Genomic DNA, 72,089 nt, shown 5'->3' on the forward strand with positions numbered 1-72,089 from the left:
GGCCTGCGTTGTTGTGTCATTTGCATATTGTGGACTATAACTAAGTTTGTGGGCGGCTCGGAGAAGGGAAGAGAACGACGACGACGACTGGTGGCAACATGCGTCTGCTTGCACGGACTGAGAGGGGCCCTGAGCCACAAATTTATGTCTTGAGATTTGTATGATAGAATAAATCCACTCGTGTGTGAAACTGCTAGCTTCCTGACATCTCTATATCGCAGAACGAGCGCGCAAATTGTTGGAATGAGTGAAAGTCGGGTAAGGTTACAAATTGGAGTCAGATTATTAACTTAACTTTAATATACTTCTAAATTCTAAAACCCAACAATTTTTTGGTGACTCTCGACTGCGATGCGATTGAGATAGTAGAGCCACTAAGAATCTGGGATTCAGGGTCTGGGACCCACGTTCACACCAGGTGACGACCTGAGAAAGGAGCCACACGCGTCCGACCGTCTTTCCTCTTGGGTGCACAGTGAAACAAGGTAAGCAGATTCCTTTTCAAATTCTGCATATTGACAAATGCCAAATTATATAGAGGAAGGAGGACCGGCGCGTCTTAAATGTATAAGGATGGACAGTAGGGTGTAAAATCTGGGATTTACCTACGTAGAGTAGTCCATGGTGGCTTCAAAGTGTAAGTGTGGACGTTAGTAGGGTGTAAAATCTGGGATTTACCTACTAAGAGTAGTTCCATTAGTAGGATATAAAATCTGGGATTTACCTACGTAGAGTAGTCCATTTGTGGCTTTAAAAAAAGGATGGACAGTAGGGTATAAAATCTGAGATTTTACCTACTACAATAATGTGGAACTACTCGTGGCTCGATACGGTGTAAAATCTGGGATTTACGTATCAAAGTGGAAGCGGTGTGTGTGAAAACTAAAATTAAAACTAAAATTGTTCTGCATAAAAAGTGTTTGGGACACGCACGGGTGGATTTCCAGAATGGATTTCAAGATGGCGATGATGGGAGGTCTGATAGTGGTCTTGGGTTTCTCTCAGGTTGTCCAAGTAGACAAATGGAATGCAGAATGGAGATCGGAGAGTTGGTGTGTGTGCGTGCGTGCGTTTGGAGAGGATGTGTGTGTATGTGCGGATGCGTAATGTGGGGGGTTGCCTTTGTCTGCCGCGATGGGTCGAGAGGCATGGTTTCTGTCCCAATTTGAAGGATGTAGAAGATCTGGTGAAGGGTTGTGAAGGTGTGAGGAAGGTTTGAACATAGAAAGGGAATTATGAATAGAAAAGATTTTGGTAAAGCATGAAGAAAAGAGTTTTGTAAGTGAATAGAAAGGATTTTTGTAAGGGAGCTGAAGGAGAAAAAGGAATGTTGAGAGAGGGCTTGGGAGAGAAGTGTGTGTGTGCGCGTGTGCGCGTGTGTGCGTTTTGAGGGGAAGAAGGGAGAGAGATGCTGAGTGAGAGTGGAGTGGAGTTGATTGCTGGGAATGTGGAGATGTGGAAGCACGGGTTTTCAGGGACGGGCTGAATTGAATGTTAGTTGGAGAAATAATTTTGTACGTTGAAAGGAAATTTACATTGTACGGGTCAAAAGCGTTTGTCCGTAGCATTGAGAAAAAAGAAAAGAAAAAAAAAATGAAAAAGAACTGACGTCACAGCTAGGGCAGAATTTAATAAAAATAAAAGAAAAAGTGAAATGAGACAATGAGTTGGAGGCATGGCCTGGTGCAGGCGGGGGGAGGCACCTTTCCCCTTTGCTCTCAGGGAGGAGGCGTGATATATGATCCTTCTTAGAGATGTGGCACTAACCCCCTCCCCTCTGGTGAAGGTAGAAAGTTCATGATGGGGGAGGTTTTTGGCCTGGATTGGTGGACGAAGCGGCGCGCTTGACATGAGACAGCAGGTACGAATGAGCAGCTATTGTCAAGGGTCTTCCAGAACCTATGTAAATTCTAAACAGGAGAAGAGAGAGCAATCCGTCCAGATATTCCAAGCTATGGTGCGGCACGATCTGGTCGGTTAAGTGGTGGACACTGTGGTCATGGGCGTGGTTTTCTCTGGTGGCCGGGGAAGAAGGTATTCATGACAAGGCCAACAAGGCAACTGTTTTATATATGGCGGTATGAGACACGGGCACATGATTGGCCCAGCCAACAGCAGCAACCCAACAACCGTTCCCACGGCAACCCAAGCACAGCAGTATGGCCCATTACAGCAACAGCGGCCTACGCGCGGAGGAGGACAAGGCACTGGCGGACCATGGCGGCCCACAGCAGCCGGCCCAGTCACCTGGACAATATTACCAGGGCGGAGAATTTGATGGGAAGAATGGCCGCAAAGTGACTTTATTCCGTGATCACAACCAACATGAACATGTGGACAATGGGGGACAATCTATAGGTCACGTCTTGAGCCTGAAACTTCGGCCACTGGGGGGACTTGTCCGTATATCACCGGTGGAAATCATTCATTGACTCGCTCGGGCTGTACCATTAACCTATGGATGATTTTAATTGGACGTTGTTTTACTGTTTTCAGAAGGTTCCTGGAACACCCTGGCAGTTGAAAGAATGCTTTGGCTCTGTCTCCTGGTCATGGGGCGCGCCGGCTCGGTCTAGTGGTCACGACCAGCACCCCCTTCACAGATGCGAACACCCCTCACCCAAAGATAACAGAAAAAAAAAAAAAAAAGAGAGGGGGGCCGCCCATAGCTGTTTTTTATCACCTAGAGCCGGGGGAGAGAGAGAGCCCCCACCAGCCCAGCCCAAGGCCCCCTCCCTCTGCGCAAACAGGGAGAGATGGAGAAATGGAGAGAGCGAGATAGTTGACAGTATGGGGATATATTAGTGACAAATTATGGGTCCTCTATTAGACACAGAAATTTATAATTAGGAAATGGCTAAGTGGAAGGTTAGTTTCTCAAAATTTTAATTGGGGTAAGAGCGAGCTACAAAAATGGTTCTTATATTAAATAAACACAAGCTTGGAGCAGAATAGCAATTCAACAAGTGCAATTTAGCTATTTTAGCAAAAAGAGAGGGATTTGCGATTTAGACTTAAGGATTAGGAATCATCCAAATTATTAATGATATCAAACGTGAAGACAATGCAGAAATGGCATTGATCCAAATTATTAGGTAAATTGTAGCTGGCAAGTTTAGATAAAATAATTAATTTAGGATAGGCATAATTTCGCTGAGATGCAATAAACATCATGACTTGTCATCAGTGCACGGATGAGAATTCATTGTTTTGCTCATCAACAGCTGAAATATGCTTTAGCGTGAGTCGTAAGAATGTATGACTATGAGAATGTCTAAAAATGAGTGTGAGCGTGAATGGTTGTTTGTCCTTTTGTGTTTTTGATTGGCCGACCACCGAGATATGATCAATCGGTTAGGTATCAAGGTGGAAAATGATTTAGCAAATTGGAATCGATTTCAGAATTCGCCAATAAGCCGTTTCACGGATGGCAACGACAAATTATGGAAAAATATTTCGTCCAAGGAAATTTTTAATGAAAAAGCAGCAGTACTCCAAATGTGAAATTTGAAGTGGAGAAACAAATCTGCTATGCAAAATTTGGGAGCACTGGGAAAAACAAAGGCAGTGCATGATATGAAATTCCAAAGTACTATTGATTTATAGTGATAATGGCATCCAAATTGTGTTAATAGAAACATTGGCTGTATTGACAAGAGTTTCCATATTTAGTTCCGGAAAAATATGGAAATCCAATTTGGTGGAATGTACCAGATGCCATTATTCACTACACGATTGGAACAGGAGGATGAGGCTAATCATATGTCTGCATAAAAGAAAAAACTTTAAAGAAACGCATTAATTTTGGGTTGGCGAAGGGAGATGGTGTTTCTTAACAGGAATCATGGAGAGCACGCGTGAGCAACCCAGGATAAGAGTGTCCGTGCAAGATCTACCTGGTGCACTGTAAGAAGGTTCTATCATAATATGCATTTTAAAAGTAATGAGTTTTAATTGGAAACTAAAGGACAAAAGTGGTACCATCACTCACAGTTGCGCCCGGCCCCAGACTTTGTGCCCGCCAATGGTGAGCTTAAAGGTTGACCGCCCGGACGGGCGGGTCAAGAGAGGGAATGTGACGATGGCAAGAATTGGATCAAAGTTGGACTCAAAATTGGACTCAAAAGTGTCTGAACAAAGACGCAAATGTTTAACATTATTGACTATTTTGCTTGCTGGCGTGTGCTTTGTGTGGACTATGTTGATGGTGCAGGATGACAGAAGGAATGGAGTGAAAGGAGAACAAGTGATGGTGTATCATTCCTGGAATGGAACGGTATGGTATGAAGCAGAGCGAGATGGTGGTAAGACGCTGACACAGACACAACAATTACTGCTAAATCTGAAGTGTAAACAATCGACACAGGTGAACGTTTGGGTGACAATTTTGAACTGGACTCAACAATGGCTTGGTTTGGGTGACAATTTTGAACTGGACTCAACAATGGCTTGATTTGTTAATGGAAAAGAGAAAGCCCATTTTTGACACCCATGTTGCACAACAAAATTTCACCTGCCTGGCCCTGGGATTGGAAAAATCCAGGAGTCATGGTGTAATGAAAATGTGTCTTTGCAGCAGGAATCCCTCTCGCTCATGCTGATGTTTGGATGTGGTGTGAAGAGAAAGTGTAGTACGATAGGCTTTCCTCCAATGCCTCAGGTAAGTGCGCCATAGTAACGCTGATCATGACAATTAAGGGTGACAGCATTGGACATGGAGACCCAACAAAGCGTCTCCTGACGGTCGTCTTGCCGGGGCATTGGAGGGTCTGCGCACGCGGAGTAACAAAATGACCAGAGTTAATTTTTTTACTGATTTTTACTAGAATTATTTTTTTACTGATTTTTTTACTAGAATGAAATCTTATACTGATTTTTAGTTTTCTACTGATTTTTTTTAATTATTTACTGATTTTTAGCTTATGGTCATTGATTTTAGCTCGTGTCTAACAATGAACAAGAGATTTGAGTGATGACCTCAGTAGTCTGAGGTCATGAGAGGGAATGAAGGAATAATAGTTTAAAACCTTAAGGAATCTCATTACATATTGCTACATTCTGTGTGTGAGATTGTAAAGTGCTGAGCGTATGAACAAGGCAGAATGTTGAGTGGAATGCGAAGGTCACAAGCAGAGGATGTGGGAGTAGGACTCAATAGATTGCAGATGTGTGGGGGGTTGCAAGATTTCACTGTGTGCAGGTACCAATAAGACGAAGGCAGTTGCTGGAAGCGGAAAAGTACAAACTGGGCGGGAACCGCGAGGAGCTTCGGGTGAAATAAAGACCAGTGGCCAGGAGGCCTGCGTTGTTGTGTCATTTGCATATTGTGGACTATAACTAAGTTTGTGGGCGGCTCGGAGAAGGGAAGAGAACGACGACGACGACTGGTGGCAACATGCGTCTGCTTGCACGGACTGAGAGGGGCCCTGAGCCACAAATTTATGTCTTGAGATTTGTATGATAGAATAAATCCACTCGTGTGTGAAACTGCTAGCTTCCTGACATCTCTATATCGCAGAACGAGCGCGCAAATTGTTGGAATGAGTGAAAGTCGGGTAAGGTTACAAATTGGAGTCAGATTATTAACTTAACTTTAATATACTTATAAATTCTAAAACCCAACAGTGACAACACATTTGACAAAACACAATTGAACATAAGGAGACGAAAACGAGGGAAAAAAACATTTAGAAGTGTCAGGAGCGGCCTGTTTGTCCATCCTGACGTGCCGTCAGAGAGCAGCTGCAGTCAATCTTCAATTGCTTCTTGTTTTGTTATTTAAAGATCAATGAGTCATAGGACCATTGCCGGATCGTTACTTCTGTTCATGCATGCGCGCAGCATGCTGCCATTTTGTTTCCATGCCATTGTTGATTTATAGATCCCTGTTGATTTATTAAAGGATATCGTTTGAAGCCAACTGGCTCGATTCAACTCCCGTTTTCCCTCGGATGGGTCCTAATATATTCCCGATCGCGCCGCGACGACGCAGCGAGATCGTAACAGAACGATCCGGCCATAATGGACCCAGCGGGAGGCCACCCACGCTCGCGCCGACGCTCTCGTCGATGCCAGCCACCCTTTTCAAAGCCCCGCGAGCACATGGATTCACTGAGATGCCCCACAAAGTCTATTAGGGAGTTTATAATGGACACTTGGTGTGGGTACCTCAGAGACATGTGGGCAGCGGAGGAGTCCCGACTAGGAGGTAGTTCTGAGCCTCCATCCACCTTTAAACCCACCCTCCGCTCAACGCGTCGCACTGGACTGCCAGCACAGCTAAGTCATAATTCCAAGGCTCCGACACCCTCAGTTCATCGCCCCAGTTATTTGAATTCAGACTCCAGCAAGTTTTTTTCTCAATAGAGGGAGAATCCCCAGCCTCCCTCGGCCCCATTGGAACGCCAAATCTTTGTCGGTTGGGACTCTGACTTTTCTGAAGTTGAGGACGATCGGGAGCTAATAGATTTGTATGCTGGAGATTCGGACTCGGACAGTGATTTTCTTAGTGATTTGGACTCCAATACGCTCCACCGGAGGACATTGACCAATACTCCTCCGATTACTACAACCTGGATTACCCCGACCAGCATCTGCCAGGTCCGTGGGCCATCTACAAGGGACCACCGCGTGGCGGCCGGCGGGGAGGCTCAGGTAGGAGTTTCGAACACCGCCCGTCTTGTTTTTTTGGGGAGGCGCAGCAGCGAGGTCTTTCACATTGTCGGCTGGCCACCTACGATGGGCCACCCACCACGTGGCGGCCGGTGTGCTGTGCCGTCCACCCGGAGGAGGCGGCGAGCGCCGCAGGGAGAAGCGGAAGGAGGGCCTGGACGCTCGAGCCCCTGACCAAGCTTCTCGCCCGACCACGCCGCTCCAAGCTTCTCGCCCGACCACGCCGCTCCAAAGCTTCTCGCCCGACCACGCCGCTCCAAGCTTCTCGCCCGACCACGCCGCTCCAAGCTTCTCGCCCGACCACGTCGCTCCAAGCTTCTCGCCCGACCACGCCGCTCCAAGCTTCTCGCCCGACCACGCCGCTCCAAGCTTCTCGCCCGACCACGCCGCTCCAAGCTTCTCGCCCGACCACGCCGCTCCAAGCTTCTCGCCCGACCACGCCGCTCCAAGCTTCTCGCCCGACCACGCCGCTCCAAGCTTCTCGCCCGACCACGCCGCTCCAAGCTTCTCGCCCGACCACGCCGCTCCAAGCTTCTCGCCCGACCACGCCGCTCCAAGCTTCTCGCCCGACCACGCCGCTCCAAGCTTCTCGCCCGACCACGCCGCTCCAAGCTTCTCGCCCGACCACGCCGCTCCAAGCTTCTAGCCCGACCACGCCGCTCCAAGCTTCTCGCCCGACCACGCCGCTCAAGCTTCTCGCCCGACCACGCCGCTCCAAGCTTCTCGCCCGACCACACCGCTCCAAGCTTCTCGCCCGACCACGCCGCTCCAAGCTTCTCGCCCGACCACGCCGCTCCAAGCTTCTCGCCCGACCACGCCGCTCCAAGCTTCTCGCCCGACCACGCCGCTCCAAGCTTCTCGCCCGACCACGCCGCTCCAAGCTTCTCGCCCGACCACGCCGCTCCAAGCTTCTCACCCGACCACGCCGCTCCAAGCTTCTCGCCCGACCACGCCGCTCCAAGCTTCTCGCCCGACCACGCCGCTCCAAGCTTCTCGCCCGACCACGCCGCTCCAAGCTTCTCGCCCGACCACGCCGCTCCAAGCTTCTTGCCCGACCACGCCGCTCCAAGCTTCTTGCCCGACCACGCCGCTCCAAGCTTCTAGCCCGACCACGCCGCTCCAAGCTTCTCGCCCGACCACGCCGCTCCAAGCTTCTCGCCCGACCACGCCGCTCCAAGCTTCTCGCCCGACCACGCCGCTCCAAGCTTCTCGCCCGACCACGCCGCTCCAAGCTTCTCACCCGACCACGCCGCTCCAAGCTTCTCGCCCGACCACACCGCTCCAAGCTTCTCGCCGACCACGCGGCTCCAAGCTTCTCGCCCGACCACGCCGCTCCAAGCTTCTCGCCCGACCACGCCGCTCAAGCTTCTCGCCCGACCACGCCGCTCCAAGCTTCTCGCCCGACCACACCGCTCCAAGCTTCTCGCCCGACCACACCGCTCCAAGCTTCTCGCCCGACCACGCCGCTCCAAGTTTCTCGCCCGACCACGCCGCTCCAAGCTTCTCGCCCGACCATGCCGCTCCAAGCTTCTCGCCCGACCACGCCGCTCCAAGCTTCTCGCCCGACCACGCCGCTCCAAGCTTCTCGCCCGACCACGCCGCTCCAAGCTTCTCGCCCGACCACGCCGCTCCAAGCTTCTCGCCCGACCACGCCGCTCCAAGCTTCTCGCCCGACCACGCCGCTCCAAGCTTCTCGCCCGACCACGCCGCTCCAAGCTTCTTGCCCGACCACGCCGCTCCAAGCTTCTTGCCCGACCACGCCGCTCCAAGCTTCTAGCCCGACCACGCCACTCCAAGCTTCTCGCCCGACCACGCCGCTCCAAGCTTCTCGCCCGACCACGCCGCTCCAAGCTTCTCGCCCGACCACGCCGCTCCAAGCTTCTCGCCCGACCACGCCGCTCCAAGCTTCTCGCCCGACCACGCCGCTCCAAGCTTCTCACCCGACCACGCCGCTCCAAGCTTCTTGCCCGACCACACCGCTCCAAGCTTCTCGCCGACCACGCGGCTCCAAGCTTCTCGCCCGACCACGCCGCTCCAAGCTTCTCAAATACCCGTGCCCAAGCAATGCAAGTTACTCCCTTTGCCACCTGGGCCGCCAGTCGCACCCGTGCCGAAGCCACAAACCAGGCTTCCGGTGCTAGCTGGCACGTCTAGTTCCTGTTTGCCAAGTTCCTGTTTGCCCAGTTCCTGTTCGCCCAGTTCCTGTTCGCCCAGTTCCTGTTCGCCCAGTTCCTGTTCGCCCAGTTCCTGTTCGCCCAGTTCCTGTTCGCCCAGTTCCTGTTCGCCCAGTTCCTGTTCGCCCAGTTCCTGTTCGCCCAGTTCCTGTTCGCCCAGTTCCTGTTCGCCCAGTTCCTGTTCGCCCAGTTCCAGTTCGCCCAGTTCCTGTTCGCCCAGTTCCTGTTCGCCCAGTTCCTGTTCGCCCAGTTCCTGTTCGCCCAGTTCCTGTTCGCCCAGTTCCTGTTCGCCCAGTTCCTGTTCGCCCAGTTCCTGTTCGCCCAGTTCCTGTTCGCCCAGTTCCTGTTCGCCCAGTTCCTGTTCGCCCAGTTCCTGTTCGCCCAGTTCCTGTTCGCCCAGTTCCTGTTCGCCCAGTTCCTGTTCGCCCAGTTCCTGTTCGCCCAGTTCCTGTTCGCCCAGTTCCTGTTCGCCCAGTTCCTGTTCGCCCAGTTCCTGTTCGCCCAGTTCCTGTTCGCCCAGTTCCGGTCTGCCAAGTTTCGGCCTGCCCAGTTCCTGGGTGTACAGTCCCCACCTGCCTAATTTCACCCTGTCCGGTTTCTTCCTGGCCAGCTTCGGCCAGCCCGGTTTTAGCCTGCCCAGTTCCTGGGTGCCCGGTTCCCGCCTGCCCAGCTCTTGCCCGCCCAGCTCTTGCCCACCCAGCTCTTGCCCGCCCAGCTCTTGCCCGCCCAGCTCTTGCCCGCCCCGCTCTTGCCCGCCCAGCTCTTGCCGGCCCAGCTCTTGCTGGAAATTCAAATAATAACCTTTGAATCCGAGATAAAAAGATCTTGTCGATTTTCAGTAGTCGTCAGAATAGAATAGGACTTTATTACGGGAAGTTGATCAGGTCTGTAACACTGCCCCAACAAGTAGTACTTACTTTTGCAGATACCCAAGCTAATGCTCAATTCGGGTCAATTATACTGACTTGGGAAGTGGTTAGGGATAAATTCATGAAAATGATGTTGCAAATAAAATTCCTTACAAGGGGAAGTTTCATTAAAATTGATGCAAAGATTTCTTGGAGCCTTTTCAGCCAAAATACCCCAATATGTATTACCTGCTTCTTTAGCAAACGCAAGGCAGTGTTTTTGTTTGAGTTTTCTTGGTGAAAACACATTTGACAAAACACAATTGAACATAAGGAGAAGAACACAAGGAAAAAAAACACATTTAGAAAGGCAAATCATATGCGTGTGACTAAGTTTCAGGGGAAGAAGTAAATTGAATTCAAATTTCAAGGGTTTCATTTCATTTCGACATTTTTGAAGTTAAGTGTCATTAAATCTACCCCAACAAATAGCACTTACTATATTATATCCAGAGTTAGTGCTTATGTTTGAGCAGTGGCGGGCCGTCAGGGCCTTCAAGGCCTTCTCTGCTGGCCTAAGAAATATCTGAATCATATATTATATAAAAGTCAGGAAACATATAATAACACTATTAATGAAATAAATAATAACTAAATAACCCTCTCTGAGTTCTACACAGAAAAAACAGGAAATAAATAACACTATTTGTGAAATAAATAATAACTAAATAACTCTCTCTGGGTTCTTCATAGAAAAAAAAAGCCATGGAACATTAACTTTCTGTTGTGCCATGCACAATCTTCTCCCTTTGCTCTGAAGTTTATGCACGACACCACAACCGTCATTACAGAATCCCACGTCAACATTTTGCAGCACAGTGCTTGCTGGTGAATTTGGCAGTGGACTCGTAGCGGGGCGGTGAGACCCCTTTTTTCCAACTCCCGGTTCATGCGTCCCATTATTAGACCGCGAGTTTCGGCCACCATGCTAGGAGCCCCGTCAGTCGTGATGCTAGCTAGCTTTGACCAGTCCAGGTCCAACTTCTCCATGGTTTGGCACACTTTGTCAAAAATATCCTCTCCCGTTGTAGTCCCTTTGAGACTTTGGAGGGCTGCCAGATCCTCGCAAATCTCAAAGTTTGCGCTAACTCCACGAATAAAAATGAGCAGTTGCGCTGTGTCTTGCACGTCCGTGCTTTCATCCAGTGCTAATGAAAAAAAGTCAAATTATTTCGTCTTCTGCTGCAGCTGGGCATATACATTACTCCCGATTTCTTCAACGCGTCTGGTCATTGTACTCACCGACAGACTTACGGCATTAAATGCATCTTTCTTCTCGGGACACACCTCCTCCGCGACAGTATCCATACATTTCTTAACAAACTCTCCGTCAGTGAAAGGCTTACCGCTGCTTGCTATCAATTTAGCAACCCAAAAGCTGGCCCGAACGGATGCCTGGTTCTGCTGAGATAGTAGTCCACTTTTTCGCTTTGAGAGTTTGTCTGCTCGTATTTGGCCTTGCAAGCTATCGTACTTGTCTTTGTGACGGGATTCATAGTGTCGGAAAAGATTGTATTCTTTGAATACCGCCACCGTCTCTTGACAAATGAGACAAACAGCCTTTTCTTTGCATTGAACAAAAAAATAATCGTTTGTCCACTCCAGGTTAAATACCCTGCATTCTGAATCAATTTTTCTCTCAGCTAACTTTTTCGCCATTATTCCGTTCTCAAACAGGTTGCAGTTTTTATATGCTTGAATAGTCCGCGATGGTCCCAGGGCTCCGCCCTCACCTGCGATCGTCCAGATGTCTCGGTAACACTGCTCGTGCATGCAACGGTGGACGTGCCCGCCTGCATCAAAGGGAAACACTCCCCGCGCGTGTCACCAAAGAAGCAATGCGAAGCCCCGCTTCACTGGGATGATTTGTGGGCTCAGCAGGGGTGCAATGAACCAAACACAAGATTAAAACGTCCCAGTCTTCAAGGCCAAATAGGAAAAAAAATCAGATAGTGTCTCTGGTATTGTTCAGAGGGCCGGTCCAAATGTGCCGGCGGGCTGCATCCAAAATAAAAAATAAAAATAAATAAAAATACATCCGATAGCGTCTCTGGTATTGTTCAGAGGGCCGGTCCAAATGTGCCGGCGGGCCGTATCCGGCCCGCGGGCCGTAGTTTGGTGACCCCTGATTTAACCAATCACATTTCAGCCATTATTTGTTGCCAGGGTCATAAATCTGCCTCAAGGCCTTCACAATCAGTTCTGCGGGCTCTGCTGCTTTAAACAAGTGTCGATAAGACTGTTGCTTTAACCAATCAGATTTTGAGTTGGCAACACCACAATGCATTGTTGCAGGCGTAGGGTTACGTCATTGCCTTGTCGCAGGCGTAGGGATACGTAATCGCTTTCACCAACTATGATTGGCTAGTCATTAGCCAGAGCTACCAAACTGTATTTGGAGCGGGCTGCACAAGCAAATATATTGTTGTGTTGATTTAAAGCCGGACTATGCCAGAAATACGACAGGACAGGCTCGACTTTCAGCATTAACTTTGATGGCGATATAAATAAAGGAAGAAAGAAAGGAGGATGGATATTGTGTACAGTTAAAAAGGATTTTTGGTGAGGAAAATATGGCTATATTCCAAAATAATATTTGAATTGTGGGCCAAGTTCTGATATCTGAAAAGCTCCAGTGTTTGTAGTTAAGATCCAGTGTATGTATTTAATCGCTAAATGCTGCTAGGAAGTGGATTTTACCCCATTTAAGTGCATTTTTTGCCGTTTCGCGCATGGACGTATATGGACGTATTGACGTTCATCGCTGTGTCTTTCCCGGGGAAATGATTATCCGGGCCCGGTTCTGATGTCTAAAGCTCCAGTATTTGTATTCAATCGATAAATGCTGTTTTCAGCTGGATTTTACCCCATTTTCGGGCAATGTTTGCCGGTACGCCATTGACGTTCATCGCTGTCTTTTCCCGGGAAAATCACCCCCCGGTCCGGTTGTAATGTCTGAAAAGCTCCAGTATTTGTATTTAATCAATAAATGCTGCTAGGAAGTGGATTTTACCCCATTTTATGCATTGATTTAATGATTATTTTTTATGCGTGTGCGGTCGATTGGTCGCCGATCTTTTGGTCGCGGTCTTTTGGTCGCCCGGACCGCGGCAACGGGCGACCAAAAGACCGACAACTAAAAGACCGGCGACAAAACAAGGTAAAACAACACGGTCTACGCATCAATAAAAGCCAACAATGGCCATGAGCAGTTTCACTGAGCTGACGTGTGAGTGTATAAGAGTTTGTATGTACATGCGTTGTCCCTTTAAGAAGGTACGTCAGTCAGGGGCTTAACAAGTTCTCCAACAAAAAACAATAAAAGTCGGGGAAATTTTGAGCTTTTCTTTAGCCTAATAATTACTAGGGCATTAAGTATGACTAAATAGTAATTCGCAGTTTGTATTTAGAGAATTTGAGCAACGATTTAAATGGTAATTATCAATAACCTTCCGGGCGACCAAAAGACCGGCAACCAAAAGATCGGCGACCAAAAGACCGGCGACCAATCGACCATGTACCTTTTTTATGTGTTGCAGCTGTAGCTGCAGTCGAGGTTTTATAGTTTTTAAGGGTTGGATTGATTCGTTGAAGGCGCTACGAGAAAATGCACGGACCGCCACTGTTAGCCAATCATAGTTTTTGAATGCGATGACGTATCCCTACGCCACCGAGAAGGTCTTGGTTTCGCCAACTCGAAATCTGATTGGTTAAAGCAACAGTTTTATCAACGCTTATTTTATGCTGCAGGGCCTGCAGAACTGATTGTGAAGGCCTCCATGTAGATTTCTGACCCTGGCAACACTGTCAACAAATATTGGTTAAATGCTTAAATATGAAGACACACATCTGGAAGCAGCGCAACCAGGGGAAAAGCAATGTATTACGATCGCGCCGAGATGTCGTGGCGCGATCGGAGGGATTTGGATCCAGGGAAGCAGGAGGGGACGAGACGAACTGTGCTCATGATAATAGCTTTAATAACTCAGGAAGCCTTACAAAATAACAAGGACTTGTACATCCAAAACGAAACAAAACCGGAGCATGGAGAACAGTACCTTTGCAGCGATGTATGCAGTATCACGCAGTACGATCTGACAATGAAGAACAATTCAGTCGTGTTTAATAAAACACATCCGGAAGTAATCATGAATCCCTCTCAGCTGCTCGAACCTGACGGTAAGGCAGGAGGGACAAACGAGCTGCTCCTGACACAATGAAAGGAAGCTGACAGACAATTTGTAATTTTTTAGTAAGTATTCATGGACAAAATATAATTAACATCAGTCTGTGTTTCAGATACAGTGGTACCTCGTGGTACGACATGCTCGTGGTACAACGAAAATTTTGATCGAATAATTCGCTTGCGATACGATTAAAATTTTGAGATGCGACCAAGCCAGGTGGCCATGACATGAGAGGCTGTTTATCATTGTAGCGCACTGTCTTTTTTGCTGCATCTCTTTCGTGTATAACGACTATATCTACAAGGACTGAATGATTTATTCAGACGACTTTCGACCAGGAAACGCACAACCCCCATGCGCGGGCAAAAAGAGGGCTTTCTGGGTAATGAAGTATACTCGTGCACACAAAACCCATAGGCAATGGCACCCTTTCTCCGAATAAAACTTCATTACCCACAATCAATACGTGGGTAAGCTCAGCTATTGCATTTCCTGTTATTCTTTCTAAAGAAAGGAGCTCCCGCGATCGTTCTTTAAAGACAATTTCTCGTTGGCAAGTGGTCGTGCATTATCCTATTGTGAGGACATTTGTGTGCATCATTTTCGGAATATTTTGAAGGCAATACAACAGCAAACAGTCCATCGATAGTGAACATGAGGGTGGAGGCGTGGCAAACCGCTAACACGGAAAACGAAGGTAACAAAATATTAAGACAAAACTAGAATTCAGTTTTGTGTAAAGTTGCATTAAACGTATGTTTGAGTCTCTGTATATATTTATTAAAGTTAATTTAAAAAAAAATTTTCGTTTACGAGTGCCGTGGATAAAGTCCCCACGAACAGCCCCCCCTCCGCCTCATTGTATGTCGCTTCACTGGGATGATTTGTGGGCTCAGCAGGGGTGCAATGAACCAAACACAAGATTAAAACGTCCCAGTCTTCAAGGCCAAATAGGAAAAAAAATCTGATAGCGTCCCTGGTATTGTTCAGAGGGCCGGTCCAAATGTGCCGGCGGGCCGCACCCCCCCACCCCCCCCCCCCCCCCCCCCAAAAAAAATTTTTTTTTAAAAAAAAATCCGATAGCGTCTCTGGTATTGTTCAGAGGGCCGGTCCAAATGTGACGGTGGGCCGTATCCGGCCCGCGGGCCGTAGTTTGGTGACCCCTGCCTTAAATGAAAGCAGATGGAATGGGTCAACGTACACAACCTTGAATGCATCACCCTTAAAATATCACCACCCCCACAAATGTCAATAACTTTGATTGGCATATATAGACCTTCATCTGCCTCTAATGTAATCTATGTGTCGCTTCGGCCCCTACTCGGAATGTGACAAAAAAGTTTTCTTGCTTGGAGATTTAAATATTAACTGGCTTGACAAATCAAATCGGAGACAGGTGAAATCACTGTTAACTATATTTAACTTTAGACAACTGATCAAAAGTCCCATGAGACTAACTTCTTCTTCTGAAACATGCATAGATCTGATCTTTTCCAATAAATGTGTGAGGATGCATAAGATATTCAATTTGCTTACAGCTCTATCAGACCATAACCTCATCCTATTCTGAAGAAAGCTTCCTAAAATAGATACTCATGCGCTTAGAAAACCATATCAGAGCAGATAAGAGTACTAAAAAGGGAGATCCCAAATCTGACACGGGCATTAAACAATATCAATTGGGGCGATTATCTCTACCATAACCATAGTAATTACAGGTGCAATACTTTCATGATCATTATCCAAGACCCAGGCAGACATTTACTTCTCTAAGAAATAAAGTAATGAAACATTCGAACAGCAAAATCCAATTTCTTTATAAACATATAACCTCCCCCCCTCTCTCCCCCTCCCCCCCCCCCCCGAGTGTTAAGACCTACCGTATGCATGCATGTACATTTATGTGTATGTATGTATATATGTGCTAAGCAACATGCTTATTTATTTATATATTTATTCATGTGTATTTATTTATTAACTTACTTATTACCTATCTATTTATGTCTAAAATGCCTTTCCTATTCCTGCATCCTCACCCTCTTGCTACTGTGACAACGAAATTTCCCGAATACGGGATGAATAAAGTTATCCAATCCAATATATACATATATATGTACATATGGTGGGTGTGTGTGTGTGTGTGTGTCTGTGTATCTGTGTGTGTCTGTGTGTATGTCTGTGTGTGTATGTCTGTGTGTGTGTCTGTGTGTGTGTGTGTGTCTGTGTGTGTGTCTGTGTGTGTATGTGTGTGTGTCTGTGTGTGTGTGTCTGTGTGTGTGTCTGTGTGTGTCTGTGTGTGTCTGTGTGTGTTTGTGTGTGTCTGTGTGTGTATAAGTGTGTATATGTGTGTATATGTGTATAGTTGACGTTAATGCACCCTTGGGCTTTTTGTAGAAAGTTTCTTGCAGTGATTTTTAACGATTTTTAAATCTTCCATGTGGTCTTAGATGACTTGAAAATGATTTTGACGGATATTTAAGGCCGTAAAGTAGAGAATGTTAGACATTCCGGCGAGGCATAGGTTGAGTTAAGTGACGAATTTTACGCATGCGCGAATCAAGCGTCACTTTTTCGATGGCATTCGCTTGTAAATGCAAGATAGGTGGACATCGGAAATAAATATTCATCAAATGGTCTGACATATGGTTTTAGCAAAAAATATTGCGCAGGTTTGAATTAAATTGAAAACTAAATTGAGCATTATTCACTTGCGGCTAAAAAAGGAGGCGCATCTTAAAGCGCATGGGCAGAACAAATCGTTCATGATACGATCAAAACTATTCCACACAGGGGGAAACTCTTTAGAATTATCAATAACTACGTAAAAGTCCATCCAATAGACCCACGCCACTTTGATAAAGTTCATTTCCTTATATTGGCCTAACGATACATTTTCTGTATCCGTCACGTAGTTCTTTCTTAAAGCAATACACACAACAAAACGGGCTTTCTGTTTCTCTTTGATCTATCGACACGGTGTTGACGCACAACCGTCGCTCGTTCCATCACTATTTATCAGCTAAACCTGCTTCAGATTAGCCCAGCTAGCAGCTATCAAAGAAACAAGTCGTCGAATAGCTTGTTTCTACTTTAGCTTAATTTAGCTAGCAGCTATCAAAGGAACAAGTCGTCGAAGAGCTTGTTTATGCTTTAGCTTAGTTTAGCTAGCAGCTATCAAAGGAACAAGTCGACGAAGAACTCGTAGGTTTCCTGGCTATTTTAGCTCAGCACAGCGAGCAGCTATCAAATAAACAAGTCGTCGAAGTGCTTGTTTATGCTTTATCTTAGTTAGCAGCTATCAAAGGAACAAGTCGACGAAGAACTCGTTGTAGGTTTCTTGGCTATTTTAGCTCAGCATAGCTAGCAGCTATGAAAGAAACAAGTCGTCGAAGTGCTTGTTTATGCTTCTGCTTAGCTTAGTAGCAGCTATCAAGGAAACACGTTGAAGAACTCGTTGGAGGTTTCCGGGCTAATTTAGCTTAGCCTAGCTAGCAGCCATCAAAGCCGCCGCCATCATCAGAATTCACGTGTGGGAATGTCGTCAAGAACACAACGCCCGAAGCCCCAGGAGGAACCTTTTGAGGTCAAACAGGAGCATTCAACTCACGAGCAATCGACAGTTTGCAACATAACGCACGAGAAAGTTGTTCTTCATAGACAAGAAGGTGGGTTCACTTTTTATTTCCATATATTTCCTTAAGGGTATTCTATTGACATGACACTATAGTAGCGTACGTACATTTTCATGAATTCGAAGAAATACGTAATCAATTCTATTTCAATTTAAATGTAACTACTCTAGGAGGGAAAGAATGAGTTTCAACGCGTGTTCATACTTACCAACGGCATTAAACAGTAGCTTTCCTTTTATTGTATCCTTATCACAAACAATGTATTTTTCAAATTACAATGCTCGGTTGACGCCAACATTTAGCGGCAGGATTTCTTTTGTAAATACAGCCAAAATGACGGCCAGCACCAAATTAGTGTGATTGCCATCATACTAACTGTATTGAAGAACTGGGTGTATTAAGAACTCTATATCCCAGCAGTCACTGCGCAGTACTTTATCTACGGGAAAATAGTAGAGTCGGGGGCTGGTTTCCGTAGTAGTCCTATTGACTGATTTATTTTATTTTATCGTGATAACAATTTTAGTATTGGTCCATATATAAAGCGCACTGGATTATACGGCGCCCTGTCTATTTTGGAGAATTTTTTTGACTTTTATGCGCGCCTCATAGGCGTGAAAATACGGTACTTCATATTTATTGCTAAAATTCAAATGCATCTTATAGATAAATAGAATATTAACTATCATCAGAAATCATCAGTACATCACTCCGCACAGACATTGAGCTATGGTCCTCCAAGGCAAGAGTGCTTCACCTCATAGAACTACCAGTACCATCAGAGGAGGGGATCAAGACCACCTTTGAGCGCAAGAAGGCCGAATACTTGAATCTGGCAGCCGAGTGCCAGAAAATTGTCTGGAAATGCACCACCTACCCAGTCGAGGTTTGCTGCCGAGGCTACGTTGGGCTTCTCCCACTGTTTTTAATCCCAACATTCATTCATTCATTTTCTGATTTGTTAAATCTTGTATAGGGGGTGCTGGAGCCTATCCCAGCTGCCTTCGGGCCAAAGGCGAGGAACACCCTGAATCGGTGGCCAGCCAATCGCAGAGTATGAGGAGAAAAACAACCATTCACGCTCACACTCATACCTAGGGGCAATTTAGAGTGTCCAATCAGACTATACCTCTATTTCAATCTCATTTATCCTCCAAATAATAATAAACCTGCTACTGAATAAATAAATACAACCGAACTCAGTCTTGCTTCCGTTGCCTTTTTAAAAACGTGCTTTTAGCGTGCAGGTGTAGCATGCATTTGGTGCATGTAGCACCAAATTAGTGTGTTCTCCGTTGTAGTATATTGATATTATTAGTGCAAAGTTATCACAGCAGTCAACCTGGGTGTATTGACAAAAGGACTATATATCCCAGCAGTCACTGCGCACCGGAAATAGCGTCTGGGGCTGCTTCCGTAGACAGCGCTACTACAGTTTGATAATCATCCATTAATAATATATATATGCCGAGCCTGGCTGCGTCTAAAAGAACGGTGCGTCCTTTGTGTGTGTAAAATACAGAAATAGCACTCGTTATTGACGCTGCAGCTAAAAATGCGATGCGCCGAATAGTCATGAAAATATGGTAATTTTAAGGAGCTACATCACCAGGGAAGAAACTTTTCTGACCAATAGTGCTATACTTTGAAAAATGCACCTATAGGCAGTTTTCAACTCATTTTGGTGTTGACGAGAATACTACAGTATTAAGTACTGCATTGTGACGAAATGAATGTATGGCGCCCTCTTCCGTTTGGTTTCATTTCTGTGAACAAGAAATTCAGTCATTTTAAAATTGGAAAATGGTTAATCATTTATCTTTGTGTCTTTGTAGGTTTCAGAAATGATCTTGGTGCTGATGGGCAGGAGTCTGTTGACCTTGAAGGGGAAGCTGAGCTCCCCCAAATCAAAGAGGAGGAGGCAGAGTTCCCTCAACAACAAATGGGAGACAAGCAACTTCCAATCAAAAGGGAGGAAGATCATTTCACCTGGTCACTTGGTCAGTTTGTGAAGAGAGATGTTCTGGGCGTGGCCAGCGGAGGGCCGGAGCCTGCAAACACCACAACATGGCCCCTAATTAAAGAGGAGGAGCCAGAGTTCCCTCAACAACAAATGGGAGACGAGCAACTTCCAATCAAAAAGGAAGATCATTTCACCTGGTCACCAGGTGAGTCCGTGAAAAGAGATTATCTGGGCGTGGCCAGCGAAGGGGCGGAACCTGCAAACGCCTCAGCATGGCCCCAAATTAAAGAGGAGGAGCCAGAGTTCCCTCAACAACAGCACAAGAGAGAAGAGCAATCTCCAATCAAAAAGGAGGAGCAAAATGTCACCGAGTCAACTGGTGAGCCATTAAGGAGGGAAGATAATCTAGGCGGGGCCAACAGAGAGGCACAGACTGTGAACTGCAGCTCAGCAGGAGGAATGCAAGCAGACAATGTCATCGCTCCGCCACCAGATGGCGACATTGTTCTTCATGACGATGAAGGTCTTAAGAAAAATCCCAGTGGCTGCAAATGCTCTCAGTGTGGGAAAACTTTTGGGAAAAAGTCTTCTTTGAAAACACATATGAGGAGCCACTGTTGCGGGAAACCATTTTCGTGCTCAGTGTGTGGTAAAACATTTGCACAAAATGGAAGTTTAAAAATACACACAAGAACCCACTCTGGCGAAAAACCATTTTCATGCTCAGTTTGTAGTAAAGCCTTTTCTCAAAGTGAAAACTTAAAAACCCACATAAGAAGCCACACTGGTGAAAAGCCATTTTTGTGTTCTGTTTGTGGTCAAAGATTCACACGGAAGGACAGCTTAATTAGTCATGCAAGAACACACACAGGTGAAAAACCATTTTCATGCTCAGTTTGTGGTCAAACATTCACACACAAGGAAAGCTTAAAAACGCACACAAGAACCCACACTGGTGAAAAACCATTTTTGTGTTCAGTTTGTGGTAAGACATTTACACGGAAGGGACAGTTAAATCTTCACACACGAACCCACACTGGTGAAAAACAATTTTCATGCTCTGTTTGTGGTCAAACATTCACACACAATGAAAGCTTAAAAACGCACACAAGAACCCACACTGGTGAAAAACCATTTTCGTGTTCAGTTTGTGGTCAGACATTTACACGGAAGGGACAGTTAAATCTTCACACAAGAACCCACACTGGTGAAAAACCATTGTCATGCTCAGTTTGTAATCAAACATTCACTCACAAGGAAAGCTTAAAAATGCACACAAGAACCCACACTGGTGAAAAACCATTTTCATGTTCAGTTTGTGGTCAGACATTTACACAGAAGGGACACTTAAATCTTCACACAAGAACCCACACTGGTGAAAAAACATTTTCATGCTCAGTTTGTGGTCAAGCATTCGCACACATGGGACACTTAAATAGGCACGAAAGAATCCACACCGGTGAAAAACCATTTTCATGCTCAGTTTGTGGTCGAAGATACACACACAAGGGAAGCTTAATTAATCATGCAAGAACACACACAGGTGAAAAGCCATTCTTGTGTTCAGTTTGTGGTCAGACATTTGCACGGAAGGATTACTTAAATCTTCACACAAGAACCCACACTGGTGAAAAACCATTTTGGTGTTCAGTTTGTGGTAAAACATTTACACACAAGGAAACCTTAAAAAGGCACACAAAAACCCACACTGGTGAAAAAACATTTTTGTGTTCAGTTTGTGGTAAAACATTTACACACAAGGGAAGCTTAAAAGTGCACACAAGAACCCACACTGGTGAAAAAACATATTCCTGTTCAGTTTGTGGTCAGAGATTTACACGGAAGGATCACTTAAATCTTCACACAAGAACCCACACTGGTGAAAAAAACATTTCCGTGCTCAGTTTGTAGTAAAGCATTTTCTAAAAATGAACACTTAAAACCCCCCGTAAGAACCCACACGGGTGACAAACCAATTTCATGCTCAGTTTGTGGTCAAACATTCACACACAAGGGAAGCTTAATTATGCACGAAAGAATCCACAGAAGGTGAAAAACCATTTTTGTGTTCAGTTTGTGGTCAAGCATTCACAGGGAAGGGAAGCTTTATTAGTCATGCAAGAACACACACAGGTGAAAAACCATTTTCTTGTTCAGTTTGCGCTAAAGCCTTTTCTCAAAAGCAAGATTTACAAAAACACACATGGACCCACACTGGTAAAAAACCATTTTCGTGTCCAGTTTGTGGTCAGACATTTACACGGAGGGACACTTAATTAGTCATGCAAGAACACACAGGTGAAACGCTGTTCTCGTGTTCAGTTTGTAGTAAAGCCTTTTTTCAAAAGCAAGATTTAAGAAAACACAATAATCCACACAGGTGAAAAAACATTTTCGTGCTCAGTTTGTGGTAAAACATTTACAGAAAGGGGAACATTAAAAACCCACATAAGAATCCACACTGGCGAAAAAACATTTTTGTGCTCAGTTTGTGGTAAAACATTTACAGAAGGGGAACATTAAAAACCCACATAAGAATCCACACGGGTGAAAAACCATTTTCGTGCTCAGTTTGTGGTCAGACATTCACACAGCAGGGAAGCTTAATTAGTCACACAAGAAGTCACACTGGCGAAAAACCAATTTCGTGCTCAGTTTGTGGTAAAACATTGACAAATAAGGAAAATTTAAAAAGATACACAAGAACCCACACTGGAGAATAATGTTTTCCTGCTCAGTCTGTTGCCACAGATTCGTTACAACAACCCAATTAAAAAGCTACACAATTTAAAAATCTTTTCAAAGCACAGTTAGTGTTCCAACATTTTCACAGAAGGGAACCTGAAAAGAAGACTTAACAACTCGCAGTGGCGAAAAGCCCTTTCTTTGCTCAATTTGTGGTTCAACACATTGGTTAAAAATACTTAATAATATATAATACTAAGTTTGTTGCCAATGATTTATTCATAAGACTTAAACGACACAAATGTGTGTGTGTATGTTATCTATTAATTGGCAAAAATGACGTGAATCCCTAATGTCATCTTTGAATCATGTTGATAAAATTAGTCAGCTGTGAATTTGTCTCTTTGAAAAAGAGAATAACAAGTCAAATGTTTTATTTCATTTAATCTTCAGAATTTTCTATTAGCTTTGTAAACTACATTCTTTTTCTTTTTTTAACTATGGGTTCATTTTGGAGTAGTTCTTTTCGCTTTTTATATTTATCCAAACTGATTTAATTTTTATGTAAATAGACCTGGCAGTCGGTATATGAAGTCAAATGTGAATTGTTTTTATTTTTATTTTATCTTAATATTGAACAAACCGATAATACTCAATATGAAGTAGTATGAAAAAAATATTGATGGCTTGAAATTTATCGCTGTGATTGTCCATTGCTTTCACCAGTGTCTCCCCCCCACCGTGTGTCACCCACCAAATTAAATAGTTTTTTACATTTTACAAAATACTTATTGAACTAAAACACAAAAAGAAAAATAATGGAGGGAATAATTGCAAATATTCGTTAAAAATGGGAAAATCAAGAAATATAATTAACATCTATAGGTTGGTCCAGGTTAAGGGAATAATTTAAATAAAAGAAAAACAAACTTTTCCTTTTGGGTTTAAGCCACCTTTGAGAAATTGCTAATTTTCTGATATAATTTCTTTAAAATGTGCTTCTTTGATAATTTGTGATTGACAGTGTCTTAATTATTGTGTACAATGTCCACGAATGTACGGAAATTAAAATGAAACAATTTTTCTCCTGACCACGAGAGAGCGGTACCTAAAAAGAGACTGATTGCTTCGAGTTCAAACCGTTTCAATGAAGAACTACTTCTCCAGTGATGCCAATCGGTGAAACATGAACAGCACCATTATCTTGTTAGCCTGGTGGGTCGGTGTACATTTGTATGTGTACAGGGAGTACAGAAGAGGACTCAGTACACAGCCTTGAGGGGAGCCAGTGCTCAGTGTAATGGAGGAAGAGAGGTGGGGACCAAGTCTAACAGTTTGTGGACTGTTGGTTAAGAAGTTCTTAATCCAGTAGCAGATGGAAGAGGATAGTCCAACAATATATATTAACAGAGGTTTGATACTCGTGGACTGCAACATACATCATAGATCAATTTACAAATAGAAATTTTGAATAAACCTTATGAATGATAATAACACACTTTTATTTCCATTAAAAAAGAACACAACATATCGACAAAAAGCAGCGATTCTGACAATGTGTCTCCCATTATTTATTTCCCCCCCCCAAAAAATGTTTTCAAATAAAGATTGAATATTATACATACGTGAAACGTCTTAGTATTTTGAACAGAAGGTTGACATTACGGGAAACTGTCTTTCCCATCATGCACCCCTGACCGGAAACATGAGGGCAAAAAAAAGATGGCCGAATAGGGAGCGCTTAGTCTGCGAATATTTGTCTTTTTGCCCGTCTAATTTGTCTTTTAATTTCAGTCACTTAACTAAACTGAAGTATTGATGAGGTTTCTAGCATTATACACTCTATGGATTCAACATTAGTCATTCATCTTAAAACTGCGACTTTATTTAGCTTAGCTTTGCTGGCTAGCTGCTATAAAAAAACAAACGTCTCCATCAACACGTCGTCAAAAAATCTGAATTCAAGTGTGTGAAATGGCCGCCATAAAAACAACAACAACAAAGTTCCAGGAGGATATTTTTGAAGTAAAAGAGGACCTTAAACGTTACCACCACCCCATTGAATGCAAATTAATGCATGCAAAAGTTATTCTTCACAGACTAGAAGGTCGGTTCACTTTTGATGAGCATTTGTTTACAGTACACGGCGTGATTTATATTTTCCGTGTCCAAATGTTATTCTATTGATGTTGCAACTTGCAATGAATGCGAGACTATTTAGGTATGTGTACATTTTATTATCTTCCAATTGGTACTCAGATGATTCGCCTAAAGACGTTTCGCCGACGGACATTTGACAGATGGACAGGTCGCCGAATGGACGCACCGCCGAACGGAGGTTTCACCGAAACGGGATTCGCGCGCTCGCCTCGCCCTGTCATCGCGACATTTTACCGAAGAATTCACTTCCCTGGGCTCTGTTCTAATGTCCAAAGAGCTCCAGTATTTGAATTTGATCATTAAATGCTGTTTTAGGATGGATTTGACCTGATTGCTGTCATTTCACGGCTCGGTTCTGCTACACCTGCCCGCGCAAGAGTGCTTATTCCCGGGCTGACATGCCTGCCCAAGAGTGCTTAACACAAAAAGGGAAATGAATCATTGATTTTTACTATAATTTGGACAACGCCGGCGGCGGGCCGGATTAAAAATCCTAACGAGCCGTATATGTCCCGCGGGTCGAGGTTGAAAAACTTGTACACACACGATCCGGGGGCGGGGCGACCGCGCGAATCCCGTTTCGGCTAAACCTCCGTTCAACTGAACGTTCATTCGGCGACCTGTCCGTCTGTCAAATGTCTGTCAGCAAAACGTCTTTAGGTGAATCATCCTTGTATGTAGAATTAATTCCCACGACAACGCACTCGTAAACAGAACAAACAAATTTAAATTAACTTGGATTAATATATACAGACACTCAAACATACGTTTAACACAAAACGGAATTCTAATTTTGTTGTAATCTTTTGTTACCTTCGTTTTCCGGGTTGGCGGTTTGCCACGCCTCCACCCTCACGTTCGCTATCGATGGGCTGTTTGCTGTTGTACTACGTATTCCCTTCAAAATATTCTGAAAATGATTCACACCAATGTCCTCACAATAGGATAACCCACGACCACTTGCCAATGAGAAATAGTCTTGTAGTACATTTTAGCGATTGCTCCGCTGCTCATAAAGACCGGCTTGCAACTCCCTCGTTGAAATGGCTCTGGCGCAGCCGCTTTGAACGGCGCCTATGAGAGAGAGTTGCGACCAGAAATATTACAAAGAGGGAATTGCGAGCCAGTGCCGCTTATGTTCTTAGGAGCAGCGAACGGGGAGACAACAGTTGGAACCTTCACGAGGTGTCTCCCGAGAGGCCGCCCACAACACACAACACAACCACCCAGAGCTGCCACCCAGGAACATGGCGCCCTATGTTTTTCATCCAGCCGAAGATGTCCACCCTGCCCCACACCTCCGGTTACTCCTCCTAAGTGCAGGCGACGTCGAGGAGAACCCGGGACCTTCCTGCCCGGGATGCTCTAAGACGATCCGTCGTGACTTCACCCCACTGGTCTGCAACGCTTGCCGACGAAATTTCCACAGGACCTGTAGCGGCCTGACCTGAACCCAGATAAAGAGTCATCAAGGCTTTCTCTGCGGATCCTGTAACGGAAATGCCTTCGTGCCGTCACTTCCACGCACAGCCTACGTGGGACCGAAAGAAAAATGCTGTGTCTGCAAAATCTCCTTCTCCCCTACCATCTCCCCCATCCCATGCTTGAACTGCCCCAACAAATCCCACCGCTCTTGCTCTGGACTACCTCGCTCCCAAACTAATGCAAACTGGCTATGCCCGACCTGCTCACCACCCCTGACACAACAATCCTCCACACACCAAACAGCCATAACAATACACCAACCTATAAACGCAAACTGCCCCATCTGTAATAACAAATTAGTCGTTTCACGCTCTCGCCTGACATGTAGATCCTGCAAACGTGGATTCCACCTCAAATGCGCCCTTGAAACCAGACACGCTTTAACCATACTTCACAGGAACAATAACTGGTGCTGCGAGAGCTGTCTGAACCTGAAACCCTCCCAGCCTCAACAACCCACAGATAGGATTGCCGATCTACCGGAGGCACGGAAAGCCGGTCTCACCATCCTTCAATGGAACTGTGACTACTTGGCAACCAAGACTACTGAACTGAAAGAGGTGACGGCACGTCTAAAAATTGACATCCTCCTCCCGCAGGAAACAAAACTGGGACTCGAAGAACCGACGCCTCAGCTCGACGGTTATAACGTGATTCGCCAAGACCGTGAGGGCTCAGGCACAAAACAGCGACGAGGCGGGGGTCTCCTTGTCTACTTGAGATGCGGCATCCCCTACTCCATCCTTCCAGCGTCCCCATCAGGCCCCCTCGAACTCCAGCATATCCACATTCCCATCGCCCGCAGGCGGCACCTCTCACTGGTCAACGCCTACATCCCCCCGGCGACATTGGATTATTGTCCTGCCTCCCAAGATTTCTCCTGGTTAAACCGGCTCCCCACGGAGCATGGCCTGATCTGCGGGGATTTCAACGCGCACCACCCAACCTGGGATATACTTGCCAAGACAGATCCCAGGGGTAACGCGATCCATCAATGGGTCGATGACCATGACCTAACTCTCCTTAATGACGGCGTGTGGACACGGACTGCCAGATACCAACAAGGAGCAGGCATGAGTGCCCCCGACCTAACGATCGCTGACCCCACCACGGCCGAACATCTGCAATGGGAACCCATCGACGAGATGACCTCCGACCACAGACCGATTCTGATTAGGTGGAACCGTGCTCTCCGTGTCGAATGCCAACAAAGAAGAGTACGACCCAACTTCTCGAAAACTGACTGGAAGAGGTATCGTACCATCCTCATAGATCGCCTACCCGTAATCTCTGCAGCAGCCACAGCCCCGGAAAAACTCTCCCTCTTAGTGCAACACATGAAAGAGGCAGCAGCACTTACAATACCGGTCAAAGTTATCTGCCAGAAGGAGCTCCCATGGTTGACACAGGACCTGAAGGACCTCATCCGCAAAAGGAATCGACTACGTCGAGACCTCCAACAAAATAGGAAAGAATGGATAGCACTCTGTCAACAGATCAAACAAAAAACCACTGAAGCGAAAAGAAACGCATGGCGCTTACACCTCGCCAAGATCGCCGAGACAAGATCTACGGGACAAGCCTGGTCCTTAGTAAAATTCCTCTCAGGCACCAAAACACAACAATCTGGTGAGTCCCTGGTCTACAAGAACAAGGAGTACGTGAGTGACCGAGCCAAGGCAACAGCATTTATCAGGGAATATGCCTCGGTCAGCGGACGCAAGAGTGACAAGCGGAGCAGACGAGCAGTGCGTTCTCTACGTACAGCTACCCGCAGACTGCTCGGCTCACCGCGACAAGTACTCGAGCTCCCGTTCACCGATACTGAACTGCAGACAGCGCTGTCCCAACTTAAAGCGGGTAAGGCAGCTGGACCCGACGACATAGCCCCGGACCTTCTAAAAAATCTCCCGGCAAACATCCTTCCCGAACTACTCCATATCGTCAACACCAGCTGGCTAGAGGGCTGGTGGTCAAAGCTTGGCGAGTGGCCACCATCATCTCTTTCCTCAAAAAAGGGAAGTCACCAAAGGACGTTGGGAACTACAGACCCATCGCCCTCACCTCTACGCTTAGCAAAATGATGGAAAGGCTCATCGTGAACCGTCTCGCCTGGTGGTTGGAAGATAAACAGCTTCTCAGCCACTGGCAAGCCGGTTTTCGAAAGGGAAGAAGCACGACGGACCAGGCCCTGCGACTGTCGCAGTTCATCTCTGATGGCTTCCAGTCGACTCAACGACAACACACGCTTGCAACATTCTTTGACTTCAGCAAGGCATTCGACCAGGTATGGAGAACAGGTCTCTTACAAAAAATGGCAGACCTGGCGGTCCCCTACCGCTTCATCAGATGGAATCGCCAACTGGCTCACAAATCGCACAGCCAGGGTCAGGATCAACAATACCGTCGGCAGGAGCAGAACCTTCAAAGAAGGGCTCCCCCAAGGCTCGGTCCTGTCACCCCTCTTATTCATCATTAATGACCTCCTCGACAAGTTCAACGATTCCACCCTGGTCAGCGCCTATGCAGACGATCTGGCTCTTGCTTGTCGGGGTAGGAACAAAGAGGAGGTGGAAAGCAGACTGCAAGCAAAGGTTGAAAAAGTCTGGAGGTGGAGTTCCGAGGCACACCTAAACCTTAACACCACCAAGTGTGAGGCGTCATTTTTCAGCCTGGACTCAGCTGAGGCCAAATGGCAACTAAAGATCTTAATAAATGGCGCCACCCTCAAGCATAACCCCACCCCCACTTTCCTTGGCGTAACTTTCGACCGACAACTCACGTTTGCAGAGCAAGCGAAAAAAGTCCGCCAAACCATGTCCAAAAGAACGAACCTCCTCCGCAAACTCAGTGGCACATCTTGGGGTTGGCAACCAAACGACCTTAGAACGGTGTATATTGCCACCCAGAGAAGTCTCGCAGAGTACGCAGCACCGGCATGGGCCCCCTGGCTGGCCCAAACTCACCTCAAATCCCTTGAAACCGCCCAACTGGAAGCAGCCCGCGCCATAACCCACGACCTCAGGTCTACCCCCACCGAAGCAGTCCTACATGAGGCACATCTTACACCCCTCTCACCCCGCCTCAAGTTACAAGCACTTCTTAAGGCGGATGCCTGGAACCAGCTGCCTCCTTCTGATCCCCGACACCGCCTCCTCCATGAAAACGTTAAAATGTGGTTACAAAAGAAGCCAGACTTGCGATCATCGACCCTTCCCCGTCTTACCGCTCTTGAACTCCATACCCCTTGCACATACTCTTCCCACCCCTGCCCACCCTGGCTATTACCCCCCCCCATCCAAACCGCCTTTACTGCAGTTTCTAAACACATGCCGACCATCATCCAAAGAGATAAGGCCGAAGAGCTCATCAGAAACATGGGTAAACCGGACCTACAGATCTTCACAGATGGATCCACCAAAGAAGGCACTGCGGACGGTGGTGCAGGTTTTGTCGTCATTAAGGAGACTGCAATCATCCACCAATGGCATGGTGCCACTGGCACCCGCAGCAGCTCCTACCACTCTGAAAAAGTGGCACTGACCGAGGCACTCTCCTGGCTGAGGGAAACAGCAGACTGGCAGACATCAATTATCCTCAGTGACTGCAAATCGCTGGTCCAAGCTATGGGAAACCCCCATACGCAAGACCCCGCCATTCGGAGACTTCAGGGTGACATCGCCCTTTTCCCTCCGCCTGAGCGACTACAGCTACTGTGGATCCCGGGCCACTGCAACATATGCGGTAATGACCTGGCCGATGCCCTAGCTAAACTTGGCTCGTTAGATGACCAAACCCATACCCCCCCCCGGACGCAGCCACAAGACGTGCCATCATCCAACGTGAAGATCGCTCCCCCCCTCTCCCACAGAGGAAGAACTTGACCTAACGAAAGGAGACCGCACAGACCTGATTCGTTTCCGCAGTGGACACCACCCCCTGTTCCGCCGTTGGCGCCACCTTGTGGGGAAATCCGACTCGGATCGCTGCCGCCTGTGCGACGAGGAAACAGAGTCGTCTGAACACTTATGGCTCCGCTGTCCGGCCTTAATGACCGAACGCTACCATCGCGGCCTGGGACACTCCCTGGATGAACTTATCCGTGTTCCAGTGGCAGCTCTAGCGCTGCTGAGGGTAATCCTCAGGCGCCTGAGGTGAAAAAGAAGAAGAAGAAGGAGCAGCGAACGAGAAGTAATATAATACTCCTTGTATTAGATAATAAAAATAACAGGAAATGCAACAGCTCAGCTTACCCACGTGTTGATTGTGGGTAATGAAGTTTCATCCTGAGAAAGAGTGCCATTGCCTATCGGCGTTGTGTGCACGAGTATACTTCATTACCCATAAAGCCCTCTTTTTGCCCGCGCATGCGCGTTGTGTGTTTCCTGGTCGTTTCCTGGTTGATGCGTAGTAGAAACTCGTCTGAATTAATCGTTCAGTGCTCGTAGATATTGTTGTACACGAAAGATATGCAAAAAAGGCTTGGTCGCATCACGAAATTTTGACCCAAACGGGCGAATTATTCTATCAAAATTTCCGTCGTAAGACGAGAATATTGTATGACGGGCGGTCGTGTGACGAGGTACCACTGTTTATGAAAATGCTAAAACATTTAAATTAATCAACATAATCTGAATTCCCCACTATCTTGTTTTAAATTGTGTACTGGATGACTGGATCGAACCTAAAACGTGACTTTTCTTGCATATATTTTTGCAAAATAATCAACCATGCTGTGATAATAAACTTGTAAAAGTAAGAAAAAAATATTTCCCATTTTCGACTACATGTAGTGATACATATTATATTTTTGTCTTTGCAGGTTTCAGGGAAAATCTTAGTCCTGATGGGTAAGAGTTTGTTGGCCTTAAAGAGGAAGTTGAGCTCCCCCAAATCAAAGAGGAGCCAGAGTTCCCTCAAGAACAAATGAGAGAAGAGCGACTTCCAATCAAGAAGGAGGAAGATGATGTCACCTTGGCAAACTGTGAGGCGTTGACGAGGCAAGGTGATCTGGGCGGAGCCAGCGGGGGGCGGAGCCTGCAAACACCTCAACAAACAATGATAGATGAGCAACTTCCAATCAAAAATGAGGAAGATTATGTCACCTGGTCACCTGGTGAGTCCGTGAAGTGGGATGATCTGGGCGTGGCCAGCGTAGGGGTGGAGCTTATGAGCGGCAGCTCAACAGAAGGATGGCAAGCAGAAAGTTCAATTTCTCCTTTATCAGATGCGACGACTTGCTTTATGACGATGATGATAATGAAGAGGTTAAGAAAAATCTCAGTGGCGACAAACTCTGCAAATGCGCTCAGTTTTGGCAAACTTTTGGGAAAAGATCTAATTTGAAAAGAAATATGACGAGCCACATGGGTGAAAAAACATTTCCGTGCTCAGTTTTCAGACAAAGATTTGTCCCCAAAGTCAAATTAATACGCTGCACTGGTGATAAATCAATTTCCTGTTCATTTTGCAGTAAGGAATTTTCTCAAAAGAAAAATGTACAAAGACATACAAGAACCCACACTGGAGAAAAAAAAAATCATGCTCATTTTGTGGTAAAACATTCACACACAAGGGAAGTTAAAAGTAAACACCCGAACCCACACTGGTGAAAAACCATTTTCGTGCTCCGTTTGTGGTAAAACGTTTACAGATAAGGGAACGTTAATGTTGGGGTAATCATTATTATAAATGTGTTTGCAATGAATATAAAGCCTTATAATATACATGCTTACTATATTAATCAATATATTTGCTTATTAGGAATAGTAATGCTCATCCTAAATGTGTAACTATATTAAACAATATAGTTATATGTGTTGATCGCTTTCAACGAAGACAAACGCTTACGCCAAGGTCGCTCTCCAGGACATCTGGGTCCAGCGAGAGATACAAGTTCGAAAGGACATAAAACAATCCACTGAGTTCTTGCTCCGAGGACTGATTACTGGAAGATACGCGTCGACCCCTTCCCCAGATGCGAGTTCAACAGGGAAGATCGGTGAAGGACGCTTAAATTGTTGTTGCCTCAACGGATGGCTATCAATCAACTTGTATATTGTTTTTCCTTTGTGACGTTTGATATGGAATTGTTTTGTTTCTTGATTATGGAATTGTTTTGTTTCTTGCTTACGCAAATGGAATCGATAACCTTGTAATTGTTTTGATTTGAAGCCTTAAATAGGCAGGACATAATGCCGCTCTTTAGAATAATCTTGGGTGGGGCGAGCTGCCGGATGTATTCTCTTCTTGCAAGAATTAAATGTGATGTGACTACAGATGCCTTTTTTATTGAAAGCTGAATTGGAAAAACCTAAGGATAAACCTACAATTGGATGAACCTAACAGTTAAAAACCCACATAAGAATCCGCACTGGTGAAAAACCATTTTCGTGTTCAGTTTGTGGTCAAACCTTTTCTCAACAACAACATTTAAAAACCCACACAAGAACCCACACTGGTGAAAATTCCTTTTCGTGCTCAGTTTGCGGTAAAGCCTTTTCTCATAAGCACGATTTACAAAGACACACAAGAACCCACACGGCTGACAAACCATTTTCGTGTTCAGTTTGTGGTCAAAGATTCTCACAGAAGGGAAGCTTAAATAGTCATGCAAGAACACACACTGGTGAAAAAACATTTTCCTGCTCAGATTGTGGACAAACACTCACACAGAAGGATTTTCATATCATGCACTGTCTTTGTTTTTCCCAGTGCTCCCAAATTTCGCATAGCAGATTTGTTTCTCCACTTCAAATTTCACATTTGGAGTACTGCTACTTTTTCATTAAAAATTTCCTTGGACGAAATATTTTTCCATAATTTGTCGTTGCCATCCGTGAAACGGCTTATTGGCAAATTCCGAAATCGATTCCAATTTGCTAAATCATTTTCCACCTTGATACCTAACCGATTGATCATATCTCGGTGGTCGGCCAATCAAAAACACAAAAAGACAAACAACCATTCATGCTCACACTCATTTTCAGACATATTCTCATAGTCATTCATTCTTACGACTCACGCTAAAGCATATTTCATCTGCTGATGGGCAAGACAAGATACATATCCCGTGCACTGAATACGTATGATTCTTCAATCCATCTCAGAGAAATCATGCCTATCCTAAATTAATTATTTTCTCTAAATTAACCTAATAATTTGGATAAATGCCATTTCTGCATTGTCTTCATGTTTGATATCATTAATAATTTGGATGATTCCTAATCCTTAAGTCTAAATCGCAAATCCCTCTCTTTTTGCTAAAATAGCTAAATTGCACTTGTTGAATTGCTATTCTGCTCCAAGCTTGTGTTTATTTAATATAAGAGCCATTTTTGTAGCTCACTCTTACCACAATTAAAATTTAGAGAAACTCACCTTCCACTTAGCCATTTCCTAATTTTAAATTTCAGTGTCTAATAGAGGACCCATAATTTGTCACTAATATATCCCAATACTGTCAACTCTCTCGCTCTCTCCATCTCTCTATCTCTCCCTGTTTGTGCAGAGGGAGGGGGCCTTGGGCTGAGCTGGTGGGGGCTCTCTTTCTCCCCTGGCTCTAGGTGATAAAAAGCAGTTATGGGCGACCCCCCTCTTTTTTTTGTTATCTTTGGGTGAGGGGTGTCGCATCTGTGAAGGGGTGCTGGTCGTGACCACTGGACCGAGCCGGCGAGCCTCATGACCAGGAGACAGAGCCAAAGCATTCTTTCAACTGCCAGGGTGTTCCAAGAACCTTCTGAAAACAGTAAAACAACGTACAATGAAAATCATCCATAGGTTAATGGTAAGGCCCGAGCGAGTCAATGAATGATTTCCACCGGTGATATACGGACAAGTCCCCCCAGCGGCCGAAGTTTCAGGCTCAAGACATGACCTATAGATTGTCCCCCACTGTCCACATGTTCATGTTGGTTGTGAACACGGAATCTTTGCACCATTTGGTAAAGTCACTGTTAGGCCATCCAGTCCACATAAGATGGTAGCTCCAATAGACATCAACAAGTCTCTTCCCATCAAATTCATAATCATCTCCGCCCTGGTAATATTGTCCAGGTGACTGGGCCGGCTGCTGTGGGCCGCCATGGTCCGCCAGTGTCTCGTCCTCCTCCGCGCGTAGGCCGCTGTTGCTGTAATGGGCCATACTGCTGTGCTTGGGTTGCCGTGGGAACGGTTGTTGCGGTTGCTGCTGTTGGCTAGGACAATCATGTGCCCGTGTCTCATACCGCCACATATAAAACAGTTGCCTTGTTGGCCTTGTCCTGATTACCCTCTTCCCCGGCCACCAGAGAAAACCACGCCCATGACCACAGTGTCCACTACTTAACCGACCAGCTCGTGCCGCACCATAGCTTGGAATATCTGGAAGGATCTTCTCCTGTTTAGAATTTCATACATAGGTTCTGGAAGACCCTTGACAATAGCTGCTCCAATTCTTCGTACCTGATGTCTCATGTCAAGCGCGCAGCTCTGTCCACTGATCCAGGCCAAAAGCCTCCCCCGCCATGAAATTTCTACCCTCACCAGAGGGGGGGGGTTATTTAGTTCCACATCTCTAAGAAGGATCATATATCACGCCTCCTCCCTGAGGGCAAAGGGGAAAGGTACCTCCTCTCCCTGCACCAGGCCATGCCTCCAACTACTCATTCTCTCATTTCACTTTTTTTTTTTTTAAATTCTGCCCTAGCTGTGACGTCAGCTCCTTTTTCATTTTTTTTTCTTTTCTTTTTTCTCAATGCTACGGACAAACGCTTTTGACCCGTACAATGTAAATTTCCTTTCAACGTACAAAATTATTTCTCCAACTCACATTTAATTTAGCTTGTCTTTGAAAACCTGTGTTTCTATATCTTCACATTCTCATCAATTAATTCCATTCCATTCTCATTCAGCATCTTTTTCCTTTCTTCCTTTCAAAACGCACACACGCGCACACGCACACACGCACACACCATTCTCTCCCAGGCCCTCTCTCAACATTCCTTTTCCTTCTTAACTTTCTTACTTTCTATTCCACTAATCTTAACTCTCTTACTTTCTATTCCACTAATTACTCTTTTCTTCCTGCTTACCAAAATCTTTTCTAAAAACTCAATTCCCTTTCTATGTTCAAACCTTCCTCACACCTTCACAAACCTTCACCAGATCTTCTACATCCTTCAAATTGGGACAGAAACCATGCCTCTCGACCCATCGCGGCAGACAAAGGCAACCCCCACATTACGCATCCGCACATACACACACATCCTCTCGAAACGCACGCACGCACACACACCAACTCTCCGATCTCCATTCTGCATTCCATTCGTCTGCTTAGACAACCTGAGAGGAACCTGACACCACTATCAGACTTCTTATCATCGCCATCTTGAAATCCACCCGTGTGTGTCCCAAACACTTTTTACGCAGAACAATTTTAGTTTTAATTTTAGTTTTCACACACACCGCTTCCACACTGATACGTAAATCCCAGATTTTAAACCGTATCGAGCCACGAGTAGTTCCACATTATTGTAGTAGGTAAAATCCCGGATTTTATACCCTACTGTCCATCCCTTTTTTAAGCCACAAATGGACTACTCTACGTAGGTAAATCCCAGATTTTATACCCTACTAATGGAACTACTCTTAGTAGGTAAATCCCAGATTTTATACCCTACTAATATCCACACTTACACTTTTAAGCCACTAATGGACTACTCTACGTAGGTAAATCCCAGATTTTATACCCTACTGTCCACCCTTACATTTTAAGACGTTCCGGTCCTCCTTCCTCTCATAATTTAGCGTAGGTCAATGTGCAGAATTTGAAAAGGAATCTGCTTACCTTGTTTCACTGTGCACCCAAGAGGAAAGACGGTCGGACACGTGTGGCTCCTTTATCAGGTCGTCACCTGGTGTGGACGTGGGTCCCAGACCCGAGTCCCAGACTCTTGTGGCTCTTGCTAAACCAATCTTGCATCAAGTCGGGGATCACCATAAATTGTTGGGGTAATTTCTCTATAATTATATTAAAGTTAAGTTAATAATCTGACTCCAATTTGCAACCTTACCCGACTGCCACTCATCCAACAATTTGCGCGCTCGTTCTGCAATAGAAAGGTACCAGGAAGCCGACATTTTCACACACGGGTGGATTTATTTCTAACACACAAATCTAAGACATAAGCCTGTGGTTCAGGTTCCTCTCAGTTCATCTTTCAGCGTGTCTGTTGGCACCAGTTGTCGTAGTTCTCCTTCTCCGAGTTGCCCAAGAACTTAGTTATAGTCCACAATATGCAAATGACACAACACAAAGGCATCCTGGCACTATACTATTGGTTATGTGTAAAATGCAGTTAACTCTAGCTTGCTCATTGGTCTTTATTTCCTGAAGAATCTCCTCGCGGTTCCACCCAGTTGTACTTTTCCGCTCCAGCAACTGCCTCTTTGTTCTTGGTACCTGCACACAGTTCAATCTTGCAACCCCCCCACACATCAACCCCCACATCCTGTCTCGTGACATTCGCATTCCACAGGACATGTAGGGAGATCTAATGAACTATCTTTAAGCTTTAACTCTTAATATCCCTTCAGTATATACAAATACTAGTATTTGTATTTCACATTAAACGCTGTTTTCGGCTGGATTTGACCGAATTTGAGAGCATTTTGACCCGTTTGGCGAATGGACGTATATAGACGTTTTTTGTCTTATCGCGACATCATCGCGGCATTTTACCGAGGAATTCACTTCCCTGGGCTCGGTTCTAATGTCCAAAGAGCTCCAGTATTTGTATTTGATCATTCAATGCTGTTTTAGGATGAATTTGACCCAATTGTTGTCATTTCACGGCTCGGTTCTGCTACATCTGCCCGCCCAAGAGTGCTGCCATTGACGGTAGACTAATAAATTGAGAGTGATGAGCGGCAAAGAGAAATGAATCATTGATTTTTATTATAATTTGGACAACGCCGGTGGCGGGCCAGATTAAAAATCCTAACGGGCCGTATATGGCCCACAGGCCGTGGTTGAAAAACTTGTACACACACGATCCGGGGGCGGGGTGAGTGCGCGAATCCCGTTTCGGCGAAACCTCCGTCTGGCCGAACCTCCGTTCGGCTGAACGGCCGTTCGGACGAATGGCCGTTCGGTGAAACGTCCATTCGGCGACCTGTCCATCTGTCAAACGTCCGTCGGCAAAACGTCTTTAGGCGAATCATCCGAGTACCGTCCAAAACACCAATTTAATATATGGTCCCCATTTAGGACATAAGAGATATTAAACAGATAAGAACAGATACTACACTTGATCTTAGCCAAAAACGCCAAGAAGCGGTAACATTCAATCTGGCACAAAGGACGATTTAATTGCAGACAATCCAACCTAAAGTAGTGGAAACGCACGTCGGATATCAATAGTAACATACATTTACGCAAACAACAAACCACAATGATACACGTTTTGTATGATAAGAGGGAAACTCATCTCTTCTCATTTTCTGAACCGCTTTATCCTAATTAGGGTCGCGGGTGGTGCTGGAGCTAATCCCAGCTGTCTCCGGGCCAGAGGCGGGAGACACCCTGAATCGGTGGCCAGCCAATCGCAGGGCACAAGGAGACGAACAACCATGCACACTCACACCCACACTCAAACCCACGCAGGCCCAGGGAGAACAGGCAAACTCCACACAGATGGGCATGACCCGGATTTGAACCCAGGACCCCAGAGCTGTGAGACCGACGCACTAATCACTCGCTCCACTGGGCCGCATACCTGGAAATGTCTGCATTACTTTAGTATTACCACACTTTTAAAATATGAAAATTCTTCTTTGACAACATTGTTACACCGTTGATATAGCAAAAAGGAGTCTCATAAAAAATCATTATGATCAAAGCGAAGATAGAGGTACTGTCAGCGACACAGTGGTGTGCCAACGCGACACGCCTATTGTGTGTTCGGGACATTGCTCTCTCACCAGTGGTTTTCACATTTTTGTTTACAGGTTAGTGAGGAGCCATAAGCACTCCAACAAAAGAACAATATTCATCTTGTGAGTTAATGGCTGTGGTGGGATTTGAACCCACGCTTCCTGAGAGACTGGGACCGCTCGGCCACACTACCTTATATTTGAACAACCTAGGGCACATGTGTTAAAGTGGCGGCCTGGGAACCAAATCTGGCCCGCCACATCATTTTGTGTGGACCGGCAAAGAAGATGATCCGTGCCGACTTTCTGTTTTAGGATCAAATTCAAGTTAAAATTATAGATGTATATTACATTTTCTGATTTCCCCTTTTTAAATCAATAATTGTAATTTTTTAATCCATTTTTTCTGTGTTTTTAGTTCAAAAATCATTTTATAAAATCTAAAAATATATTTAAAAAGCTACAATAAACATTGTTTTAGATCTATAAAAACGGAATATTCAGGGATTTTAATCCAGTTCATTTAATCCGTTTATAAAAAAAAATCAAAATATTATATCTTAAATGAAATCGAGTTGATGTTATTGCGGCCCGCAAACCAACCCGAGTCTGACACCCTTGACCTAGGGATTACACAAACCTACAACAATCTCTTCCTGATCTGTGATGGTGCTGTGGTAAATCGTGAAATAACCTTTAAACACTTATGTTTTCATATTAAAATGTGTTATTTGTCACTTGCAATGAGCTCAAACACATACATATGTAACATTTGAAGCAAATGCTTTTAAAATTACCTAACTTTTTCTCAAAATGCAGCTTTTCAATTTAGTGTCAGGGATAGACTCGAACTGGACTTCGAGCTTCTTTCTTCACGCTGTGGCATTTAGAGACCAAATTTAAAATTATCGCCCTCCTCTGTCTAAAATCTGAATTGAGAATTTGGCAATGTGACGTATGAGACAGTAGAGGGCGACAATGCTCCAGTATATTGTCTGCCAACGACCGTAAAACCTCAAGAGGAAGAAGAAGAAAGGATGGCGGCGTTCATTTCCACATGGCTATGGTTTTAACTTTTTGTTTGTGCACCTCTTGTTTCTCCTCAATTTAACTTAATTTAAATGAAACAAAACCTCGACAACGAGATGGACGGTTTAATCTTTGGTGGGTGCCAATGATAGACACCACAAAAGTAAAAAAAAATACATTGGGGGTTCTGTCGTTGCTGCACTGGACAGAGATGGATTGGACAGCCTGGTTACAGACAGCGCTTCATCCATAGTCGGAAAAAAAGCATGTGTTATGATATAGTTCAGAGAGAAAGTACAACTACTAAATGGAGATTGCTTCTGCCCCACAAAGCCTTGTGTTGCAAGCCCCTGAAAATTAATCCCATCACAGAAGTGGTTGATCGCACTGTAAACTTCATCTGATCCAGTGGTCTCAACCATCGTCAAATTGACAAACTTCTCAGCAATAACACTACCTGCAGCCAACCATACCACACTGAAGTGAGACAATCAAGTCGAGGGGCCGTGCTGAGGCATATATATATATATATATATATATATATATATATATATATATATATATATATATATATATATATACATATACATATACATATACATATACATATACATATACATATACATATACATATACATATACATATACATATACATATACATATACATATACATATACATATACATATACATATACATATACATATACATATACATATACATATACATATACATATACATATACATATACATATACATATACATATACATATACATATACATATACATATACATATACATATACATATACATATACATATACATATACATATACATATACATATACATATACATATACATATACATATACATATACAGTGGTACCTCAACATACGATCGTAATCCGTTCTGAGACAGATCGTATGACAAGGTTCTCGTAACTCGAGCGGACGTTTCCCATTGAAATGAATGGAAAAACAATTAATTCGTTCCAGCCCTCTGAAAAAACACCAAAAACAGGATATTGGATTGGAAAAAATGTTTTATTTCTTCTAATTCCGCATCTATTAACAAAGTAACACATAACTAGTGGTTTAATAGAAATAAAATGTGTTTAATCTAACTAAAATTGGGCGGATTTCGCCGAGGGGAGAGGGGCACAAAAGGGTCGGGGGGCTTCGTTTTTTTTTCCACACAACGCACTCGTAAACAGAACAAACACTCCACCCTCACGTTCGCTATCGATGGGCTGTTTGCTGTCGTACTATTCCCTTCAAAATATTCCGAAAATGATGCACACAAATGTCCTCACAATCGGATAACGCACGACCACTTGCCAACGAGCAGCAGTCTTATCAGCGATCGCCCGCTGCTCATGGGAGCTTCGGGGGCGCTGGCTAGCGGCTCCTTTTAGCTTGTAGCATCTGTGGTCGCATCCCCTCGAACGGCGCCTATGATAGAGTTGCTACCGGGGATGCTTTTATCAGCAATCGCCCCGCTGTTCATGGGAGCTTCGGGGGCGCTGGCTAGCGGCTCCTTTTAGCATGTAGCATCTGTGGTTGCATCCCCTCGAACGGCGCCTATGATAGAGTTGCTACCGGGGATGCTTTTATCAGCGATCGCCCCGCTGCTCAGGGGAGCTTCGGGGGCGCTGGCTAGCGGCTCCTTTTAGCTTGTAGCATCTGTGTTCGCATCCCCTCGAACGGCGCCTATGATAGAGTTGCTACCGGGGATGCTGTTGCGAGCCAGTGACCCTGATGTTCCTATGAGCAGCCAACGAGAAGTAATATAATACTCCTCGTATTAGATAAAAATAACAGGAAATGCAGCAGCTGAGCTTACCCACGTATTGATTGTGGGTAAAGTATTATTCTGAGTGCCATTGCCTGTCGGCGTTGTGTGCATGAGTATACTTTATTACCCAGAAAGCCCTCTTTTCCCCGCCCATGCGCGTTGTGCGTTTCCTGGTCTGAATAACTCATCCGGTGCTCGTAAATATTGTTATACACGAAAGATATGCAAAAAAAATGCCATGGCCACCTGGCTTGGTCGCATCACGAAATTTTGACCGCATCACGGGCGAATTATTCAATCGAAATTTCCCCCGTAAGACGAGCATTTTGTATGACGAGCGGTCGTATGGTACCACTGTACTAAACACTTTGGCCAAACGATACATTTTCTGTATCAGTCACGTGGTTCTTTCTCAAAGCAATACACACAACAAGACGGGCTTTCTCTCTTGAGCTATCGGCACAGTTCTGACGCACCAGCGTCGCTCGTTCTATCACGATTAATCAGCAAAACCTGCTTTAGCTTAGCCCAGCTAGCAGCTATCAAATGAACAAGTCGTCGAATAGCTTGTTTATGCTTTAGCTTAGCTAGCAGCTATCAAATGAAAGGGTCGGCGAAGAACTCGTACGTTTCCCGACTATTTTAGCTCAGCATTGCTAGCAGCTATCAAATTAACAAGTCGTCGAAGTGCTTGTTTATGCTTTAGCTTAGCTAGCAGCTATCAAAGGAACAAGTCGACGAATAACTTGTTGTAGGTTTCCTGGCTATTTTAGCTCAGCATAGCTAGCAGCTATCAAAGCCGCCGCCATCCTCAGAATTCACGTGTGGAAATGTCGGCAAGAACACAACGGCCAAAGCTCCAGGAGGAACTTTTTGAGGTCAAACTGGAGCATTCAACTCACGAGCAATCGACAGTTTGCAACCTAACGCACGAGAAAGTTGTTATTCATAGACTAGAAGGTGGGTTCACTTTTTATTTCCATATATTCCCTTAAAGGTATTCTATTGACATGACACTATAGTAGCGTACGTATATTTTCAAGAATTCGCACTAGCACCATTCGAAGAAGGACGTAAACAATTCTATTTCTATTTAAATGTAACCACTCTATGAGGGAAAGAATGAGTCTCAACGCGTGTTAATACTTAACAACGGCAGAAAACAGGAGCTTTCATTTTATTGTATCCTTATCACAAGCAAACAATGTATTTTTCTTGATGATGCAAAGCGCGAGCGCCCCCCAGAGGCGTTCAAGACTAATTCCTGCTACTCGCCCTCCATTTTTGGCTACATCACAGGCTTCAAGTCGGCCCGGGGGCCAAATCTGTCCCGCTGCATCATTTTGTGCAGCCCGAGTAAATAAATCATGAGTGCCAACTTTCTGTTTTAGGATCAAATTCAAATGAAGATTATAGATGTATATTATATTTCCTGATTTCCCCCTTTTTAAATCAATAATTGCAATTTTTTATCATTTTTTTTCTTTTGTTTTTTTTAGGTCAAAAAGCATTTTGTAAAATCTAAAAATAAATATATAAAAATATTTTCGGTTTTCCTCTTTAATATTGAAAATAATTACGAAAAAAGTTTCTATTTGAAATGAAAAACAAATGATTATTAGATGTTTCCCTTACTAAGAAAAAAAAGTTCAAATAAACAGTTTTATATCTATAAAAAAAACTGAATACTTAGGGCTTTTGATCCAGTTCTTATAATTTAATTTGAAAAAAAAAAATCTAAATATTATATCTAAAATGGTCCGGCCCACATAAAATCGAGTTGATGTTATTGCGGCCCGCGAACAAACCCGAGTTTGACACCCTTCGGCTACATGCTTGAGTGACATAACACTTACTTGCATGCTGTAAATTGAAAATTCAAAAAATAGAGATGTAGATGCACTAAAAGACAACGGGAGCAGCGTTCAAACAATGGTGTCAAAGTTGCGGCCCAAGCGCTCACACTCATACCGAGGGGGCAATTTAGAGTGTCCAATCAGACTATACCTCTATTTCAATCTCATTAATCCCCCAAATAATAATAGACCTGCTACTGAATAAAAGATAATGCCTTTTAATGCCTCCCCTTTGGCGAAAGCATTTTAACTAAATTAAAATCTAAAACATAAAAGAGAATGTTTACAATGAAAAGGCTCCAAAAAAGATTTCACAAATTTTAAGGAGCTACATCACCAGTGAAGAAACTTTTCTGACCAATAGTGTACTTTGAAAAATGCACTTATAAACAGTTTTCAACTCATGTTGCTGTTGAAGAGAATACTAAAGTAGTACCGTATTTTCACGACTATTAGGCGCACATAAAAGTCTGAAATTTTCTCCAAAATAGACAGGGCGCCTTATAATCCAGTGCGCTTTATAGATGGACCAATACTGAAATTGTTATCACAATTACTATTTTCCCGTAGATAAAGTACTGCGCAGTGACTGCTGGGATATGTAGTTTTTTTGTCAATACACCCAATGGATTGTGCCCTGCCGATCGGCATCAACACTAGCTAGCTACTATTTGTGAACGAATTGTGGCCTGGCGATCGCCATCAACACAGCTGCGAAGCATGGAAGACAGCCTTGGAATAGTTAAGCTAGCTACTAGCTAGCTACCATTTGGGAATTAATTGTGGCCGCCTGGACGAACGTATTAAACTCAGCGTTTTTGATGGACAAATGTTCAATTTGGACACAGATAATGAGGACTTTGATGGTTTTCTGGGTGATGATGACGTGAGTACATTGTAAAATGGCTAAATAAAGTACAACTGAACTCAGTCTTGCTTCCGTTGCCCTTTTAAAACATGTTTTTAGCGTGTGGGTGTAGCGTGCAAGAACTATATTTCCCAGCAGTCACTGCACACCGGAAATAGCGTCTGTGGCTGCTTTCGTAGACGGCGCTATTACGGTTCGATAACCATCCATAAATTATATATATATATATATATATATATATATATATATATATATATATATATATATATATATATATATATATATATATATATATATATATATATATATATATGCATATATATGCATATATATGCATATATATGCATATATATATATATATATATATATATATATATATATATATATATATATATATATATATATATATATATATATATATATATATATATATATATATATATATATATATATATATATATATATATATATATATATATATATATATATATATATATATATATATATATATATATATATATATATATATATATATATATATATATATATATATATATATATATATATATATATATATATATATGCATATATATGCATATGCCATGCATGGCTTCACGAAAAGTGGCAGGCAGCGCCGGGCTTCTTACGCTACGATTTGTGAATGGATTGATGGAAATGACGGTGACTCTGAGAACGAAGAGAGGGGACCCGGCGTTTTGGAAGGCTCGTTTGGGCAATTGTTTAATTCGGACACAGAAAATGAGGACTTTGAGGGATTTGTTGGTGATGATGACGTGAGTGAGTTGTAAAATGTCTAAATAAAGTACAACCGAACTCAGTTTTTCTTCCGTTGCCTTTTTAAAACATGTTTTTAGCGTGTGGGTGTAGCGTGCAAGAACTATATTTCCCAGCAGTCACTGCGCACCGGAACCCGGAAATAGGCTGCTTCCGGTAGCCAGCGCTATTGCGTTTCGATGTTCATCCATATATAATATATGCGTGTAATGAAACGGTGCGTGCTTTGTGTCTAAAATACAGAAATAGCACTCGTTACTGACACTGCGGCTTCTTACGCTACGACTTAAAATACAATGCGCCGAATAGTCGTGAAAATACGGTAAGTACTGCATTGTGACGAAATGAATGTATGGCGCCCTCTTCGGTTTGGTTTCATTTCTGTGAACAGGAAATTCAGTCATTTTATAATTGGAAAATGGTTAATCATTTATCTTTGTGCCTTTGCAGGTTTCAGAAATGATCTTGGTGCTGATGGACAGGAGTCTGTTGACCTTGAAGGGGAAGTTGAGCTCCCACAAATCAAAGAGGAGGAGCCAGAGTTCCCTCAACAACAAATAGGAGACGAGGAACTTCCAATCAAAAGGGAGGAAGATCATTTCACCTGGTCACTTGGTCAGTTCGTGAAGAGGGAAGATGTTCTGGGCGTGGCCAGTGTAGGGGCGGAGCCTGCAAACACCACATCATGGCCCCTAATTAAAGAGGAGGAGCCAGAGTTTCCTCAACACCAAATGAGAGAAGAGGAACCTCCAATCAAAAACGAGGAATGTGTCAAATGGTTAACTGGTGAGCCTTTCAAGAGTGAAGATGATCAGTGTGGGGCCAGCGGAGGGGCAGAGCCTCCGCATGCCAGCGGCTCAATAGAAGGATGCCAAGCAGAAAATTTAATTTCTCCTTTATCAGATAGCGACGACTTGCTTTTTGATGATGATGACAATGAAGGTGTTAAGAAAAATCCCATTGGCGACAAACTCTGCAAATGCTTTCAGTGTGGGAAAATTTTTGGGAAAAAGTCTTCTTTGAAAACACATATGAGGAGCCACACTGGCAAAAAAACCCTTTTCGTGCTCAGTTTGTGGTCAAGCCTTTTCTCAAAAGCACCACCTAAAAACACACAAAAGAACCCACACTAGTAAAAAAACATTTTTGTGCTCATTTTGTGGCCGACGTTCACAGAAAAAAAGCTTTCAAAATACACACAAGAAGCCACACTGGTGAAAAACCATTTTTGTGTACAGTTTGTGGTCAGGCATTCACACAAAAGGGAAATTTAAAAACCCACACAAGAACCCACACTGGTGAAAAGCCATTTTTGTGCTCAATTTGTGGTCAAACATTCACTCACCAGGAAGGCTTAATCGTCCACACAACAACCCACACTGGTGAAAAACCATTTGCCTGCTCGATTTGTGGTCAATCATTTACACAGAAATGAAGCTTAAAAGTGCACACAAGAACCCACACTGGTAAAAAAACGTTTTCCTGCTCAATTTGTGGTCAAACATTCACACACAAGGTAAGCTTAAAAATCCACACGAGAACCCACACTGGTGAAAAACCCTTTTCGTGCTCGGTTTGTGGTCAAGCATTCACAGATAAAGGAAGTTTAAAAATACACGCAAGATCCCACACGGGTGAAAAACAATTTTCGTGCTCATTTTGTAGCCAAACATTCACACACAAGGAAAGCTTAAAAACGCACACAAGAACCCACACTGGTGAAAAACCATTTTCCTGCTCAATTTGTGGTCAAACATTCACACACAAGGATAGCTTAACAACCCACATTGGTGAAAAACCACTTGTGTGCTTGATTTGTGGTAAAGCTTTCTCGCTAAAGCACCATTCAAAAGGCCACATGAGAACCCACACTGCTGAGAATTTATTTCCTGCACATTTAATCTTCGAACATTTTCACAGAAGGGAACCTGAAAAGAAGACTTAACAACCCGCATTGGCGAAAAACCCTTTCTTTGCTCAATTTGTGGTTCAACATTCCGTCACAAGAATACCTTAAAAATACCCATAATAACCCCATTTGTTAAAAATACTTAATAATACATAATACTAAGTTTGTTGCCAATGATTTATTCGCCATCTATCATCCATTGTTCCCATGCCGCTCGCAACTTTACTTTGAACTTTTTCAATTCTTCCGCTAGCGCTTTTGCCCTCAGTGGAATGGTGACTGTGGAGACGTTTCTCTCAACTGCTCTTTGATTAAGAATCCACCGCTCCAGTTGGTCTTCCAAGTCTGGCCACCTTGCCTTGTGTTTCCACGGAAACTCAGCTTCGTCTTCTTGACTTGCCGTAGCTCGTTGTCCCGCTTCCTCCATTTACGAACCATGGACTCGATCTTAAATTCCCTCGTGATTCCCATGTTCCTCTGCATATTTGATGGCTCGAAATTTAAACTGAGCTTCGTAAGCGTGTCTCTTTGTCATTTTCGGGGGTCCTTAGAAACCAAACTGAAGTTGTTTGGCAATGATGCACATACCCACACTATATACTGGTACCTGCTAGGGGTGTGCCTTTAGCGTCTTCTTACATGCACACCTGTCAGGTCTAAACACCAAACATTTGTATCACTAATCTGAAAGAAGGAAAACACAGAGAATTGAGTTAGTTTTACTTGCAAGGAGAGGGCCCGGAGACTGCTCAGTAGCAATCCTCCCAACACACTCTGAGGCAGTCTCCGCTCGCCTTGTCTTTTATTGTGTTCGGGAACGCCCTAGTTACATGAGGTTTCAACTGATAAGGGGAAAGGGGTGCTGTATACCAGTTGAAAAGATGTTTGGGTGGTGATCTGCCTCCTACTAGCTGACTGAAGGTAAGTGAAAGACAGTGAGAGGTAAGCGACCTGTATCCATAACAGCAGAATGCCAAATTACAAGATTCCGTAACTATCACTTATTTAGGTCTTTTGCCGAGTAAACGCAGCTTATGGAGAAGCACCACCAATTTCGTCACACACAGTTTCTGGGTGTGATGACAAGTAGGCTTTTTTGTCGCAGTTTCTGGGTGTGATGACAAGTAGGCTTTTTTGTTGTTGATAATGACGACAGGGCCTATGTCCGATTATTATTATTATTATTAAATCGTTTTGTTTGCACAACAACATGTTTATTCAAGGAAAATCTGCTTTCTCTCTCCTTGACCCGTTATCTTCACACATGCGAGTTTCCGGTTCAAACTGGCGCCTGACTCTTGCAGCTGTTCCTCTTTGCTGAGTAAGGCAAAACTGCCTGCAGGTCAGGGCACCCTACAGGATATGAGCAAGCATTTTCACACTCTGACCCAGAAGTAGGATAACTTATTTACAATAGTTCTTACATTTCCCTCCTGTTTATCCGGATTCTGCTATAAAATATCATCACCCATGACCTCTTCTTTTCAGATTTTCGAACCACAGGATCACCAAATAACAGAAAAACGTTACACTCAAAAGTCAGTGCCATAGTCTTTAGGGTCTGGGAACAGGTCAGGCAGTCCCATGAACTGCGTTTCCTCATCATCTCCAGACTCGTCGTCGTCATCGTCCCGTGGTTCGCCTTCAGATGTCAATAAGGCATACATTTCTGATTTGACTGGTTCTATGGCATTTGTTATTAATCTTTGACATAACGCACAAATACAGGGAATGTAACAACATCCACAAGTTGTGAGAATGGCAGCAAAAACAGCGATTGACATTAGAACTGATACAACCAACTGTTTGTATTTGCCAAAGATGCTACCAAAATCGTCCCACATTGAGGTGACGATTCCAGAATGTTCCTTCATCTTGCTGTTGAGGGATCGAAGGCCCTCCAGGGCCTTGGTCAAGCTCCCGTCAGCTGCTGTGTTGTTCGGGATGAACGTGCAGCATTGGTCGCCAAAGATGGAGCACACGCCACCTTTTTCTGCCAAGAGCATGTCAACAGCAATCCTGTTCTGGAAGGCCATCAAGGAGGTAGCCGACAACTGTTCATGGATGGCTGCAAGCCCTTCTTCCGTCCTGTTCCCCAGTCGTTGCACATTGTAATGGATGTAGTTGACTCTATCCACATTCCTGGTACACCTCGGGGGACCCCGATGCTGTCGATGTAGGTTGGGTCCCTGTCGCCCCATCCAAGAGCGGACCGCTTGGCTCTGCCATTCCAGTGCTGAGGCAAGACGTTTCCTGCTGCGGTGACCAACTCAGGAGCAGACATCATTTCACTCTCCTCTGTGATAGGAGTATGTCACCATCTTGTTTTCGAACTCGAGTCTCTGTGGACGGGGCGTTCAGACACGCCCAGGCTGTCACTGACAGTGCAGTCACTGACAGTCCAGTCACTCTTATGTGGGTGGCAAACGCTTTCACTGTGGCTTCTGTATAGAGGTGCAAAGTCTATGGGAGGTCAGGGTTAAGTGAGGGGTGCTCGTGGCAGGTGAGTAGACGTCAGATGAGTTTTTCACGGACAAGGGTTTTGACACCGTCCGACTTACAGTCTACTCAGAGTCACCTGTGTCTCAAACTACCTTGACCTGAGGTTGGTGAATCGACTTTGCAGCGATCTTTGCTGCTGTGGAGGTTGGTGAGTTGGGCCACGAATGGGTCTTACCATCGTGGAGAGAACCAGGACTTCCTTTTTATGACTCGGATCAGGATCCAGTCACCCGGCTTCACCACCTCCTGCAAGATAGACAAAAGGGGATCACGGCAGCTTACATGTTATTTGGACAAGTTTCTCCAAACATTTTACCATCCACTCTGTAAGTAGATCTGCCTCACCCTTAGTCTCTTGTCATGGTTCACCTTCCCATAGAGGAAGTTGGAATGGTCTTCCAAGAACTATCTCAAAAGGTGTTAATCTCGAGCTAGTTGGCACTATCTTCATATACGTTTTGACCAGTGTTAGGAGTTCTGGCCATGGCTTCTTTATCTCTTCCATGGTTTTCTTAAGCCTTGGTTTTATCGTACCATTTGTTTGCTCTACCAGTCCCACACTCTTTTGGACATTGGCCTCGTTTGGGCCTGAGGTCATCTTGCACATTATATCTGTAACAAATTAAACAGTTCCTACAAACATTTTAAAGTCGGTATTTAGACCTGTTCATCATATATCTTCCCTGTTGAGACATTGTCCATGGCTCAATTTTGGAATAAATTTTTGGTAGACGCTGTAGGCCTTTAGCTGTGTACAGGTCGTCTGCAGACTGTTCTTGAGATCGGCTCAGCCCTTGTTGCTGTGCATACTGTGCAGCAAGTGTCCGTGCTGCCTCCCCAGCTGCCGCACTCTGTCGCTGTCTTCAAACATGTACTCAACATCTGCAGACAGCTATTAGGTTGGGCTTAATACCCCAATGAACAAAAAATACAACAATCTTACTTATTCCATCACTATAGTTTGTGAGAATCTAAATGCCTTATCAGTCAAAATTAAATATGCTAGCTGATATTCTATTTTGATCACTGCTTTCTTATTAAGATCAAGAACTATATTTGTTTTTTCCTTTCCTGCAATTACACAAATTAACTAATCATACTAAAAATAGGAAAAATACAAAAAGCAAACTTGGCTGCTTTCTCCTCAGGAAAACAGCTTTCCCGTTCTCTGCAACAGTTACATTCACATCAATTAATATCCAGAAACAAAATGCACACATTTATAATTCTGAATAGAATTGAACCCACTAAAATGTAACCACCCCTTGTTTGTCAGGGTCAACATTTTTAGCATAACTGTGTCTTTTAGAGCAATTAAAGCCCATTACTTATAAAATGCATACTAATCAAGTCCCAATTCATTTAACAATGTGTATCGCGTTCCATATTAACCTCAGTTGTTTGAAATTCAAAATATCCCAAACTAGTAGTCTTTTTATCAAATGTAACATTCCATTGTCTTTGGAGTTTGCCAATCATCTCCTATAAAACCTTCTTAATCAATATTTCTCAATAGTCAGGCATAAAATTAAAATCTAGCTACATTTCATCCATTGTAGTTTGTCTTTTCTCTCTAATTGTTTACTTTAAAAATATGTAAGAAGATCTAGTCTCAATTGTTTACTTTAACTATCTGTAAGAAGGTTTAGTCTCAATTGAAACGCTTTCACTTTTTTATGGAGACAATAAAACCAATATAAAAAGTTCCTTATGGCTTACAGCATTGCTCCCCGAGCAATAATCTTTCCAATCAATATTGGAGTGCTTGCCATTTCGTCTGATTACGTCAAAAAGTTTATCTTACCTGTCTCCTCATACGTTTCAACTGAGAGAACCTTCTTACAGTGCACAAGGTGGATCCCGCTATTTTCATGTCTGCTGGTTGGTCAGAAACACTTGTGTTGAGCACCCAGGCTCCCGGGACCGCCATTGGTCCAGTCTGTTTTCTGTTGGGAAGCACAGTCTCCTTCTGCCAACCCAAATTCAATGCGTTCCTTTAAAGTTTTTTCTTTGATGCAGATATCCAGATTAGCCTCATCATCCAGTTCCAATCGTGTAGTGAATAATGGCGTTTGGTATGGTCTACTAAATAGGATGTCCATATTTTGTTGTCCAGTTGACCTCGTTATGTAGGCGCAATGATTTCATAACGAAATATGGAACCTTTTTTCAATTCAGTCAATTATTCTTTTAACACAATTTGGATGCCATTATCACTATAAATCCATAGTACTTTGGAATATTTTCATCATGCACTGTCTTTGTTTTTTGTTTTTCTCAGTGCTCCTAAATTTCGCATAGCAGATTTGTTTCTCCACTTCCAGTTTCACATTTGGAGTACTGCTGCTTTAAAAAAAATCCTTTTCCACCTTGATATCTAACCAATTAATTATATCTTGGTGGTCGGCCAATCAAAAACACAAAAAGACAAACAACCATTCACGCTCACACTCATAATCAGACATCAGTGGTCTGCAATTTTTTCATCACTAGTGGAGAGGGCCATCCCCAGTCTGGGGCTTCTTGACAGCTAACCACCTTTCGCTGTGTCATGGCAAGTCATTCTAAAAGGAAATAGGTCAATGTTGTTTGGTTGGCATCAATTGTTTGATTCTTAGGCGATCTGTGATATTCTAATCGGTATTAATATGACTCACGCTAAAGCATATTTCATCTGTTGATGGGCAAAACAGTGAAATATCATCTGTGCACTGACGACATCTCATGATGTTTATTGCATCTCAGGGAAATTATGCCTATCCTAAACTAATTATTTTACCTAAACTTGTCAGGTACAATTTACCTAATACTTTGGATAATTCTTAATACTTAAGTCTAAATCGCAAATCACTCTCTTTTTGCTAAAATAGCTAAATTGCACTTGTTGAATTGCTATTCTGCTCCAAGCTCGTGTTTATTTAATATAAGAGCCATTTTTTGTAGCTCACTCTTACCACAATTAAAATTTAGAGAAACTAACCTTCTACTTAGCAAATTTCCTAATCATTTCCTAATGATAAATTTCAGTGTTTATTAGAGGACCCACAATCTGTCACCAATATGTTACATTGTCAACTTTCTGTCTCCAACTCTCTTCACCTCTTTCTCTGCCTCTCTGTCTCTTCATCACTGCTCCTCCCTGCTTCATCGCGTGGTGAGATGTAACCTGAGATTTCTTGCATTCCAGGCCTCACCCCCTCGTGCTCCTAGCTTGCGAGTGGAGCCTGGCACGAGGAGTGGGCTGAACAGGGGGGGCACTGTTTCTTAACAGGCCAATATATATATATATATATATATATATATATATATATATATATATATATATATCTTCCTTCTGGGTTAGTGAAAGTGGGGTGGGGAAGAATTTTTTTCCCTCTCACATGTGGTCTGCTTTTCAATCCCCCCATCCTGTCCCAATCCACCATCTCTTAAATACTTATTTTTATCGTCTAAGTATTCTTTTTCGCAGATTAAACTCCTATTTTTCGCGGCAATCGTACTTATTTATATATATATATATATATATATATATATATATATATATATATATATATATATATATATATATATATTCATATGAAGATTACTTGCATGCGTTTATAGTTTTATTCTATTTCTTTTTTTCTTTATATCGAGCTCTTTCATTATCTTGGCACTGTATAACAATATATTTCTTCTCTTTCCTGCCTTTTCTTTTCTTCTTTTTGTCTTGCTACTTTCTCACCCTTTTCTCTTTGCCCTGCCATTTGCATCCACGTTTTGGTTTGATCATAACCTTGTTTTTGCATTTTACGTCGTTTTTTGTTACATGATTTTTCGATTTTTTGTTGTAGTTCACGGATGTCTTTTATCATTAGTCTACCGGTGAATCCATATTTTTCTACCCAATAACACAAGGATTCCACCGCGTCGGGATCCTCTCTATGGACTGCCTTCCAGTCTTTACACGCGAGTTCCGAGAAGAATTTTTCTTTTTTTTATTTCTTTACTCTGTCCTTTCCCCATTTTGAACTAAATTTAGTCCCAGTGGGTCTTTACACCTGTTGTGCACTAACACTGGGTTTGTCAACAGGATGGTGATTAATTCCTTCAGTGGTAAACTCGCTTCGACCTTTTCAGGTGGAGTTTCTTGTCTACAAACAGCCACTGAAGTTCACCATTTGATCCCTGTTGTTTTTGGTATGAGATACAAATTACCTATTGGTAAATGTATTTCCTTTCACACTTTTGCACTTTCATTCCTTTTGGTTCACTTTTTTGTTCAACATAACCAGGACTCCGCCATCCTTTACAGAATTTAATTAATCTATTTCAACTAAGGGAGTCTGCCCTCCTACGGAATTTTGTTTGTTATTTGTTCAATACAACCAGGACTCCGCCATCCTTTACAGAATTTAATTAATCTATTTCAACTAAGGGAGTCTGCCCTCCTACGGAATTTTGTTGTTTGATTTTACCTGATAGTGCCTAGGATTGTCAGGGTTTTTATTTCTCTATTTTACTTCGTTCGTCATTCATTCCTTTATTAAATGAAATTAACTCACGATTCTCTGTGTCCTTGGTTTCCCTTCAACCTTCGGACCCCAGCCCGTAAGGAAGAAACAGTCCTGGAAAAGGATCTTTATGCTGTGGCCACAGACTTTTCTGGATCTCGCTCACCCGCTGGGATCGTCAGGTATCTTGGGATCCGGCTCGAAGGACCATGTAAATGTCAGGTCTAAACACCAAACATTTGTATCACTAATCTGAAAGAAGGAAAACACAGAGAATTGAGTTAGTTTTACTTGCAAGGAGAGGGCCCGGAGACTGCTCAGTAGCAATCCTCCCAACACACTCTGAGGCAGTCTCCGCTCGCCTTGTCTTTTATTGTGTTCGGGAACGCCCTGGTTATATGAGGTTTCAACTGATAAGGGGAAAGGGGTGCTGTATACCAGCTGAAATCGGTTTGTTTGCACAACATGTTTATTCAAGGAAACATCTGCTTTCTCTCTCCTTGACTCATTATCTTCACGCATGCGAGTTTCCGGTTCAAACTGGCGCCTGACTCTTGCAGCAGTTCCTCTTTGTAAGGCGAAACTGCCTGCAGGTCAGGGCACCCTACAGGATATGAGCAAGCATTTTCACACTCTGACCCAGAAGTAGGATAACTTATTTACAATAGTTCCAACAACACCCTTCACTCATTGCCAGACTTCCGCATGCCTGTCCTCACCCAAGTCTGCCTTTTCTCTATATAACCAGCGTGTCGGCCAGAAGTGCTCTCAGTCAGGCTTTGGAACTCGGCACATACACAAGGCGCTCCGTCTATTTTGGAGAATATTTAAGACTTTTAAGTGTGCATGATAGTCGTGAAAATACAGTAACTAGACCTGGCAGTTGGTATATGAAGTGAAATGTGAATTTTTTGGGGGGATTTTAATGTTGAACAAACTGTCGCAACCAAGATGGCGCCGTTCAAGTGGCAGCCGGTGGCGGTAGCTCCGTCCACTCTTGTTCGTTTTGTGTTTTTGCTGCTTTTCTGTCTTAATGATTTGATTTGGTGATTCTTAATGATCCTATTTACTTTGTTTTGCATGGTACTTTGTGCTTTTGCTTTGTCGTTCTGCAGCCTTTGCGACTGTACTGTCTAACTTGTAACTATTTGTTTTTTTCTGTATCTGCATTCCCACCCTTCCTGCTACTGTCACAATGAAATTTCCCAAATACGGGATAAATAAAGTTATCCAATCCAATCCAAACAGATAATACTCAATATTCCTATGTATAATCATAAGTATAAAAATCTTGATGGCTTGACACTTGTCGTTGTGATTGTCCATTGCTTTCACCTGTGGTCGCCTCCCCTGTGTGTCACCCACCTGTTTTCCATGTTTTGTTAACCCATGCCTTACTGCGTCTTACAGCTTTTCGTTCATTTTTTTTGTGTTATTTTGGATTTTGGGCTCATGTATGTATATGTATATATATATATATATATATATATATATATATATACATCGGATTAAAAGAACTGGGTGAAAAGCCTTACATTTTAAATTTTTTATAGATCTAAAACAATGTTTGAGCTTTTTATCATTTGTTTTTCATTTCAAAAGGAAACAAAATATTTTTTATGTTCAATTTTAAAGTGGAAAACTGAAAATATTTTATAGAGTTATTTTTACATTTTACAAAATACTTATTGAAATAAAACACTAAAAGAAAAAAAATGGATGGAAAAATTCAAAATATTCATTAAAAATGAGAAAATCCAGAACTATAATTTACATCTATAGGTTGGTCCGGGTTAAGGGAATAATGTAACTAAAAGAAAAAAAAACCTCTTCCTTTTGGGTTTAAGACACTTTCGAGTAATTGCTAATTTTCTGATATTATTTCTTTAAAATACGCTTCTCATAATAACTTGTGATTGACAGTGTCTTAATTATTGTGTAGTGTCCATGAACACTGAAATTAAAATGAAACAAATTTTCTCCTTACCACGAGAGAGCGGTGCCTAAATAAGAGACTGATTCCTGCGAGTTCAAACCTTTTCAATGAAGAACTACTTCTCCCGTGATGCCAATCGGCGAAACAGCAACAGCACCATTATCATGAACGATTTGTTCTGCACATGCGCGTTTTGCGTCGCCTCCTTTTGCGTCGCTTACAATGGCTGCGAGATACTGTTCTCACAGGATAGAGAGAATTTACTGTATAGGTATTGTTTTATGGTCTGTTTGTGTTACGTCTTTTGGAACCAATTGCAGGGAAGCAGGCAAGGATAATGGGCTTAGATGGCGGCGCGCACTGACGCTGCGGCTTTATGCTCTCCAGTTCGGTGTCGTTCGTTATCTTACAGTCGCCAGGATTTAATCACTATCCGAAGGATATGCGATACATCCGATTTCTCAACAAACTCTCCGGGATCTCCGTGGCTGGCCAGCCCACCAAAAGCACGTCGAAGGCGGCGAAGGGACAGAAAACAGAAGCGTGGATGCCGGGCGGGCCTTGCTGCTAAGCTGAAACAACAACCACACCGAGCACCGCTTCCTAGTATCTTTTTGACCAACGCCCGATCCATCACCCACAAAATGGATGAGTTGGAACTTTGTATTGCTACCAACAGCTTTGTTAGAAACTGTAATATTATTATCATCACAGAAACGTGGCTACACCCGCATATCCCCGACCCTGCGGTATCGCTAGCTAGCCGAACGCTTTTTCGGAACGACCGTTCAAAAGAATTAACAGGCAAAAGCAAGGGAGGAGGACTGTGCATGTATATACATAATGAATGGTGTTGTGACAGTAGGATAATTGACACTCACTGTTCCCCGGATTTAGAGTTATTGGCAATACGGTGTAGGCCCTATTATCTACCGAGAGAGCTAACTGTCGTCATAGTAACGGCTATCTATATACCTCCGAATGCTAACGTTAACACGGCACTTAACCTCCTGCTAACGGCGGTAAACAAACAACAGCTTGACCACCCCGATGGAGTTTTTATTGTCGCTGGTGATTTCAACAAGGCGTGTTTAAAGACTGTTTTACCTAAGTTTATTCAATACGTAAATTGTAATACTAGAGGAGACAAAACTCTTGACCATGTCTATTCTAACATCAAACATGCTTATAAAGCCACTTCCCTCCCTCACCTAGCTGGATCAGATCACCTCTGCCTATCTCTCACCCCCGCTTACACTCCACTCCGGAGGAAAACAACGCCACAAATAAAGATAATAAAAACTTGGCCCGACGACGCACTCTCTCAGCTGCAGGACTGTTTTTACCGCACCAACTGGGAACTTTTTGTACACGACAACCTCCAGGACTACACGGACTCTGTACTTTCTTACATAAAAAACTGCATTGACAACGTCACTATAGATAAACGAATACGGGTTTTTCCTAACCAAAAACCCTGGATGACCAATGAGACACAGGCACTCATCAAATGCCGTAACTCAGGGGACAAGATAAAATATAGAGCTGCCAGAGCTGAGCTGAAAAGAGGCATTAAAAAGGCCAAGGCAGCATATACCAAAAAAATTGAGGAGCACTTCACAGAAAATAACCCAAAGAAGATGTGGCAAGGAATACGACATATTACCAATTACAATAACAATAATATGTCTGTTAATGCAGATGCCTCACTAGCGGAGGAATTGAACTGTTTCTTTGCCCGCTTTGAGACTGACAAATCAGACCCAGTCTCAACACCCCCACCACCACCCTGCAGCAATACACTGACGTTCCGGGAACAGGAAGTGAGACTGGTAATGCGGTCTGTGAACACCAGGAAGGCTGCTGGCCCAGACGGAGTACCTGGGAAGGTGCTCAAAGCCTGTGCTGACCAGCTGGCTGGAGTCTTCACAAACATTTTCAATAGTTCCCTGCAACAATCCATCATTCCATCTTGTCTGAAATCTGCCACCATCATCCCTGTCCCCAAAAAGCCAACCATTGGCAGCATGAATGATTATAGGCCTGTTGCCCTCACGCCTGTGATCATGAAGTGCTTTGAAAAGTTGGTAGCCCGCCATATCAGGAATACAATCCCTCCCTCAATTGACCCTCACCAGTTTGCTTATAGAGCAAACAGGTCCACTGATGATGCTATTGCCATTGCTCTTCATACAGCACTGAGCCACCTGGAACACCATGGGAACTACGTGAGGATGCTCTTCATTGACTATAGCTCAGCCTTCAACACCATAAAACCGAACATTCTGACTGACAAACTCTCCCACCTTGGACTATCCTCTTCAATCTGCTGCTGGATAAAGAACTTCTTGACCAACCGACCACAGACTGTTAGACTTGGTCCCCACCTCTCTTCCTCCATTACACTAAGCACTGGCTCCCCTCAAGGCTGTGTACTGAGTCCTCTTCTGTACTCCCTGTACACATACGACTGTACACCCACCCACCAGTCTAACGCCATCATCAAATTCGCTGACGACACCACTGTGGTCGGACTCATCTCAGGAGGGGATGAGTCGGCTTACAGAGATGAGGTCAACAATTTGTCTTCGTGGTGCTCGGTGAACAATCTCACACTGAACACCACGAAAACTAAAGAAATAATCCTGGACTTTCGCAAACACGGCACAGATCTGGCCCCACTCCTCATAAATGGAGTATGTGTAGACAGGGTCCAGTCCTTTAAATTCCTGGGGGTCCACGTCACGGATAAGCTCTCATGGTCTACAAACATCACGGCAGTGGTGAAGAAGGCTCAGAAACGACTCTATTTCCTCAGGGTACTTAGGAAGAACAACTTGGGCACCAATCTTCTGATAACCTTCTATAGAACCACTGTAGAGAGCATCCTGGCGTACGGCATCACAGTGTGGTACGCTGGAAGCACGGCGGCAGACAAAAAGGCCATGCAGAAAGTGATTAACACTGCCCAGAGGATTGTCGGCTGCTCTCTGCCCTCACTGGAAGACATTGCCAGCCCTCGTTACCTCAGCAGAGCCAAGAACATCATAGGGGACCCTTACCACCCTGGTCACAATCTGTTCCAGCTGCTGCCCTCTGGCAGACGCTATAGGTCCCACAAAGCACGGACAAATAGGCTTAAGGACAGTTTTTTCCCCACATCCATCAGAAATCTAAACTCGCGGTAACATAACACACATTCCCTTCTGCGGTAATATGAAAAGATGTTTGGGTGGTGATCTGCCTCCTACTAGCTGACTGAAGTATGGTAAGTGAAAGACAGGGAGAGGTAAGCGAGAGGTAAGCGACCTGTATCCACAACAGCAGAATGCAAAATTACAAGTCCGTAACTTACACTTATTTAGGTCTTTTGCCGAGTAAACGTAGCTTATGGAGAAGCACCATCAATTTCGTCACACGCAGTTTCTGCGTGTGATGACAAGTAGGCTTTTTGTGTTGTGATAGTGACGACAGGGCCTATGTCCGATTATTATTAAGGAGAGGGAAGTATTACTCAAACAAATCTTTAATAACTGGAGGCAATAGACAGTAACTAAAGACTTGGCGTCAAATAACAAGACCAAACCTGACGAGGGGAGACACAGGAAAGCGAGGAACGAGGCATGTGGCACATGGATCGAAGAAATGTGGAAACATTGCATGGTAATCAGCAGACAATCCGACAATGACAAAGCAGTCAGTGGGGTTTAAATAGACTGACATGATTTGACGAGACAATTAGGAACATCTGGGAAACACAAGAGGGAGGAAGGATACACCAGGGGCGGAGACATGACTCGTACGGTGTTTGTAAGGTTTTTTGGGGGTTTGTAAGGGGAATCATAATCATTTATAAGGGCAGTTATCGGCAGAGGTTGACAGGTATGTGTTTATGTTGTGTTTCATTATGTTAGGGGACTTTCATGTGACAAAATAATAGGCGATGTTGAATTAATTTCTTTCTAATGGGGTTCAGGTTTACGAAAGCTGATCGCATTCACCTTGAAAATAAAATAAAGTCCTGGCCGTTTTTCAAATGAATTCATCTGTGGTGTTGTTTTATTTAAGTATTTTTTTCTTCTTCTTTTTTCAAATTAATTTATTGTCTGAGGGTGTTTTTCTTTGTTTTTCAAATGTATTTTTGGCGTTATGTTTTTGATTTTTTTTTTCTTGTTTGTTCTTCGTTTTTATTTTTTTTTCCTCAGCCTGGCCACCAGCAGAAAAAAATAATTCAAAAATCGAGCAAACAGCAGTTATTGACATATTTGGAAGTCTCGCGTGGACTGTGTTCCCCAAATTCTAGACAGGAGGACCCGTGCTCGGGTACACACCTACTTCCATTCAGCACAGTCAAGTTTTATTCAGATATGCGGCAAAGACAGTGCGAGACAGCCCAGTCATCAAGTCACCTTAATGACAAGTATGCTTATAAGTTTCCTCTCGTATAGAATTTGAAACCCCTCTTCTTGGCCAGTCTGTAGTCAAACATTCATTTGGAAGGAAAACTTAAAGCATCACACAACAAACCTACACAGGCGCAAAGACCTTTTCAAACATTCAGTAAGAGAGCAACTTTTTTGCTCAGTTTGTTCCCAATGTTTTATTCCTAAGGATAGGAATTTCTTTTCTCATATTTAGATGTAATTTTCAATTGTTTTCACATTTTTTTTACCTGTCTTGTTCAGTTGGTACTGCATTTTCTTTTTGTTGAGAACATGCTCTCAAAGTGTATGAAACTAGAATGCAATTAAACACTTGTTGTTAATATTTGAAATAGATGACAAAAATAAAAATGGACTATATGTAATGAAATAAAAATGAATTTTCCTATTTGACTATTTTCTGTTCCTTTTTCACAATGATTTTTAGACCTTACCTGACATGTTTCGCCGTATTACTTCCGCCTTCATTAGAATGTCAAGGCATTTGCGGGACGTGTTTAAAAAACAATTAGTTTTTTTATCAAATTCCGATCTTGTGAAAATGATGCGATCGGGCCCGATTTCCGATCAATTCCGATCAGATTTTTGATCAGGAGGGATACCTCAGAAGAATATGAGAAAAGGTAACTTTTACAGAATTTTCAGGAACATTTTTTCACAGCAGTGGTAACACTTGGATGTGGGGTAGTTTGCTTCTACAAAAAAGGAACAAATTAGTAGCAGAGAATGGTTTCGATCTATTGACTTCTGGGTTATGGGGCCCAGCACACTTCCGCTGCACCACTCTGCTTCTTCTCACTTTGCATTTAACAAGCTGACTCACAAAACTAATCAATCAAATTGAAGCAGATATACTGAGGGCACGTGGTTATTCCCGCCTGCTGACGGAGCTCCTGAGGAACACCAGCGCAAGAACCTCGGTCTCGGCCGGGGACTGGCATAGCCTTGGTTAGTCCTGCTATTCACAGAGTCATCCATTATGCATTTAAAAATTTCCATTTCACTGAAAAACACGTTACGAGACATTCGGCGCCAGGATTTACAAAACAAGATACCATGTTGAATTTAAACTTGCATTTTAGCTAATAATACCCCACCGACGAGTCATTACCTTATCGTGGTGGTGGGGTTTGTGTGTCCCAGTGACCCTTGGCGCTATGTTGTCCGGGGCCGTGTACCCCTGGTAGGGTTACCCATGGTAAAGTGGTCTGATGTGAGGGATCAGACGAAGAATGGCTCAGAAGACCTCTTATGATGAGCAACATTATTGCACCATATCTTCTCTTGCCCAGACGCGGGTCACCGGGGCCACACTCTGGAGCCAGGCCCAGAGGAGGGGAGCGATCGTGAGCGCCTGGTAGCCGGGCCTACACCCATGGGGGCCGGCCGGGCACAGCCCGGAGAGGCGACGTGGGTTCCCCCTCACATGGGCTCACCACCTGTGAGTGGGGCCAAAGAAGGCGATCTATGTTATGCTAGCCGCTAGCGTACCTATGTCATGATAGCCGCTAGTGTATGTTATGCTATCCGCTAGAGTACCTATGTTATGCTAGCCGCTAGCGTACCTATGTAATGCTAGTGTTACACCCTGCATTTAATCTTAAAACACAGGGAGAAATAATCAGAACAGTGATACGTTGTTGTTTCTTCAATCCAACTTTACTGTAATGACTACAAATCTCCCATGCCTCAAGCTATGTGCTAAGACATCAATAATCGAATACCGATATTCTCTAACATGCCACACACTTGCCATATGGATCAAAGGATCAACAATCGAACACCGATACACACATCCAATCCAAACTAGTTGTACATTCTCAACATTCTATCATTGATAAATCAAACACTCTAGCATGTCACACTCTCCCCCACAAAAACAAATGTCGTCTCGACATCAGTACATTCCAAATATCTTCCCCTTGTTGGTTGTTATTCTGAACAGTCTAGCGAACTTGTCACTTCAATTCAATTCAATTCAATTCAATTTATTTGGCAAGAAAAAGCACCAGGCTAAGGGCCATGTAACAAGATCCTTCACATCCTCTTCTGTGAGCTGATACTCATGAAAACTCCAGACGGCAAGGGCCACAGTTCGAATATAATCCACAACTCATACGGTCCACGTTTACTGGATGGAAACTGTAATCACAGTCCGTAACAGTCCATGCCCGCATAATACATGTCACCCTTGTAGGCTCAAGCCTGTTGGAGTCCATACATAAAGGGTGGTTGAATGTAATATGGCTGCAGGTGTACTGACTGATGGATTAATTATTAATACAATTTAATCAAACATGGAGACATCTTTAAACATACACTGGTTACAACTTACAAGTGAAAATCACTCCTGATTCGTCTTCATCCAGGAGGATTCTCAAAAACGGTATCCTCCTCTGTCCATTTTGTCGCGCCATACTCAAAACATTTAATGTAATCTGATTCAAAACAATTGCATAAGTTAACCGAATAACACCATTAAGGTCAAAAAAACAACTGCCACGACAATCTCATATTAGATCGAAACCAAAAACACCTACGTTAGAATTTGCACAAGTAAGCATACAATGTGACCCGAGCGGATCGGAAACCAAAACAACTGTGTAAGAATTTGCAGAAGTAAGCATACAATGTGACCCGAGCGGATCGGAAACCAAAACCACTGTGTAAGAATTTGCAGAAGTAAGCATTATAATTTCTTAATAAGGTAAACAAAGCAGCCATATTTTTAAACAATAATGCGATTATCGCCCTCTACCAGAGTCCAAGTCAAAACAGCTTATGAGTCCCTTGTAGATCAACATCCTCGGCCTGGAACAAGGTGTTTCTGTTCAGTCAATAGTCCTGAAAACAATTAACTGGCCTCAAAGCAGCTGTGGGGGAAAGTGTCCTCGTACTTACTTGCTCCCAACATAAAGCACAAATTAATGTATAGCTTTATTACCTATTAAAATGCTTAATGAACATATAGAAACATCCCAGAATAAACCCAACACTAACCAAGGGACCACTCCTGGTGCCTGGTAAGCAGGTAGCAGCTGATGTGGTGACTGGGTACTATAACAGGAGGGGATACCAAGCTGATGCGTGCGTCGTGGATGTCTCTCCCTTCTTGGCCATTCGTAACTCAACGCCTCAGGTTCAGTCACAGCGGTTGGCGGAGAGGTCTCTGATAAATGATCATCACGAGGATCTTCAACAGCCAGATTTGTTCCTTCACCAGGCAGGTCCTCCAGCTGATAGTCATCTTCTGCTTGTACTGGTCCGAAAGCAGGGCCCTTCACTTCAAGTCTCTGATCCACTGGCAGTGACCTGTGCTCAGACTCCATCCCTTGGGCATCGGAGGGGCTCATAGTGAAAGTCATCTTCATTACCACTGTCTTCGTCTGTCTCTTGAAGATGAGATACCGGCTGCTGTTTATTTCTCTCCATACTTTTGTCAATTTTTCCTCCTTCTGGTGTCAGGTTTTTTATCAGGATGCACTCTTCTGGTTGTAGCACGGAGCTCCTCACTTTGGTGTCATAGTGCTTTTTACCTCGTTCTGCAGCTTTCCGTACACTCTCGGTGGCAATGGTGTACGCCTCCTCCATCTCCCGTCTCCATTTCTCCACTTTGGTCTTGTAAAACTCCATCTTGTGCATTTGCTCCCTGTAGCGTGCCAACTCACTCTCCAGCTTGTCAGTTTTGATGCGCGTTCTCTCAGCGCATCCAGTTCATCGTGATTGGCACGGGCTCCACGTGCGTCTACAAGCAGCTTCAAATTCTCCTGCTGGAGCCTCTTTATTTCTCCATCCAAGTTTTCCTGCTCGTCTGTTGTCCAGCAATTGTTCATTCCTCTCTGCTAGCTCTTGTCTAAGTCGTCTGATCTTTGTTTTTGAATCGGCAAGTTCCACCATCAGGTTTTGCTGTGTTCCCACCTGCTGCTGTTGCATGCTGGGAGGATTGACGATGGACAGTGGACTGGATGTGCCACAAAGCACACGGACCACACCTTCCCTTTCCTGAGTTAGCTCTGCTATAGTCTCTTCTCCTGGTATGGAGTTGATTGACGCAGCAGCTGTCTCATTTGCATCTAACACTGAACAACACATCTGTAAGGAAGGCAGAGTCAAAGGGGACATTTCCTCGTTTATGGTTGACACTCGTCCCGCAGGGGCAACTACTAGCCATTTAAAACGGGCTTCTCTTAGTGGTCTGACTCCTCGGATTTTACATCCATCTTGGAAATGTTCTCCACTCCCACACCGATAACAGTGTGTGCATTTCACATCTCGCCATCCCTGCTGACAAGCAAAACACCTCCTTGGGACATAGGCAGGGCGGCTAGTGTTCCAGTGGGGTGCTGGGGGCTGGCTGTAGCAATTCTGTTGAGCAGAAGGTGGCTGGGGGTCCCTAACTGGTCTTCTTACTGAGGGTGGGGGGTAGGACTGAGGCTGAAACGTAGACTGCTGTAGTGTCTCTTTAATCTGAGCTATCTCTGCACTGAGATCTTTAAGAGAAGCAACACTTGCCTTAAGTTTAGTCAACTCCGCTCGTACCTCAGGGGACACTTTTGGTTTTTCTTCTCCTGGGCAATTGGTAGGTCGTAGGTCTTCTGACTGCACCTTGCTAACATGTGTCGCTGCCTGTGGGGTACTAAACTTCTTTTTATTTCTCCTTTCCGTTTCATTAGCACAGGCTACATTTAACCGCTCTGGCAAAAGCTCATCTGAAGTCTTACAGTCCAGCAAGAGATGATGCAAATCTACCCGAACACTGTCACTCTGGAGACCAGTGAGTATCGTGTGCAGGCACATACCCTGGACTAAACTTGGGTCGTGCTGGAGTCCTGATTCTGATTCTCGGGATGCAAACAGTACCTTCTGCCTAAGACCTAAGACTCGCATTAAGAAACTTTGAGGAGTCTCTTTGATATGCTGCACTTCTGAAGCTAACTGTATATAGAGTTCGGTAGCACTCCTCTCCTGAAAATGAGCGCGTAGGATGCGTTTGAGTGTGGGAAGAGTGAGGTTAGGTTTTTCTTCCAAGTAATTACGTAGCTGCAAACTGCGGGAGATAACTCTGATAACTGCATCAATGATTTCCACATCTAGGTAAACCCTATTCAGTCCATTTTCAATTTGATGAACAAGGCTGGAGAATGTCAGCTTGTCCCTCTGGCCTGGTTCACTTATTTGGCCAGCAATTTTGAAGTTCTTGCGCCAGTATGAGCTTGGCTGGGGCTGGAGAGACACACACCCCTGAGGGTCCGCAGCATCTGGTAGCTGGGGCAAAGTTATTGGAGTCTATTCCAATCTTGATCCTTGTTTTTCGTTTTCATCTCTTTTGACTTCATGCTTCATCTCTGATATTCTATCTTTCAGTTCCAACAATTTAGACATGCCTTCATCCTCTAGTTCTTCTCTTTCTAGGTACTTCACAATGTGAGCCACTAATGATAGACGCGATTTCCGTTTAACACTTCTTAATATGTTAAGAAAATCACATATTTCCAGTAGGTTATTTTCCGTCAGGTTGTTCAATGTTCCTACCACCTCTTCGAGTAACTGTTCCATTTTGTTGACGATGTAGGAGTTCTGTTGACTGTACAGGAGTGAACTCTGAACTGGCACGTCTTTACTGTCCCTCTGATGATCTCGTATTGGCCTCAGATGACAAGTGCTCAACCGCCAACTTCCAGTTCTTCTTAAACAGCAACACCTCCTCTCACTGCCATCTGCCTGGTTTGTAGTGTTTGAGGGGATTTAGCTGGCTCAGAATTCATTGAGCAGGTCATGGACACTGGACATCTGAACAGCAATCCCAGCGGTGCCTCCAAATGTTACACCCTGCATTTAATCTTAAAACACAGGGAGGAATAATCAGAACAGTGATACGTTGTTATTTCTTCAATCCAACTTTACTGTAATGACTACAAATCTCCCGTGCCTCAAGCTATGTGCTAAGACATCAAATTTCGAATACCGATATTCTTTAACATGCCACACACTTGCCTTATGGAACAAAGGATCAACAATCGAACACCGATACACACATCCAATCCAAACTAGTTGTACATTCTCAACATGCAATCATTAATAAATCAAACACTAGCATGTCACACTAGCCGCTAGTGTTTGTAGTTAGATTGATTGATGAAATTTACGAGTCAGCTTGTCTGATAACCAGTAAGAACTAGCTGAGTGGCGCAGCGGGAGTGTGTTGGGCCCATAACCTAGTGGTCAATGGATCAAAACCATCCTCTGCTACTTACAATCATTTGCTGTTTTGCAGAAGCAAGATACCTCAGTTTCAAGTGTTGCAGTTGCTGTGAAAAACTGATCTTGACAATTATTAATTCTGTAAATTAATAACTCACTTCACATTCTTCATAAGGATGCCCACCGATCAAAAATCGTATCAGAATTTATTGGAAATCGGGCCCGAATGCGTCATTTTCAGATGATTGGAATTGGGTAAAAACAAGATTTTTTAATGTATTGAATGACATTTGGGGCTGCCCGGTGGCCTCACAGCTCTTGGGTTCTGGGTTCAAGACCAGGTCGGTCCACTTGTGTGGAATTTGCATGTTCTCCCCAGGCCTGCGTGGGTTTCCTCCGGGTACTCCGGTCTCCTCCCACATTCCCAAAACATGCATGGTAGGCTGATTAGACATTATAAATTGCCACTAGGTGTGAGCGTGAATGGGTATTAACTCATTAGCTGCCATTGACGGGGAGAGATGTCCAATCCATTTTGACTGCAAACCATCCGTTCAAATTGGATTGGATGCCTCTCGTTGTCATTTGGAGTGAAATAGGATCACTTGCTCTGGCAGATAATGAGTTAAGATAGCAAGTAACAAAATGGTCCATAAAGGTCAAGCTAAAATGATCTGACACATTTGTAGGTTAAAAAAATGTAAATAAAGTAAAGAAACAAAAAGGTGTTTTAATTTTATGAACCTAAGATGAAAAAAAAACATAAAGGTCTGATTTTGGTTGTGCAGGAGCGGCAACCGCTGAGTCAAGTGCACGGCATCGTACGAGGCGAGTGTCTCAAATGCTATTAGAAATTGCACAAACAACATTCATTCATTCCTTTTCTGAACTGATTTATCCTCACTAGGGTTATGGCGGGTGCTGGAGCTTATTTCAGCTGACTTCGGGCCGGAGGCGGGGGACACCCTGAATCGGTGGCCAGACAATCGCAGGGCACGAGGAGACGGACAACTGACACTCATACCTAGGGGCAATTTAGTGTCCAATCAGCCTACCATGCATGCTTTTTGTTGGAATGTGGGAGGAAACCGGAGTACCCTGAGAAAACCCACACAACATGCAAACTCCACACAGTTGGACCGACCTGGATTTGAACCCATGACGGCCAGTACCATCAGAGGAGGGGATTAAGGCCGCCCTTCGAGCGCAAGGAAATTGGCTGGACGTGCACCATCTACCCAATTTAGTCTTGCTGCCGAGGTGACGTCGGACTGTCAACAACACGCCTGCTGAGGACGCGGGGGTGATTGGAGGCAACCTGAGGAAGGCCATAAAAGGAGGCAGAAAAAGGCAGCTTTTGGCTCTGGCTGAGGAGAAAGGACAGGAGCTAGGGAAAGAACAACTAACCCCAACAACGGCTGCAGGAGGTAACAGCTATTAGCTGCAGCTGGTGATAGGGAGACGTCTCTCTCACTGCTCTGCCACAAGGAGATGTTCCAGGATTAAAAGAGCGAAACATCAATGAATGGTGGTTCCTGGCTAAAGACCCTGCAGCTGACCCGTGGGCACCGGAGGAGGTGCGGCAGGCAGCAATGCCGAGCCGGAAAAACATTTAACTGTACTTCAACTCACTACACCCGCATTAAGTCCAACCCATTTACACTCAAAGGATGTATGTATGCCCTGCTTTACATTACATCACAACGATGCTCAAATCCCCTGGCTGCCTAATGCAACGTGATTGGCTGCATAATATAGCTATTCCCACGTGATTGGCTGCATAATAGAACTGCTGCAACGTGATTGGCTGCTCAATAGACTAGAAGCGCCCACTAGTTTGTAGTGCTTTAGTCTGTGTTAATAAACTGCTATTGCGGATATAGGGCTCGTTTTGTCAAGTTATTAACAGTCCACTCTGGTTTCTCTTCAGATCGAATAAATCTTTCGCCTTTTACTAGATTTCCGTGGGGAAGAATAGTAAGAGTTTTATTAAATTTGTTGATGCTCTGCGTCAGCAGAGCTTCCCCTCACTGTCAAATTATAAATTATTTATACTATCTGCATGGATCTTGAAAATGTTTAATATTTCTCTCCCTGGATTTTTATTTATCTTCATTCTCAAAACATCTAACATTCTTAAATGTAGTAGTGATACATTAACACGTATTATGTCAATTTATTAATCAACACTTTTCGATTTTAAACCCACTGTTTAGTTCCTTAATGTTCTAACTGATATTACACCGAAGAGGCGTTTTTTATGTAGAAAGCTTCCAGATGTTCATGTCCCTGTTTTAACTTCGTACTTTTTAAAATGATTACTATTTGTATTTAAATTTTTTGAAGCATTAATTTGTTAGAGATTTGAAAATTGTGATTTGTAGAGTAGTGGTAGTTGTATTTTGATTTGTGCCTTTGTTCAGACCTTTTTTGTTTAAAGTCATCTCGACAAAGTAAGGACAAAGCATTATCACAAGATTTAAAATTAGTACTCTCTACCCCCCAATGAATTTTCTCGCATTTTTTAATGACTGCACATCCATGTTCTGCACAACACTAGATTTTAGTAGCAAAGTGCAATTCCAACCAAAGAAACAACAGGAACCGTGAGGGTGGATGGGCTCCATAGTCAGGTAGGTTACAACTTGTAGTATTACTCCCACTATTTTAAACTTGACATTTTAAAAATATATCATTGCATTTCATCCTAATTTCGTTTTAATGGGCAAGCTTGTTATCAGTAGCCATGTAGAGTCCATGAAAGTGAAACAAAACAAGCATATTCATTGGCCCAGCATGACTCTCTTTACTCTTTTTTAATTATGCATTTTAATAAGAAGTAGTGCATAGAAAGGCAGTATACGTTTCTTAAGATCACTCGTCCCCCGATTCCATGACAAAAACGTCTAACTGTAGACCCCCTCCCGTCAAATAAAGTTGATTAGGTGGACACGGGGTTAAAACTGGGGCGAGATTTACGACGCGAAGGGGCTGGGCGTTGCACCACCAATTCCGTTATATGCAGCTGTTGTATAATGACGATAAAGGCTTTTGATTGATTTGATTTGATTTGGCTGTGGATGCTCATCTCCCAGTGCCATTAATGGCGCGAGACGTCCAACCTGTTTGGATTGACAGACAACTGGTGTTGTCAATGGTGGCCAGTAAATTAACTTAATTTGGCCCAAAATGTCCTATTCCAGCCCACATGAGGTGTAGTTGGCAGTAATCTGGCCCGCAAACCAAACTGAGTTTGACACCATGGATTTAGAGTGTGGTGGTCACTCAGTTGACAGCAGAAAAGTCTAAATCAACATTGCCTCTTCTCTTTTGCCATGATAAAAAAAACAAAAAAATCTTACCATTATTATAAAACTTACTCATTACAATCACTCACTTGAGGAAATTTTTCTCCGTTTTATTTGGCTCTTTTTCTTGGTGCTCTGCAGATCGTGTGATGTGATGGTGAGCAATTTAAATGACCCCGTTTTGTAGCATAGATTACAAGATAAGAATGATTACAAAATGATCTTGGAGTTATACTGCATTTTCACACCTATAAAACACACCGTGTGATAGGGCGCAGTCTCATTTGCGGGTATATTTTCTGTTTTTTGTCAATCCATTCGACGCCTCGTCCAATAGTCGCTAGGGTACCTATGTTATGCTAGCCGCTAGCGTATTTTATGCTAGCTGCTAGCGTGTTTTTTTGGTGAATAATTTTGGGGACAAGACTGCAAATAAAGAAATAAGATTTGATCTTTGTGTTTCAGATGTTAGTCAAGTGCATCGAACTGATAACCAAGAGTCGGCTTCCATGAAAGATGAAGAGATTGAAGGATTCAAACGCATTAAAGTGCAACAAATGGAGCATTTCTTTACTGTTGGGAAACTCCACACTGAGGAGCAGCAGCATCCCCTTATAAAGATGAAGGAAGAACCTCTATATCAGGGGTAGGGAACCTATGGCTCGGGAGCCATATGTGGCTCTTTTGATGGGTGTATATGGCTCTCCGCTAACCTGTGTGGTAAAATATGGCAACCGCTGGTGAGAGACCTAAGTCCAGAACGCACCAATGTGGTGCAGACACTATCTCTAGCGCCTTTTGAATCATAATTTTTCTTCATTGGTGTCAGGAGTGGCCTGTTTTGTCCCTCCTGATGTGCCGTCAGGGAAGCAGCTGCAGTCAATCTGCTGATTTCTTCCTGGCTTTATTATTTAAGGAGCAATGTGTCAGAGGACCATTGCCGGATCGTCTCTTTGTTTGTGCGTGCGCGTAGCATGCTGCCGTTCTGTTCCAGCCCATTGTGGATTTGTAGACCTTTGTTTATTAATTAAAGAATGTAGTTTGAAGTGAACTGGCTCGAGTCACTCACGTCTCCTGCGCATGGGTCCCCTAAGATACCCCCGATCGCGCTGCGACGACGCAGCGACGCAGCGTGATCGTAACAATTGGACTCTTCTGCATGCATACTCTCATTGATACTCATTGATTAGAAACAGTGAAAAAAAGACCTTTTTTTACTTTCAAAGTGGTGCAATAATTAATTAATAAATGCACACATTTTCATGTATTTTTTCTTTTAAATTCTCAGTATGGCTCTCAAGGAATAATGTTGGAAAATATGAATTGTTTATGGCTCTCTTCATCAAAAAGGTTCCCGACCCCTGCTCTATATGTTAAAGAGGAGAGAATGGACGTTCCTATGGGGGCTGTTGAGCCCTTGAGTTGCGAAGATGAGGGTCCAAGTGAGGCCAGCGGAGGGGCGGAGCCTTTGAGTGGCAGCAGCTCAACAGATGAATCCCAAGCAGACAACCTCATGGCTCCACCATCAGCTAGCTACGATGCCTCATCACACTTGCGAATCCGTGAGTATCAATTCACTTACATAGAAAGGAGGCTAGGGTTGGACAATTTCAATAACATTATTTAAAAATATATGTACGACCTACGTCATTACGAAGGCCCCATAAAAAAAATTAAGGCTTAGGCCGGTATATGGGACTTGCGCGGTCAAACAGCGGTATCGCGCGTCCATGCACAGTTACTGCTTTTTCACTGCCCTGAAGAAAAAGCAAGATCACCTCTGATAGGTTCACCAATAGGCATTCTCAAATGCACGCACAAATAAAACAGACATGTGACTCATAACCGGTGTCTTGCAAGAGAGAATCGATCCTCACGCGCCTTCGGACAAGATCATTCTGCCGTCAGCCGCCTCTCTCGCATTTTATTTACATACAATTTTACAACATGCATCTCAGTTCTCAAAACAATTAAAGGTCTGCCGGATCATCCCGAGAGAGCTCGTGTGAGCCAGACATGAAGAAGTCGATGTTTCTCATAAAAATTGAAAGTTCTCCGTATCTTCCCAAGGGAGTTTGATGTAAACCACATTTTCAGAAGTCCATCTGCAGAGGGGAGTGACCTTCCCGTTGTTTATCACGGTTGCAAGCAGATGTACTAAAAATGACTTTTTTAATGTTAAAAAGCTAAGTAAAGCAAAGCATTCTTCATTGCAAGCAAATATATAATAATATAACATTAATAACCCTAACAACCTCCTTGAAAAGTGTATCCTGGAGCAAAAAAGTTGATGCATCCATGGCTTAAGCTATCTGCTATTTCCTTTCAATGATATTCATTTGTGTGATTAATTATATGGTAAAATAACAGAAAGCTCCGACTGTATGATGCTGGAATCAAGGTTGGCACGCTAAAGGAGAATGAGAGTAGCTTGTGCAGAGTAGTGGCCACCGGCCTGACACCTTTGGCGGACAGCAAAGCTGGCTCTTCATGGGGTTGTTTAAATAAATTATTCCTGATATGTGATATTACGTACTATCAATTCCCTTTTAAACCAGTTTAACCACTAATATTTTACAAAGTTTATTTTAAACCACCAATTAAAATTCAATAAATACTATTTCTTAAAATATGAGCTGTAGGTATTAAAAAAAAATCAGTGCATAACATGCAGAGCTGGCAACTTCTCCGGAATTTCTGACGTTCACCCGTAAAAGCAATTAATGTAAAAACATGATATTAACAGTTTGACTTAAATTGTCCTACGTTAGTATTTTTTTACATATTATTTTGATTTTGCGTGAATCGCATTCGATCCGGAAAAAATCCAGAAATGGGACAACGGAACTCCTGAAATGGGGTCGACGGAGGTCGGCAGCTTTGAGGTAAGCAGGGCTCTTTCAACTCCAACTTATCTTCAAGCATTTCAGTGTTTCCAAAAAGTTGAGATGGCAGAAAAGTTTGTCCAAGCGAGTCGCGTGTCTCCAGATGGAGGGGTGGCGGGGGGGAGACTTTCTGCACCGGTGAATCGTAATATAACATAAACAAATTTAAATGAACTTGGATTACGATGCAGGCACACTCAAAAATAAGTTTAATCTAACTTTACACTAAACTTAATTCTAATTTTGTTTTACATTTTTATACCTTCTCCTGGCCGGGTTGTCTGTTTTGCCCC

At 43.6% G+C, this 72,089-nt stretch overlaps 1 protein-coding gene, 1 non-coding gene and 1 pseudogene across 3 annotated transcripts; 2 read left to right on the plus strand and 1 right to left on the minus strand.

Annotated features, from left to right (window-relative positions):
• The first annotated feature begins 16,576 nt into the window (after positions 1-16,576).
• On the plus strand, positions 16,577-23,841 carry LOC144065968 (uncharacterized). Of its 2 annotated transcripts, XR_013297365.1 has the most exons (3): positions 17,474-17,606; positions 18,293-18,459; positions 18,550-18,753. XR_013297365.1 is itself a non-coding variant. In XM_077589212.1 (2 exons), exons 1-2 carry the CDS (start codon positions 17,477-17,479, stop codon positions 21,445-21,447), a joined length of 2,169 nt encoding a protein of 722 aa, XP_077445338.1. In that variant the 5' UTR covers positions 16,577-17,476; the 3' UTR covers positions 21,448-23,841. The 2 variants fall into 2 exon arrangements, 1 of the variants encoding a protein (XP_077445338.1); XM_077589212.1 differs by lacking the exons at positions 18,293-18,459; positions 18,550-18,753 and adding an exon at positions 19,409-23,841 and having other exon boundaries at positions 16,577-17,606.
• A 13,205-nt stretch (positions 23,842-37,046) lies between these two features.
• On the minus strand, positions 37,047-37,185 carry LOC144066414 (U2 spliceosomal RNA; annotated as a pseudogene).
• A 30,328-nt stretch (positions 37,186-67,513) lies between these two features.
• LOC144066446 (U5 spliceosomal RNA) lies at positions 67,514-67,625 on the plus strand. Its single transcript, XR_013297611.1, has one exon. It is a non-coding gene; the product is annotated as a U5 spliceosomal RNA (small nuclear RNA).
• The last annotated feature ends 4,464 nt before the right edge of the window (positions 67,626-72,089 follow it).

This window comes from Stigmatopora argus, chromosome 20 (genome assembly GCF_051989625.1).
Source record: "Stigmatopora argus isolate UIUO_Sarg chromosome 20, RoL_Sarg_1.0, whole genome shotgun sequence".
Lineage (NCBI taxonomy): Eukaryota > Metazoa > Chordata > Actinopteri > Syngnathiformes > Syngnathidae > Stigmatopora > Stigmatopora argus.

What these genes read in the sequence shown, in the direction of transcription:
- LOC144065968 (XM_077589212.1), top strand. Translation starts at nt 17,477, where the DNA reads ATGTCGTCAAGAACACAACGCCCGAAGCCCCAGGAGGAACCTTTTGAG. An exon ending in TGTTCTTCATAGACAAGAAG is followed by an intron (nt 17,607 to 19,408) that starts GTGGGTTCACTT and finishes GTGTCTTTGTAG; the next exon opens with GTTTCAGAAATGATCTTGGT.